The 71,241-nt window shown below is 38.0% G+C and overlaps 6 protein-coding genes across 10 annotated transcripts in view; 4 read left to right on the forward strand and 2 right to left on the reverse strand.

Annotated features, from left to right (window-relative positions):
- The window catches only part of itpr2 (inositol 1,4,5-trisphosphate receptor, type 2), a 100,808-nt gene extending 97,887 nt beyond the window's left edge, over positions 1-2,921 (forward strand). For both annotated transcript variants that reach the window (XM_017465724.3, XM_017465727.3), the window contains one exon: positions 1,965-2,921. In XM_017465724.3, the coding sequence (XP_017321213.2) occupies positions 1,965-2,048 (84 nt within the window). In that variant the 3' untranslated portion in view covers positions 2,049-2,921. The remainder of the gene's footprint in view (positions 1-1,964) is intronic.
- A 4,422-nt stretch (positions 2,922-7,343) lies between these two features.
- On the reverse strand, positions 7,344-13,112 carry sspn (sarcospan (Kras oncogene-associated gene)). Its single transcript, XM_017465730.3, has 3 exons — positions 12,585-13,112; positions 9,709-9,795; positions 7,344-8,759 (listed from the first exon to the last, which is right to left on the reverse strand). The coding sequence occupies exons 1-3, from the start codon at positions 12,816-12,818 to the stop codon at positions 8,400-8,402; spliced, it is 681 nt and encodes a 226-aa protein (XP_017321219.1). The 5' UTR covers positions 12,819-13,112; the 3' UTR covers positions 7,344-8,399.
- Positions 13,113-14,873: 1,761 nt separating this feature from the next.
- On the forward strand, positions 14,874-19,572 carry bhlhe41 (basic helix-loop-helix family, member e41). 2 transcript variants are annotated; one of them, XM_053677948.1, is made up of 6 exons: positions 14,874-15,093; positions 15,183-15,638; positions 15,803-15,866; positions 16,031-16,138; positions 16,253-16,364; positions 16,466-19,572. In XM_053677948.1, the coding sequence occupies exons 2-6, from the start codon at positions 15,577-15,579 to the stop codon at positions 17,347-17,349; spliced, it is 1,230 nt and encodes a 409-aa protein (XP_053533923.1). In that variant the 5' UTR covers positions 14,874-15,093; positions 15,183-15,576; the 3' UTR covers positions 17,350-19,572. The 2 variants fall into 2 exon arrangements, with proteins under 2 accessions (XP_053533923.1, XP_047008815.1); XM_047152859.2 differs by having other exon boundaries at positions 14,874-15,638.
- Positions 19,573-27,214: 7,642 nt separating this feature from the next.
- Positions 27,215-32,918, forward strand: ctsd (cathepsin D). The gene is made up of 9 exons (NM_001257110.1): positions 27,215-27,285; positions 28,718-28,874; positions 29,744-29,867; positions 29,993-30,111; positions 30,283-30,482; positions 30,845-30,967; positions 31,594-31,738; positions 31,978-32,076; positions 32,331-32,918. Exons 1-9 carry the CDS (start codon positions 27,224-27,226, stop codon positions 32,490-32,492), a joined length of 1,191 nt encoding a protein of 396 aa, NP_001244039.1. The 5' UTR covers positions 27,215-27,223; the 3' UTR covers positions 32,493-32,918.
- Positions 32,919-33,133: 215 nt separating this feature from the next.
- Positions 33,134-60,641, reverse strand: slc6a15 (solute carrier family 6 member 15). Its single transcript, XM_017465728.3, has 12 exons — positions 60,426-60,641; positions 58,157-58,651; positions 48,849-49,006; positions 48,509-48,635; positions 47,830-48,011; positions 43,808-43,918; positions 39,864-40,105; positions 39,411-39,600; positions 35,912-36,104; positions 35,658-35,817; positions 34,462-34,624; positions 33,134-34,326 (listed from the first exon to the last, which is right to left on the reverse strand). The coding sequence occupies exons 2-12, from the start codon at positions 58,473-58,475 to the stop codon at positions 33,937-33,939; spliced, it is 2,235 nt and encodes a 744-aa protein (XP_017321217.1). The 5' UTR covers positions 58,476-58,651; positions 60,426-60,641; the 3' UTR covers positions 33,134-33,936.
- An 8,493-nt stretch (positions 60,642-69,134) lies between these two features.
- Positions 69,135-71,241, forward strand: part of lrriq1 (leucine-rich repeats and IQ motif containing 1) — a 47,120-nt gene continuing 45,013 nt past the window's right edge. For 2 of the 3 annotated variants that reach the window (XM_053677949.1, XM_053677951.1), the window contains exons 1-3: positions 69,135-69,273; positions 70,899-71,043; positions 71,200-71,241. The exon at positions 71,200-71,241 is cut by the window's right edge and continues 61 nt beyond it. In XM_053677949.1, coding sequence (XP_053533924.1) covers positions 70,918-71,043; positions 71,200-71,241 — 168 coding nt within the window. In that variant the 5' untranslated portion in view covers positions 69,135-69,273; positions 70,899-70,917. The remainder of the gene's footprint in view (positions 69,274-70,898; positions 71,044-71,199) is intronic. The other variant, XM_053677950.1, reaches the window with a different exon arrangement.

The following is a 71,241-nucleotide window of genomic DNA, read 5'->3' on the forward strand; positions in this document are numbered from 1 at the left end:
GTGGTCATGTGCCAAAGGCTCTCTGTAATTCTCCTGGCCACTCTAGATGTTAAGTAACTTATTAAAGCAATTTCTCTCTTGGCATCAGGCCTAATTAAACAAACCCTTCTCACCTCTGAGCTTAACTAATCTGAACAGCCAGGACAGTGGCTTTGCTCAGCTGGGTGTGAACATACACATTTCCATTTCAGGGAAAGCAAAACAAGACCTTCTGAAAGACAGAAACATTACTGTCTGTGATAATAAGCATAGCTTAACCCTCATGTTGTTTACAGTTTATCTCTTGTGGTTGTATGCTGTTTGGCTTTTTTTAAGCTCGGATATGAGGTGTTAGTAGCAAAAGAGTGTACATTCTACTGCAATATTTATACACATTGCCATGTAAACTTTGTTCAAAATATATTATGCACTCATGGACTACTTTTATGTGGAAAACCTTTACACCTAGACATTCATGCAATTAACTGATCAGCCTATCATGTGGCAGCAGGGCTATGCATAATATCATGCAGATACAGGCCAGCAGATTCGGGTAATGTTCACATCAACTATCAAAATGGGGGGAAAATGTGATCTCAGTGATTTTGACTGTGGCATGATTGATTGTGCCAGACTGGCTGGTTTGAGGATTTCTATAAGCTGCTGATCTCATGAGATTTTCACACACACCAGTCTCTAAGAGTTTACTCAGAATGGTGTAATAATGAGAAAACATCCAGTGAGAAGCAGTTCTGTAGACAGAAATGCCTTGTTGATGAGAGGTCAATGGAGAATGGGCAGACTGGTTCGAGCTGGCCGAAAGGATGCAGAATCTCCGATAACCACTCTGATAACAATTGTGGCGAGCAGAAAAGCATCTCAGAATGCACAACACATCGAACCTTGAGGCGGATGGTCTACAACAGCAGAAAACCATGTCAGGTTCCACTTCTGTCAGCCAAGAAGCTGCGGCTGCAGTGGAAACACGCTCACCAAAACTGTACAGTTGAAGACTGAATTAAGCCTGGTCTGATGAATCTCGATTTCTGCTGAGGCACACAGATGTTAGGGTCAGAATTTGGCACCAACAGCATGAATCCATGGATCCAACCAGCCTTGTGTCAACAGTCCAGGCTGGTGGAGGTGGTGTCATGGTGTGGGGAATGTTTTCTTGGCACACTGTTTGGTTGATACCAATCAATCTTCACTTGAATGCCACAGCCTTTTTGAGTATTGTTACTGACCATGTGCATCCATTCATGGCTACAATATACTCATCTTCTAAAGGCTACTTCCAGCAAGATAATGCACCATGTCACAAAGCAAAATCTCAAACTGGTTTCACAAACATGACAATTAGTTCAGTGTTCTTCAGTGCTCTTCCCATTCACCGGATCTGAATCCAGTAGAACACCTTTTCGATGTGGTAGAACAGGAGATTCACAACATGAAAGTGCACCTGAAAAATCTGCAGGAATTGCGTGATATAATCATATCAATATGGACCAGAATCTCAAAGGAATGTCAAAGTGATGGAGAATTTTTTTTTTAAATATATAATTAGGAATGGTTTATCAGCATTAGTGTTTTTTTGTTGTTGTTTTTGTTTTTTTCAAGATTTGGATCAACAGGGTTCTTTCGTGGTCACTCTTCAAGGGTTTTAACTAGTTTTATTTAATAAATTTAGCCATCGACCTGGCTGTGGACCCTCCAGCTTGTCTTTTCCAATAGATTTTTTTTTTTGTAGTTAAAAGCTTAAAGCTCAGTAATGTGTGCATTGTAACTTTCCTCTTCTAATATAAACACTAAAATGTCTTCCATATATTCACTTCCATCTTCAGGAGTCAGGATTCAAAGACCTGAGGGTTTGAAAGAAATTTGTGTCCTGTATTCTGTATTTCTTCTGTACTGTTGCACTAAGTTTACCTCTGAAAGTTGAGCTGATTGATGTATTGGCCTCTTTCTTTCTTTCTGTGTGTGTGTAGATGACAGAGCAGAGGAAAAACAAGCAGAGGATGGGCTTCCTGGGTCCAACACAAGTCAACCATCATATGCCCCCTGCACACTGAGAACACTGAGACACACAACTCCCGTCCTCTCATCTCAGACTGGTCTTCGGACTTCGAGCTTCTAGAGATTTGCCTGGGGACTGACTCGCTCAAACCTCTTACACAGCAAATCAGTGACGTTTCCAGAGTCTCCTGTCTAGGGCAGATCCCTAATGGAAATGCTGCCTATGGACTTTTAACTATAAAGTATTACACGTGTTTTAAATGTCATTCCATTTTATTGTTCTTACTTTTGGCAGTAACTGGAGAGCAGTGTAAGTCAAGGTGAACTTCAGGATGTACCTCAATCACTGGGGTTACTGCTGCTTTGGAAGTGCCTTTCTTATAGAAGAAATGCTGACTAAAGTGTCCTTTTATCCTTTAGAAAATGTAGAACTAGAAGCAAAACGTTCATCTCATTATCTCAGTTCAAGTCACCGTCTGGTTTAATTAGGAGAAACTTGTTGAAAATCGTTGGTCACCTTTGTACATTTCTGTTCATTTTTATTGAAAATGTACGTAGTGCCTGCTCAGCAAATCACTGCACCAGGGGTACCTTTTTAAAATGTTGTATGTGATTAGTGACTGGGTGAATGTATGTGTGAACCATGTCTGAATGCTGGATTGGTACAGTTTGCTGTTTGCAGACATGGTCAAAAGTTCCTGCTGCGGAACTTGTCAAATATTAGTTTAAAGCATTCCCTATTTTAACACTTGAATGTGCTTCAAACGAGACAATTTAACTCACTTTTAGGTCACCTTATCATGTTGTTTTGTGTGTGGATTTGCACAAGTGACTCACACCAGGATTGAAAGGATGCAGTTGAGAAGAAATGCCTTTTATGTTCAAGTGAATGCAAATGATCATAATACTGTAATAAAAATGTATGTATATATGATTGTCCTGAACTATCATTTAACTCCTTTCCTTGGTGTAGTCTAGCTATGAACACACACACACACACACACACACACACACACACACACACACACACACACACACACAGAGCAGTGAAGTCACCTAGAACTTCACCACGTGACATTTTCCCCCCTTCTGAGTATTTATAGTCCAGAGTTCTGCCTGTTTTGAACCAGTGGTAAATAATTACCATCCATGACTGTAGGACTGCAGTTAACCACTCTGTATTTTGGGATTATGAACTGTATCCCTGTGAAATTTCACTTCCATGTTACGAGTTAAAATCAGATAACTGGAATCAACTTTTTGGTGGTCCAAAAAAGATTTTAAAAATTAGTGCCGCTTTAATCACACCACTTTGCATAAATGTGTTCAAATCCCACGTCACTGGGGGTTTAATATACAGTACGTGTTATATGTGTGGGTAGAGATCTGGCCCTGTTCCAGAAATGGCAGATTGGTAGCCTACGTGAGAAGCGGGGCTGCCAAATTTAGCCTCTGACTGAGCTAGTAGCACAAACAGCAATCAATAAGCAGGGAAATTTCTAGAAAGCTCCGTCTTTCCAGACAGCAGGACAAGCTAGTGCTGCTCTTAACAAAATGAAGTTAAGTTAGGTTCAGTCAAATCACATTTTCTACAGGTTTCATTGGGTTTCATGAAATATGTGCTTGTAAAATACAAGTGGATGACAAATGAAAGGGAAAACAATATGGCTTTGTTATGCTGTGGCATTTTCCCTGGTATGGTTTGGCTCCACTTGTTCTCTTAGATGGAAAGCTCACTGCAAATCAGTACAAAGTTATTCTAACTGATCAGCTTTATCCAATGATGAAACATTTCTATCCTATTGGGAGGGGTCTTTTTCAGGAAGACTCCGCTCCATCCACAGGGCTCGCGGGCTTGCCGAATGGTTTGAAGAGGAAAAATCATATACTATGTCCATCACACTCCTCAGATCTCAACCCATTTGGACTCCTATGGGAGATTTTGGATAGCGCTCTCTACCACCATCATGAAAAGACCTGTGGGAATATTTTATGGAAGAATTGTCCCAGAGTCTTTGCCAAGTCTTTTCTGGCACCTCATGGTGGCAAAACACTTCAATAAACACACTTTATGTTGGTTTTTCCTTTACTTTATCATCGGTCTGTAATTAGTACAGATTGCCTCGTAGGTTTCCAAAAGGTACTGAATGATTGTGGTAATACGTGGATATAATGCCAAAACAGTATTTACACAATGTCGATATTTGACCAAGTGTTGCTGTTACGGTGGTGCTTGAAAGTTTACAAACCCATTAGAATTTTCTATATTTATGCATAAATATGACCTTTCTTAAAAGTAGCTAAAGAGAACCCAATTAAACAAATGGGACAAAAATATTAAACTTGCTCATTTATTTTTTGATGAAAATGATTCAATATTACGTATCTGTGAGTGGCAAAAGTAAGTGAACCTTTGCTTTCAGTATCTGGTGTGATCCTCTTGTGCAGCAACAACTGCAACTAAACATTTCCGGTAACTGTTGATCAGTCCTGCACATCGGCTTGGAGGAGATTTAGCCCATTCCTCAGTACAGAACAGCTTCAACTCTGGGATGTTGGTGGGTTTCCTCACATGAACTGCTTACTTCAGGTCCTTCCACAACATTTCTATTGGATTAAGTTCAGGACTTTGACTTGGCCATTCCAAAACATTACCTTTATTCTTCTTTAACCATTATTTGGTAAATGGCTTATGAGTTTAGGGTCATTGTCTTGCTGGATTACCCACTTTCTCTTGAGATTCGGTTCACAGACATTTTGCTTTAGAATTCACTGGTATAATTCAAAATTCATTGTTACATCAACAATGGCAAGTTGTCCTGGCCCAGATGCAGCAAAACAGGCCCAAACCATGATACCACCACCACCATGTTTTACAGATGGGATAAGGTCCTTATGCTGGAATGCAGTGTTTTTTTCTCCAAATGTAATGCTTTACATTTAAACCAAAAATTATATTTTCGTCTCATCCATCCACAAAACATTTTTCTAATAGCATTCTGGCTTGTCCACATGATCTTTAGCAAACTGCAGAGGGGCAGCCCTGTTCTTTTTGGAGAGCAGTAGTTTTCTCCTTGCAACCCTGCCATGCACACCATTGTTGTTCAGTGTCCTCCTGATGGTGGACAGTAACATTAGCCAATGTGAGAGAGGCCTTTAGTTGCTTAGATGTTACCCTGTGTTCCTTTGTGACCTCACAGACTATTACAAGTCTTGCTCTTGGAGTGATCTTTGTTGGGCGACCACTCCTGGGGAGGGTAACAATGGTATTGAATTTCCTCCATTTTTACACAATCTGTCTGATTGTGGATTGGTGGAGTCCAAACTCTTTAAAGATGGGTTTGTAACCGTTTCAGCCTGATGAGCATCAACAACTCTTTTTCTGAAGTCCTCAGAAATCTCCATTTTCATGCCATGATACACTTCCACAAACATTGTGAAGTTCAGACTTTGATATATCCCTGTTCTTTTAGTGAAATAGGGCACTCATTCACACCTGATTGACATAATATTGATTGAAAACACCAGACTCTAATTCCACCTTCAAATTAACTGCTAATCCTAGGGGTCCACATACTTTTGCCTCTCATAGACATGTAATATTTCATCATTTATATTAACAAAATAAATGACCAAGTATAATATTGCCTTATTTGTTTAAAATCTTGTGTGAAAATCTGATGATGTTTATGCAGAAATATAGAAAATTCTAAAGGGATCACAAAAATTTCAAGCACCACTTATATGAAATATAAAACCTAAATCCTATGAAACGTATCAAGACATTAGGTTCTATCTGATTATTTTATGGTTATTGAGTTTTAAATATTTGATTCTATGTTATTCAGACACATAAATACTGTAGACATACTTTCAAACAATCTGTGTTGTGTAGAATTTCCCACATACTGTATATTCAGGGTCCTATAAATACCATATACCTAATATGCATTTATATTGCCAAATTTATTAGTGTGTACTATTGTGAGATTTCACTATCATATCAGCAAGTGTTGAAGTATTGAATACACTTGAAAAGGTAATCTGTGTAAGTGATCCCTAGTATGGCCAGAATTCTAGCTATTGAGCTAATAGGTTTAAAAAACATATGCGTTAATATGTTCAAACATTTCATTAAAAAAAACACCGACATCTTTCAAAACATTATGAAATGTGCCACAGTGATAAACAGACAATACAAACAGGCGTTAATCTAAAATCCGCCTTCCTGCATGTGATGAGTGCATGTGACGTGAGGTGTCACACGAGAAGGACACGCAGCAGATGAGGGAGTCACATGAGCGGTGGTGTAGGAACAACCCTGAGGCTCTCTTCCCTAAAAACATTACAAAGGGAAAAAACATGAGCCACTGTTTTTTTGTTTTTCATTTGACTCAGTGTTGCACAGAAGAATGGCCTGCTGAGTGTTCCATACTGGACAATCCAGTATAGCTGTATCAGGCTGTTTCATTCCAGGTTTAACAGCTTTTTTAAAAAAATATTATAGCTGAGTATGTACAATTGTCACAGCATGTATTGGCTTTATGACTCTGATGCTGTACATTGAGTGCAATCGTGCAAATGAAGGAACTATTATGTCTCAATCATTATATTGCCTTGATATATTATACCTTAGGGCATAACTGAGACCTATACATATTGCCCTATTTTTGTTCTATGAACACTTGGCGAAATAAAGATTGCTATTATTAATGAATAATGAGTCACAGACATGAATTAGGAGCTTGTTTTTCCCCCCACCTCAGGCATGTAGCAGACATTCTAAGTACTCCTCTCTCAACCTGTGTTCAAAGTGTCAAACCTCAAAAATCATACACTCTGATCACCTGAGACACTCTGTGGTACACACCCTGTATAACTGCTGTACTGGTACGAATCATTGAATTTACAGTACTCTTCAGACGTTTGTTACATCATAGGTTGTTTAAACTTTTCATTTCTGTATTTGTTTTATAAGCAACAAAAGCATTGGTGTAAAACCAGTTATAATGATCAGACAGTGACCTGCTGTGTGTCCAAGTACCCCCTCTGACCCCCCCTCTGTCCACCCCCCACACCTCCACCTCGACCGCACTGCTGTTTATCCACTATGTCAGCAAAGACTTCAGACTACAAGCCTGTCCTTTTACTGGACATGATTTACAACTGCCTGTCTGTGTGCAGGATTATTTCTGTTTGTGATCTTATACTTAATTATTGCCAATTAGCAAGTCTAAGCAATGATTTGTAACTAAAACATACTAAGGACAGTTTTGATTGTTACACAGTGGAAGATGGAATGGAAATGTTTGTGAGCATACAAAAATACAAAAAAAAAAAGTATGCAAGAATCAATAAAACAATGTTATATTTATCAGATTGTAACATATAAAACAATATAAAGGGCAGCTGCATTGTGATTATACACTGCAATATCAGGACATAATCAACCAAGATACAGTATTAATATTGCAATATTTAACCTACTTTAAGTCAGGGGCTCTCGAAATAGTTGCAATCTGTCTCATTTGTTGTGTTAAAATGATTCAAGATGCTGTAATATACTGTATAAACAGCACGTAAGCCACATGTTTTATTAAAACTGAGGTTAGATTCAAGCTGACCATTAACTTTGGATTAGTTTTGGAATATGAAATGGACAACTTCCTAAAAATTTAAATAATAATAATAATAATTTAAAAAAAACATACATTAGTGTGTTTTGAGTAACCATTTAATTCAGGTGACATTTTACTTAGGCTAATAAATCAATAATAACTATAAAAAGAGTAACTAACTATAACAATTTGACAGTGATCTCTACCATGATCACACATTGACATAAAACGGAGGATCCTCTGGCAATACATCACTGACCTCTTTTTGAGCACCACTGCCTTAAGGAAACAAGCAGATTAAAAATGACGTATTCAGACATAAAACACTTATCAGTGCTTTTTCGTTGAGAAGGTAACAGTGGGGATTTGTCATATAACTGCTATCTATTAAGGCCATCAGTTTGATATGCAAATCCTATGCAAACAGAGTGAATATGTAGCTCTCCCAGAATGACAGCTGTCCTGTTGGATCACATATACAGCCTGTTAGATAAGAATATCCTTCTTGACACTGGTGAAAGCAAGTATACATTTATATTAGTGGAAATGTCCAGATGCCAATACAGAAAAATACAGGAGCCCTAAAAAGGACTGTAATTTGCCACCACAGTAGAGTATGCTACTGCCACGCCATGCATCTTCAGCTGTACACTTACACAAATAGACATGCTGTGGGAAATTCTGGACATTCCCTCAACACATAACACACTCAACTACTCCATATGTTTTGCTCCCAGGAGAACTTTTTGTCCCTTCTCCCAGTGCTAAGCCTCTGTCACTGCCCGTCTCTTAAACTTTCTGCCATTGCTGAGTAGAGGGTGAACTCTTCTGCAAGCCCACGAAGAACACCTGATAGCGGTGCTTCCACATGATGAAAGCTCCTAGCAAGCAGATGATGGCCTGAGCTAGGTTCAACACCATCTGCAGAAGGTAGTACAGCATGAGAGTGCTTGTGACGGCAGTGCAGTCTGTCACCTCGGCGTAGGTGAAGGTGCGTGCAATGGGGTCCTCTGGCTCCAGTGTGCAGATACAATCCTGGCCTATCTCCCTGCATATGAAGCCATTGGTTAAAGAGTAGTGGTGGCCCTGGAAGGCGATGACTATAATGGAGATGACTAGGCCCACTGAACACAGGAGGAAATACACGAGCTGGAAGTACATAAAGACAAGAGCAAACTTGGTTAGTGAAATGTCTTGACTTGGTCTTGGCATGAATTTTCTTGTATACTATTTGGCCAGAAGTATGTGGATGCTTGACTACAACCTCCATATTTCGGCCTTCCCCAGGCTCTGGCCACAAAGTTGGAGGCACAGAATTGTCTGTAATGTCTTTGTATGCTGTAGCATTAAGATTTCCCTTCACTGGAACTAAAGGGCCCAAACAAGTTCCAGCATGACAATGCCCCTGTGCACAAAGGGAGCTCCATAAAGACATAGTTTTCCTAGGTTGTTATAAAAAAAGCCCTGACCTCAACCCAAAACACCTTTGTGATGAACTGGAATGCCGACTTCAAACCAGGACTCCTCGCCCAACATCGTGCTCAACTTCACTAATGCTCTTGTGGCTGAATGAGCACCAAGCAACATTCCAAAACCGAGTGGAAAGTCTTCCCAGAAGAGTGTAGGCTGTTATAGCAGAAAGTGGTGGTGGTAACTCCATATTAACACCATGCCTTTGGAGTAGGATGTTCAACAAGCACGTATGTGTGTCATGGTCGTGTGTCCATATACTTTTGGTCATATAGTGTAGTAGTAAATAAAGTATAATATATAAAGAGAAACCCATTACAACCTGATAACACAGAGGGTTTATTCAACAAAGTTTCACATCTAAAACTTGAAATGAACAACTATGACCTTATATCATTATAAACAAAATGATACAAACTACAAGGAGATACTAAACTATAAATCCGTGTGTGTGCAAAACATATCACAGCCCTAGACGAAGTATGTTCTCTACTTGACCTTTGTCTGAACACCACCTACATTAAGTACAAGTATATTTTCTATAGATAGACACATGGTTGCACCTTGGCTTCATTATCTCCTGCTTGTAAATTCAAGGAGAGCTCTTTTTCACTTATTTTACTCTCACCTTTATGATGAATTGTGTGTAGGTCCTCTCATCAGGCAAATAGGTGATGAAATAGAGCACAAAGCCCAGGAGAGATACAACGCACAACTGCAACACAATGCACAAATCATTGGTTTATTACAAACTTTTAGTCGGCTACATTAATTTCAACAAATTACTTGCAGCAGTTAACACAGTTCTAATGTTTTGTTCTGTATGTAAAAGCATAACAAGCATGTGTGCCTAAAACCCAGAGGTTGAAAAATGTTGTCATTGTGTCCCAAGTTATAAACACATGCCAGCCTTATTGATTGGACTAATCTTATTTGCCGGTCTATTCATTTCTAGGTTTCTGCCAGGCGTTCTATGATAGTTGTAATTAGTATTGTGCAACTCAGCACTCGTATAGTATAATCACTGATTTGCTAAATTGAATATGTTTTCCCCTTTGTAAGATAACACACTCTTTCTCAGTCTTACTGGAGTCTTGTGACCAATGTGTGGTGTCCAATTTTATTGTTTTTCCCAGGTTCTTAAGCAGCGAAATCTTGATGACCTCAGTGTTTTCCTCTAGCAGCAGTGGTCTTGTGAGTGGTGAACTGGGACTATCCAGAGACACTCTGATGTAGTGTGTGTGTGTGTGTGTGTGTGTGTGTGTGTGTGTGTGTGTGTGTGTGTGTGTGTGTGTGTGTGTGTGTGTGTGTGTGTGTGTGTGTGTGTGTGTGTGTGTGTGTGTGTGTGTGTGTCTCCTAGCACCTGGCATTCTAAATCTCACATGATAAGACAGTAAAAGTATAGCTGATGTTCTGGAGAGATGTTGATGGATAACAGGAAATAACTATAAAACAACTCTCCATTCAGGCTCACAAAACCAATTAAAATGTCACCAAAAAGTGTGTGATTATCAGTGCTATGCCAGCAAAAAACGCAAAAGCAAAAGGAATGATCACACAGAGTGCCTTCCAGAATTAGTCTCACCCTTAATGATCTAAAAATAAAAAATGAGAAAAAATCAATATCTAAAAAGAATAACATGCAATAAGCTGTATTACGGGTTTTAGCGCACTGATTTCATTATTGGTACGCTTACAATTATAACATCTAAACAGGTTTGAGACACATGTAGAGGGATTTTTGGCTCACTCCTCCATGCAGAACATTTTAAGCTCCTTTGTATTCTTAGGTGTTTGTATGTGGGCTTCCTTCTTTAATTCAGACCACATGTTTCAAATCAGTAGGGTTCAAATCTGGAGACTAAGGAGGTCATTGCAAAATTGATTTGGTGTTTCTTTAAACATTTTTGTGTTTTGGAAGGATGTTGAATGCTCTGTCTATGGACAAGTCTGAACCTTTTAGCAGAGGAAACAAGGTTTTAGCCTGGAATATCCTGGTACTTTGTAGAAACCATGATGCCATTCATCTTCACAAGAGCCCCTGAACTACTAGCTACAAAATAGCCACAAAACATCAATAATCCACCTCCAGGAGTATCAGGCACTTTTCCTTGCACGCTTTTGTCACCAAACATAATGATGTTGTCCATGACCAAAAGGTTTTGATTCTAGTCTCATCTAACCACAGTACACCATACAAATTGTAGTTCTAATTAAGCTTGGTGCTTAGGTGATGCTTTTTAGGAGATGCTCTTAGGAAGAGATCTTTTCTTGCAAACATCATTATGTGTTCAGTGGCATTTAACAGTTCATTTTGATAATGGACAATTACAGCAATCGACTAAACGGTGCAATTCTTGAACTGTGATCTTTGCTTGCTTTTTTCTTTCCTTCACCCTCCTCCTCATTTGTGGGAGACAGTATACTCATGGGTACAAATCCTTGCAAATGTCCACCTGTTTCACACAGGTGAAACATTTTTAGCTGCTTACGTATCTATTTTTTAAAAAAATATCCATTACCTGATTTGTCCAGGTCAACAACCCATAGTATGGTTTTTCCCAAAGTAATGCATAGCAATTTTTTTTTATCCATGTGTGCAACATCATATTTATACCACAGGGAAACAGGACATGTTTAAATGCAACAACAGAGTTCTTGAGTTCTTGGGAACTGACAGCAAATAAACAGTTACATAGGTTTTTCTAAGAATGGCAGTATGTTTGCTTTTATTTACAACATTCTTTATGGGTGTCAATACGTTTGGCACATATTTTTGATATTTTGATTACCTTTAAAAATAATTATAAATTGTAATTGATTACTTCTCTATAATGCCAAACTATTTGCACCACATGTTACCTTATATGCCACATTAAAACCTTTTTCGTGTGGTCTGAAGAACATGCACAGAAACTGCACAGAGACAGTAACCCGAGCTCAGGACTGAATCGGGACCATGGAGCTATGAGGCAGCAACACTACTCACTGTGCTACCGTGTACTGTGTTCTTGATATTCTAGATTTTTTTCCTCAGCAACAGCAAAAGTCGTTTAGTTGACTGGTTACACAAACACGACAGAGTGGATTTCTGTAAACTGATCGTCTATAGTCCAGGATGAAATAAATATTCAAATGAAAATTGGAGAAGGAAAACTTTTGATCTAGCCCTGAAAATCCAAAATCCTGAACAACCAGACAAAACAAGATATCCCATATCATTTATTTTGGGCACAGGAACTAATTTCAATAGCCTCTCAGCAAAGCTGTATGTCTGTGTGTTATGAATTAGTAATATTTAAACAATTCTGCTCAAGTTACTGTACAGAAATGCTTAGACATGTAACACATGCAAACTGAGACTGTTTAATGTAAAATTAGGCTTCGATACAGCTGCAGTAATGGCGGCGTGTTTACTGGCAGAGTGGAATGCTGGCCTCATGCAAGGCCCTGACAGTGAGAAAGCATGCTGGGAGCTGAGGAAGAGGATGGTTAGATGCTTACAATGATTCCAGCCCAATGGGGTGTCTCCCTGGCCAGCAGAGAGGGGCTGATGGTGGTCATGAGGAAGGCCATGACTGTGATGGTGATGCCCAGTAGCAGCTGTAGCAGGGCGATGAGCAGTGGGAAGCGGCAGCCACAGCATTTGTGGCTTCCCTCGGCGTCTGGGCCTCCTCGATCAGGCTTGGCCTTCTTCTGCCCTCCACTAGACCCCACTGGACTCTTGTCTGACCCCATGCTTCCTCCTTACTCAAGCACAATGGCTTAGTCTTTCTTCAAACCTAGAATTTTCTGTTTCTTTACCTCTTTCTTCTCTTCACCCCTTTTCCTCTTTTTGTCTCCAGTTTTCCTTCTTCTCTCTTTTCCCTGACTGGCCCTCCGTACTGTTTACCACCCCTCTGCCCTGCCCTACTCCTCCCCTCCCTGCCGGGGGCTCCTCTCCGAGCCAGCCTGCTCGGCTGCAGCTATTTGGAATCAAAGAGGGCTCTGAACTAATATGGAAAACATTTTGAACTGCCTGAGAGCCACATATAGAGCAGCAAGCAATGGAGGAGAGGAAAAGGAGGGAGGGAGTGAGAGGAGAGAAGACCGAAAGGGGGGACTCCAACACACGACTACAATAACAACAGCAGCGAACTGCTAGTCTTCCAGCAAACAGAGCAGGGAAATGGGACCTTAGAGAAAATGAGGAAGAGGTGTTCTGAGTTAATATTTAGCATTACCATTCCACATCACAGTCAATTGTGGGCGAATTCGGACTCCTGCCAAGTGTACACAGTTCACAACACCCAAACTGTCACATGATACCAACGGAGAAGTAATGTGACCTACAGACATGTGAGGGCAGATACAACAAATTCTTTATTAATCCTTCATGTTTATTATCATAATGTGTTGATAGACTATATCTATGAGTGGGGTTTAATATATTGTATATGTGTTATGTACATTCAATGCATAATAATGTATATATTAATACACAGTATATCAATGTACATATAAACAGAAGTACATGAATCATATATATGTCGTTATTAATAAATATGCATATTATATATTACACAAATTCTATGTTTACATCAATTTATATATATATATATATATATATATATATATATATATATATATATATATATATATATATATATTACATATTGTTATATTAAAAAAAGAAATAATACACCACTTTTTATATCTTTACTGGATATTTGATTGAATTTATGGATTCAATTTACGTACATCTTTTACTTAAAACTGCTTGTTTTTGAATGCTATTTGCAGAGCTTAATGTTTTTGTATTATTGTAACAAAAGGACAGGGAGCTGATCACACAAGACAGCTAATCGCACATCATCCCTAGGTAAAATTATACTTGTGTTTTGTAATATTTATTACATAAACAAATACATATTTGCTGAAATATTGATGCCAAAATAGCCAGGTTATGTGGGCTCAAACTGTTTTTGGATAACAATATTTACATTTAAGCTGTTATCCAAAACTACATACACCTGAGACAATGCAAACGTGAAACAATTTAGAGTTAAAGGTATTGCTCAACGGCGGTAAAAATGGCTCTCTGGAAGTCCTGGGATTTTAACTTACAACCATATTATCACTAGATCAGAACAAAAACAAGAGAAGTTTTTTAATGGTTTCTTCCATTACCCACAATGCTGTTTGACTACTTGCTCAGACAGATAAGGTGCCAAAGCTTCAGCGTTCATGCTATTACCAACATCAACACCATCATGCTTATCATTTCATTGATGGCCGAATAGCCAATCCGAGACCATGCCATTACTCAGCGCAACTGTGTCATATAGATACACTGCATGCTGGGAGTTTGAATTGAGCGTTTGCTGTCTCCTCTACTTCTATGTTGGATGTCTCATGAATACGATGCTATGTGAAAGAGCAAGCATGAAAAAAGAAGCTCTTGCTCTGAGTGTTGTCACCTATGTTTGAGATCCTTGAGATTGTTTTCCATTGTAACTGTGCTAGCAATGTCCTTCTGTGATGTCAGCACAACACACAACCATTAACTTCTCACAAGAAAAATGACAATACTGCACCAACCAACTAATAAACACCAGAAGTACTAAGGAAATCATAAATATTTCAGTGAAAACATATTTAATATGTGTCAGGGTGGAGTTTTTTTTTTTAACCTTCTGACCACTAAGCATGGTGTGTGACAAAAACAAATATTTGTGTCACGAGAGATGCTTCTAAAATGGTAGAAAATCATGTTTTCGAGTATGCCTATAGGTTCACACGGGGGCAAACGAGGTCGCACCTGCACGAAACAGCCTCCATTAGTGTGAGTGCACTACAGGAGCCATAGCGCACGTGTTAAAGCACGCAGCGTGAGATCCCTGAGCGCGCGCCTCACCGGTTTTCTGATCGCAGTCTGTTCACGTGACCTGAAGATAGGGTTTTTGTGTGTGTGTGTGTGTGTGTGTGTTTTTGGAGATCGATCACGAAAGGTGGAAATTGGCTTTAGGACCATGTAAGTTTAGTGTTGAAGTTTAAAACCCCTCCTTTATCTGAGCTCTGTGTTTATGAATAGCCTTCACAGTGTCGTCATCTGTGTGTCAGGCAGCTGTCTCTGATTGGTTGCACGGGGCTGGAGACGACTTTCTGCGGCGGCGCGGGGTCTCGAGAGGTCGCTAATTAGCGAGCAGTCTTTTCGAGCGGGTGCCGTTTACACGTGAGCTCAAAGCGGTTCCGGGCGGTGGGGTGGCGCGCGCACAGCTCTTGGTTCCCGCGCACAGTGGCAGCTCGCGCTGAGCTCGGCGTCATTCTGAAGCGCTTCTGTGCTACTGGACATAACGCACAGCTCGCGCTCGCGCTCGCTTTCTCTCTCTCTCTCTCTCTCTCTCTCTCTCTCTCTCTCTCTCTCTCTCTCTCTCTCTCGCACTACCACTTTCCGTCGGCTCGGAATTACACACGAACCCCTGCCAAAGAAGCGGATGAGAGAAGGTGAAAAGTTATGGATGAAAGAATATCGCGACTGCAGGACAGAGCGTTCCTGGATCACGCAGATTTTCTGGGGTAATGCTGCCTTTATTATTATTATTATTATTATTATTATTATTATTATTATTATTATTATTATTATTTTATTAATGCAAAACATTGTTTTCATTTGCATGATTGTAACATGAAAGAATTTGCTTCCTAACAACTGCGACTTTTTTTTTTTTTTTTTTTTTTAGGGTCGATTATTCGTCGCTTTATATGTGCAAGACAAAGAGAGGTATGAAACGAGAGGAGGGAAAGGTAAGTGTGGATCTGAGCCATTGTTACCAGCCAGGTAGACCTGTAGAAATCATGTTTGTGTAACGTAGATAGTGCACTATGTTTACTTTTTTCCCTCTTTGTTTTCCAAACCATGTCGATGAATTGACATTTGCAGAACTTTCTGTTGCCTAATTGTGTTTTAGGACGCTTATAAGTTACCCCACAGACTCATAGAGAAGAAGAGGAGGGACCGGATTAATGAATGTATTGGACAATTGAAAGACTTATTACCAGAACACCTTAAGTTAACGGTATAAAGTGCACTTTTTTCCGTTTTGTTTATTGTTTGTGTGCGACCTCTATGAAAATGTTTGCTTTATGAAACGCGTATGTTATGATATTCAGTGTGATGTGCCTATCTGTAGACGCTGGGCCACTTGGAAAAGGCGGTAGTGTTGGAGTTAACTCTGAAACACCTGAACGCTTTGACGGCCGTCACTGAGCAGCAGCACCAAAAGATCCTGGCACTGCAGAACGGTAAATCCCATCCCATCCCATCACATCCCATCACATCACATCATAGATACATCACATCACAGATACCCTGATAGTAACGTCTGTCCTCTGTGTCTGATCAGGAGACCGCACGCTGAAGTCCTCCATCCGAGCAGACTTGGACGCTTTCCACTCGGGATTTCAAGCCTGTGCTAAAGAGGTCCTGAAGTACCTGGGCACGGTGGAGAAGTGGACCAGCTGTGAGCAGAGGTGCACGCAGCTCCTCGAGCATCTGCACAAAGTTTTGGCGCGACTCGTCCAGCCGCAGGAGAGGGACGGCCAGGCCAACTGCGTCCCCGTCATCCAGAGGACTCAGAATCCCGAGGCCAACGAGAACGACACGGACACCGACAGCGGATACGGGGGCGAGGCCGAGAAAAGCGACGCTAGAGCCGAGAAAGCGTGCGACACAGTCCGAGTTGCTGGAGTTAAAATCAAGCAGGAGTTCGGGGACGAGCGCGTCGCCAAAAAGCCCAAAATGAGCTGGAGTGAGAAGAGTGGCGCTGAAAGCGCGGAACAGCCAAACTTAGCGTTTATGAACTCGCTGATGGGAATGGCTGGGGTTGGGCAACAGACTCCGTTCTGCGTGCCGTTTTACTTCATAAACCCGTCGGCAGCTGGGTCCTACATGCCTTTTTTCGATAAGAGCAGTATGGAGAAGTTAGTATACCCAGCGCTGAGCGGGCCCTTCCCCTGGCTGTACCCGGGCATCACCGCGCACACTTCAGCCGCCGCCGCCGCCGCCGCTGCCGCCGCTGCTGCTGCTGCTTTCCCCGCAGGATCTCTGGAGAAAAGCCTGGGGTTCGGGGCCGCTTCAAAAGAAAATGACTGCCCTTCTCCGTCTAACGACGCTAAACAATCCAACAGGCTCGGTGCGTCCTCTCCTACCGACGAGGAACAGAACTCAGACCCCGATCTTAACGAGGATCAGACCCAAATGAAGGAAACCAGCAGCACTACAGGCTAATCTATTCTAATCTAAAGGAACACTCGCGCTCTCTTGTTGGCTCGTGACATTGTGTGTTTATCTATTCCTTATTTGAATCATCATCGAGTACTCTGTGGCCTGTAGACTATGGATTTCCCGATTAAAACACAGTTGTTTGTTATTCTTACTTTTTGAATTGAAAGTGTGTGCAAAACAGGGTTTTGAAAAGGTCTTTCTGTAGGGACACTGTAATGGGGGACATTGGAACAAAACCTAGTGCCTTTTGCACTGAATGCTGACACTGGAATGGGAATCGACACTGACTGACTACAGCATACAGTCTGTCTTTATTGGCTATAGTAGAGTTATATTTAATAATCAGTTCAATTGAGAGTTTGCTATTATTTGCTGAGGAAACTTAGTGTATGTGCAATACTGTCGAACTGATCGAGTTATAACCTACTGCACCTCTTCTCGTTGATTTGGATTCATATTGGCATCTTGGATGTATTGTATGACAGTGACCTCAAGCAAGCTGAAACAACTGATGCAGTACTTTTAGGAACAACTTTATTTTTTAGTAGAATTTAGCCTACAAGATTTGCCACTGATAGTGAGATTCTTATTTCACGGTTTAATCTTCAGTGCTTGAAAGAGTTACTTAAATACCTCAAGATACTTTCGCATTGAGAGGCAGATTTATTCCTAGAGATGCTCCTCTGGTAGGGGCAGTGCAGTGAGCTGAATAATCTTTGCTAGGATGAAAGTAGTCTTAATTTTTAGTCAGGCAGAACATGTGAGTAGCCTTGTAAGTCCTTTGACTTACTGTTATGACAGTCCTATGACAGTCTCTCTACGTAAAAGCTCATTTGAACTCAAGTTTAAGTGAGGTGTGAAATTACACTCTGGATATTTTGGCTTAGCATAGGCTTGTCGTTCATAAGCAATCTCAAAAAGTATTCGGGATGTGACAACATTGTGACACCATCTAAAATAATTTGATCGCTTCAGGACAATTTTCTAGACAGTTTGGCTTCGGGAATCACAATTTCCATGGGGATTTTCTGACAAAAGTCCCGTTTAATCTAGCAGATGAATTTGGAATGGTCCATGTGGCCTGTGTCATAAAACATCTCAGTATGTGGAGAGCTACTGTATACGACATGCATCTCCGGATACGTTAGCACCTTGTGGAACTTTGATATTGAATGTAATCTGTTTTTTTTTCTTCTGTTGATATGAACGTTTGTAAATATTCTGATAAAAGTAGATCCGCGAGGTAAAGTGCACTTGTTGATGCCTTCTTTGTTCCTCTAAAACTCTTCTCACACATTATTTATAATCCATTACCCTTTGTATTCTGCCTGTAATTTATATATACAGTATATATTTTCTTAAAGAAATCCTCATGATTAAAAGGCAAGTCTTGGACTAAATGTATAAGTACTGAAATAAACTATAGCAGCTTACTGTATAGCTACACAAATTTCAGTTGAATTCTTCTGAAAGCTCTGTTATACAGCAAACGCTTCTGTTAATTAATCTTGAAAAGCTTATATAAATTTAGTAGTAGTCTGGCTCAGTGATTAGGGCAAAGACATTTTTCTGCCTGAGTTAGTACTGCCATTAATGCCAATATTTTGTAGTAACATTAGTTGTTACAAAAGTCCCAATCAAGGATCACTGCACTGGTCCAGATGTTACTATTACAACTTAGGCTTTTGAATAACTACAACCAAATATACAATGTGCATATACCATGCTGTCTGTTAATATGTATCAGAGCTGATTAGTGGCACAAGATCTGAGTGATTGGGAATCTTGTGGAATATGTGTAATAATCCCAGAACATGGTGTACTGCACGTAATCAGAAAAGAATGCAGAATACCTAAGCACTGAAGGAAAGTATGAAAGAATGAGGTATTTTATGACAAGGTATGATCAATGTTGGATTGACTGCAACCAATACCTTTCCAGTCAGCGCAAGCATATGTATAAGCAAAATTTGCCATTTACTTTTGCATAGAACACATTTTATAGGCCCCTTATAGCCTCTTTGCCTCAACTGTCTTTTTGCCTATGTAGTGGCATGTGTATGTAAATAGTTTGTGAATACGCAAAAATGTCCAATGTTTATGTTGTAGAAGAAATCTTTGGATTTTATAAAGGATAAACCTAAGCAAATGTTGCTAACGCTTTACACTACTGCTGTTATAAATTATTGCTCACAGTTGTCAAATAAATATAAGCTCAAAGACTAATCAGTGCCCTTTTTTAATGGATTATTTCTATACACCAGCTGACACCTTTTTATTTTATCATTTTTATTACACATTGTACTTTATTTTCTTTAGGCTAGGGGTAAGTACATTCAGTCCCTTGGAAAGCGCTACCCTGTGCAGTTTAAAGTTTTCATTTATTCTTAAACACCTGATCCAACTTATGAAGGCTATGACCATCAGCTGATTCAGATTCAGCGTTAGCCATAGGGACAACAAAAAACTGCAGGGAAGGGACTCCCGATGTCTTCACTTAAAAATTTTTTATAATAAGTAATGTTATAATAAGAAATACTGGGTAGATTTGACTATAATCAGTATATTTTCACTAAGATATAATTTTTTGCAGTGTTGAGAATCCCCGCTTTAAACATTATTCAAGAGTTGATGGCTCTATAACACAGAACTTCAGTGACAGTTGCATAATGAGGGCGCAGACACTTCTGAAATGTTAGATCTTCATTATTTGTTTCAAAAACTCTGTAATAGTTCCCAGTGCTTCTGGGATAGGTTCAGGATCCGCCGCAACCCAGATGAGGATAAAGGAGTTACTGAAGATGAATGAACGAACAAATGAACATTGTAATAATGACAGGACTCATGACTCATGTTTGCTGTTAATACAAGCCTACACATTCCATACTGTATATTTATTGGGGTTAACTTTAATGGTAGCTTGTTATGTCTATTTCTGAACAAATCAGGTGACTTGAAAGTCATTGAACTGGAATGCACAGTAAGCCAGGGCTTAGGTCCAATCATGTGACACGACATGGAAAAAGGAGTGCTCACTTTCACTCCAGCAGGGGGGAAAAAAAACAACACCCAGAATTCAGAATTTATTTCTCTTAAATTAATACCCTGTCTTGGAATTACTGCATTTTAGATAATCTATACAATCATTTTGGTAGAAAGCTGCCTTTGTTATTTCAGTCTGCTTTTGCAGATCAATCTCAAAAATCTTGGTTAAGCAGTTATATACTTTTCTAGAAATATCCACTGTAAATCCTCTTAAAGATCCAGAAATGCTATAAATACATCTATTCTGTTCTCCATTATTATAATTATGCTTGGCTGTTTGCAAAGTGTGTGAGGTGTGAAGAATTATGGCCTTTTATCCCCACTCACTTGTCACTGTGGATCATATAACTGTGTCAGCACAGAACCCCAAGTCATAAACACACTGAACTGTTAGGTGAAATTTTTGTCATTCTAAGGAAATTTACCAACTTTATTTTATTATTTACAGTGCTTCCCATCAGGGGTCACAACATCAGGGTTGACGTGGATCTAAAAAACCTCCTCGTCACTGATGCATGGCACAGTCATTCTCTCACCTCCAGACATCCTAGTCTTTGAATGGGTGATACTGTAAAAAGCTAATCATTGGCAACACAAGCATTCAGCTTTGCTTGGTGTAAGATGACCTTTTCTCACCACTCTCTCTTTTCCTGTGTCTAATTAATTAATGAGAGGGGAAAAAATGCAGCTTGTCATGTTACAGAGAAAGTTCTCAGTCCTGAAGACGTTTCCATGTCAAAACATTTAAAGGAATAGGTTCACCTCTCTGTGTTACAAAACACTACCACTGGAGACTCATTCCAAAAATGTTAGATAAACATATCTGCATTGAAAGCTTCACAATACCAACAATTACATGTGTTTTTATTTATTTATTTTTATTCTTTTAAAAACCCAAACAAATAAAAAAACAAAACAACAACAACTGTATATTAATGCAAACATTGAGGCTGGAACTACTGCCAGGGTTATAGAAAATTACTCAACATCCAACTCACCAATCAGATTTGGGAATTCACCAGGCCTGTAATGTAATTAAAAAATAATGAACCTTGATGACATCACACTCGTTATTCAGTAGTAAATATAAGCTGCAAAGCACATACAGCTGTATTTGCTGTATCAAGGTTTGGGATTTGGGCTTGCACATATGAATCACAGTGAAAATGAAATTCAGAAGTAAAGAGAAGATACTAGTATGAAATAAAATATGGGCTGTCAAACCTAATACCAAGATTACCATAAATCTGTCTTTAAGGTATAGAGATCAGTAAATAAGTTTAGTCAAGGGCCATTTCCAGTCCTGTGTCAAGGGGGAGCAATGTGGCTTTCATAGCTGTTGATAGATTTTGCTGGCAGGCTGCCTTTTGCAGGCCTTTACTCTAAGGCATCAGGCATTGTGTTTTATTAACATTTAATGTAACTGCTAGCTTTTTAAATCTTGGAACCCTGTTTGTTAGGAACCCTGTTTGTTAATACACCACAATAATGAGATGTATGACACAGCCAGACATGAACCACCCCAAGGTTGATTATTTTCCAGTAACAAGGATTTTATTCCCTACAGCAATTTGTCAGTGATTACAATTGGTTTTATTAATTACACAATGATATACTTTTCACTTGTTTATAGTTACATTTTAAGTTAGTTCCTATTATCACATACATTATAAAAGCTATAAACAGTCCCTCACCAGCCTCTCTTTTTCTCTTTCAATTGAAATTAATAAAACAAAAAAAATGCAGCTTGTTTTGTTACTGCGAAACCGGAAAGTCCTCTGTCCTAAAGACTTTCCTGTGTCTGAAAAAGTAAAGGTACAGCTTAACTTCTGTCTGATACAAAATGTGGATACTGAAGACTCCAAAAATGTTAATAAATGTCTCATCACTGAATCAAATGTCAATCCACTATATCAACCAATACTCATTTTAAATCAGCTTATGTGGACCGTCCATTATACAAGTCCCTGTGTAAACTGCAACTATTGAAATGATAATGTATTCGAGCACAAATAAACCTGTGATTTGCACTGCAGCCAGAACTACTGTCAGAAGAATTTTAATTAATAGTTTATATTAATCAATGCTTTCTGACCAACAAGAAACGAGCATTCAGTCATGCTGAGGTATAAACCTTGCATTGTGAACATTTCTGTCTGCACAATTTCTTTAGGCTGGTCCATTTTTCTACTTTATTATGCTTCTATAATGAATCCTAGTTACTTAGTGAATAATCCAGTTAAAAGAATAGATCAGGGAACATATTTTTACTGACAGTGCAAAAAGTCACATTTGAGACAAACTGAGAAGTCCATTTTCACTTCATTACCTAGAGCACAATTCCACCTAGTGGTTATACTGCAGAAACACATAAGATTACAGTGTGGTTAAAGCTGAGGGCCACCGGAGAGGAATATATACTCGCTGTCCACTTTATTAGGAACACCTGTACAACTGCACATTCATGCGGTTATCTAATCAGCTGATCATGCGGCTGTAGTGCAATGCAAAATAAATAAATAAATAAATAAATAATAAAAATCCATGCAGATACGGGTCAAGAGCTTCAGTTAATGTACACATCAAACACCAGAATGAAGTAAAAGTGTGATCTCATTGGCTTTCATTGTGGCATGGATGTTAGTACCAGATGGGCTGGTTTGAGTATTTCTGAAAGTACTGATCTCCTGGGATTTTCACACACAATAGTCTTTAGAGTTTACAAAAAACAAACTAAAACCATTGAGTGGGTGATAGTTCTGTTGGTGGAAATGACTTGTTGATGAGAGAGGTCAGAGGAAATTGCCAGATTGGTTCAAGCTGACAGGAAGGATGTAGTAACTCATATAATCACTCTTTACAACTGTGGTGAGCAGAAAAGCATCTTAACATGCACAAAACATTGAGGTGGATCGGCTACAACAGCAGAAGACCACATCAAGTTCCACTCATGTCAGCCAAGAAGAATAATCTGAGGCTATCATGGGCACAGACTCACCCAAACTAGACTGAAGATTAGAAGAAGAAAAAAAATCACCTGGCCTTTTCCCAATATGAAACTGTCCTGTTTCAGTCTGTGCTATAAATTACTTATTGTAGTCATTCATAAAGTTTATAGTTTATATTCATATGATTTAAGATTGCAAGTTCTAAAATAATGTGTCATAATAAACACTGCAATGCATGTACTGTCAGGTTCATAAATACTTGGACACCAACAAAGTTATTGTTTTCTTAGCTGTCTACCACAGTGTATCACAGTTGAAATTAAATTGTGAACATGAGGTCAAAGTGCAGACTTTCGGCTGAGGACATTTACATCCAAATCAAGTGAACGGTGTAGAACTTGCAAGACTTTTTATATGTGGTCCAAAAATAATTGGATAATTAACTGCTCAACTTCTTCTATGGTCAGTTATGTGTTATTCCCTCATTACAAGCAGACAAAATGTGCAGAATTTCAAGTGTGGCATTTGCATTTGAAATCAGTTGCTGTTATCTCTCAATATGAAGTCCAAAGACCAGTCACTGTCAGTGAAGAAAGCCATCATTAGGCTGAAAATTCAAAACAAACCCATCAGAGAGATAGCAACAACATTAGGTGTAGCCAAAACAGCTATTACATTGTTAAAGAGAAAGAATGCACTGATGAGCTCAGGAACACCAAAAGGCTCAAGGCACTGAAGGTATCAGTTAATATATATCAGTAAATGATATTCAGGAAAGCTTTTTTTTTTTTTGCTAATTTGCACAATATGCAGAATGTACTTTTGCAAACTATTCCTAATATTTTTGTCATAAACATGGTGTCAAATTGCTCAGCAGAGTGCAATAATGATCAAAAAAATGTTGGCATTTGTTAACAATATGGCATGTCAAACAATTCTGATGAGGCAGAGCCTAATTTACTCAAACAGCTGTAACTCATGGGTGATTGCATAGATTCACACAAAACCTGAAAGACACACTGTGTTCACACCATGTCAGAATTACCATAATTACATCCTTGTACTGATTTGGCGTTTCTATATGCCAAAATGAATCCCTGTGAGATGATGTTGTTGACAACTGCAAAATACATAATTACCACATTAAATCACATTAAAGAGCATATTGTCAGATTTAATGACAAACACAGTAATCAGTAGTCAAAACCACAATACAACAAATAACAAGACAAGATTCTAACATCAGTTGCAAAGTTTGGGGTGTCTGATACTATTCCAAAAATGTTTGATTTTTGATATACCAGACAGTCCATGAATTTTATGGCAAAGCCACCAAACAGGGTGTGAAGGCACCCATCTCACCAACTGCGTAAGGTATTCTGACCAAATTTTCTAGATAGCTGAAGAAGCTAATGCTAAGGGAGAAGAAGTTTGGACTATATTTAACTCTAAGTGGCGCTATTTGGAGAAAAAAAAATGCTTGTAACTTTTGAAGCATGCAACATCAAATCAAGATTCTTACTCCTCTTGCTGATGTTGGGGATTTTTTTATTCTAAGTTTTTTTTAGTTTCTTCCCCAACAAACTTTGTCAAATCACCACCAATTGTATCATGCAGCATTGTTAGACCAGTAAAAAAAAAAAAAAAGAAAAAAGCTGTTTCTCCAGATTTTTTTAAATTTATGGAATGGTTCATCCATAACATGCAACAGATTTTGAACAAACTTTGTAGATGAGTACATGACCTTGTCCTAAGGGACTCCAAGAAGTATACGCCACATCCCCTCTATGGGATGCTATAATTCAAGTTCAAGTGGTTTTATTGTCATTTCAACCATATACAGCTGGTACAGTACACAGTAAAATGAAACAACGTTCCTCTGGGATCATGGTGCTACATAAAACAACACACTAAACACATGAGATGACACAGAACTAAATAAGACCTACAAACATTCTACACAAAGTGCACATGAAGATGTCTGCTAACACAGGACAGTACAATACTATTAAAACAGGACAATAGGCACAGTAAATGACAGTGTAGTGCCGAACAGTACAGAGTTTTAGTTTAGTTTAGTTTTAGTGTGGAAGTGTCATTTTGAGTATGGGCCCATTCGGTAATGAAATACATAACAATATTTACATATGATTTAATAGCTTATTTTAATAAATATCAAAAATCTAAAAGGTGTGCATCATATCTGACATTTAGCTGAACACTTTACAGGTGGTTGTGTGACTGTACATCATTCCCTTCAAATGCTATTGAGCTTTAAATAATGGTATATTTTGTGTATGAGCCCATGCAGTAATAATATACATGGCAATATTTACATATGATTTAATAGTTTATTTTGTTAAACATCAAAAATCTAAAAGGTGTGCATTATAGCTGACACCTAGATGAACACTTTACAGTTGGTTATATGACTGTAATTCATTCCCTTCAAATGGTATTGAAGTTAGAAACGTTTAACAATGTTGTGTGTAACTTTAGAGACGGTCCCTTAATTTCCACATACCCGCGAATATCGAACGTCCAACGTCAAACCAACTTTATTCCAGTTCAAGATTGTTCATTCTCTTGATTCCTTGGAAGGTGCAAAGAGTTCAGCATGTAAGGAATTTGTGATAAACTTGCTATATATATTTAGAAACATGAACTGAAGTTAAGAAAGAAATCTTGTTTAAATTTTGTTTGATATCGTTTGCAACTTGGGAGGGCTACCGAAAACAGGAAGTGGGGTCATACTGAGGGGAAATAAGTATTGAACGCGTCAACATTTTTTTCAGTAAATATATTTCCAATAAGGCTATTCACCTGAAATTTTCACTAGACTTTGGTATTAACTCAAGAAATCCACACATATAAATAAATCCAAACATTAAAGTCCATCAATGAAGTTAGACCAATTGAGATCTCTAAATTGTCCATAGTGTGTGAATGAGTGTGTGTGTGCTATTGTGCATTGGGATAGGTTGGCACCTCGTCTAGAGTGTCCCCTGCCTTGTGCCCCAAGTTCCCTTGGATTGTCTTCAGGAGCCCCGTGACCCTGCGTAGGAACAGTGGTACAGAAAACGGATGGAGGAATATGAGGACTGGGGAAGTATAAGTCAGTGGATAAAATATTGTTTATAAAAAGGAACAAGTGAATAAATCCCATGTGGAAAAACAATCTAAATGAGCCAACTAGAAGGGAAGGGAGACATTAAAAGACCTTGTCCTGTTTTTTTTTGTATCTTGTGTGTGTGTGTGTGTGAGAGAGAGAGAGAGAGAGAGAGAGAGAGAGAGAGAGAGAGAGAGAGAGAGAGAGAACACTCATGGACAATGTTAAGTGCTGGTGAACAGGGCCAAATGCCTCCATGATGATAAGAATGCATGACACATTTGGCCATGCAGGGAGAGTAATTCGAGTTAGATTTCGGTGTAGTCATAGCATTTATTAGCTGCATTATTAATTATGTCAGTAGAATATCCTCACAAGCAATATGTGTGATCAATGAAGTGTGGGTATAACAAAGATAGTGACTGGGCTGACCTATAGAGCATAACGAAATCCCACGAAACTCAGCCATTACTTGCAACAATTAAACCTTCACTATAACCCAACCACACTGGCTATTCTGTGTAAAGTGTGTCGTGCTGCTGCTGTTGCTGCTGCTGCTAGGTGACTTTGAGAGCTGCGCACTTTATTCGCGCAACACTGAAAGCGCCGCGCATGAACACACCCAGAGCGCGTGCCTATAATCACGTGACCGTTGCGTCAATGCGGTCAAGTGACAGCAGCGGTTTGTCTTTAAAGCAGCCTGTTGGGGCAAGCACACATATTTTAACTGCGTTATTTCTTTCTGTGTAGTTCTTCACTAGCTAACAAAAAAAAAATGAAGCTCGCCTGTTTGCTGCTCCTGGTTCTTGCTGCATGGACGGCCGACGCGGTTGTTAGGTAAGCGGTGTGCTGGTTTTATTCAGCAGCGGGTGAGGTTGTCATTTACAAAAGAGCTAGGCTTAGCTCGGTAGCGAGTGGACAATGTAAGCTGCAGTTTTGAAAGTGAGAGCCGCTGGCTTTAATAACATAAGCTACAGTTTGTTTCCTGCTAGCTAATTAATTTAGCTGACCTGAATTATCGTCTCTATGTTGGCGTGTGACTCAGCAAAACCCTGGACTATATTTAGATAGCAGGGTCCCATTAGAGCTGTCGGTAATGGTTTGAAAACAAGAACACATGTAAAACGGGTTTGGTATAAGAAAAAGGGGGAAACAAACAAATGGTGTTATTGTCTTCATAGCACCAACATACCTACAGAACTAAACCTAACCCAGTTTACAACGCCTTTTGGCTTCACAGTTGTCAATAATTGATCAAAGATTAGCTGAACGGTTCTCTACTTGAAGTCTCTTCGTGCGGTTACACAATCTCCAGTAATGGCGAAGGAAACAGTTCACACCAACAACTTCACGCCTTTAGTTGTGTTTGACTGCAGTTGTGCTCTGTCAGACCACTCACACTCACTCACTCTTTATGTCCGCTTTATTAACAACCCTTATTATTAAAAACCCTTATCTACATGTTTTCACTTCAGCATGAAAGCAAAGAGTGGTTAGATTAATAAACCAATCACCAGTGAAGCAGTTCCACCATCATCCTTTAATAAAATAAACCCTCATTTGCACATCATTTCTTTCCAAACATTTGCACATTGCCATTCATTATGTGGAAGTCAAGTTCTAGTTTAAAAAGCTGGATATTAGGAGCTCAAACACTGCCAGATCTAGATCATTCTATTGTAATAGACATGTTTACTCTCTGTGAGCACCATGGAAGGATGGTGGTGGTGACAGCTTTTAACATCTAGGGCAGTGTTTTCCAACCTTTTTTCAGTCACAGCACCCTTTTGAAAATGTGAAGGAAAAAAAAAAAAATAATAAAAAATTGTCACCCTACACAAACACTAATGCTAGACAGTGTTAGCTACATGAGGATGAAGGTGATGGTCCAGAAGTATCTGGAGCTTTTCTTATTCTATTTCTCTTCTTATTTGTCCATATTCTTTTGCACAACACATGCATCATCACATGCTAATTATTAGGATAAAACACACGCATATTTTACACATACTGATGTTGACGTGCTGCTGATGGGTCAGCATTGGGGGGGGGGGTGAGGGGAGGGAATCTCTCTCTCTCTCTCTCTCTCTCTCTCTCTCTCTCTCTCACTCTCTCTCACTCTCTCTCACTCACACACACACACACACACACTTTAGAAATGTTTGAAGGATTTTGACACTGCACCCCTGCTCTCATCAGATGGGGAAACACTGATGTAGAGAATGGTGTGAGACCGTGTTAACTCTAACGTTTGTATGTTCTGTTACAGGATCCCCCTAACGAAGTTTCGCTCCATAAGGCGCTCAATGTCCGATTCAGGCCGATCTGTGGAGGAACTCTTGGCCAACTCTCGGCACATGAAATACAACCTGGGTTTCCCACCCAAATCCGGCCCAACCCCTGAAACACTAAAGAATTACCTGGATGTGAGTGTGGCCTGTCTTTACCCTTTAAACCAACCACTCTTGGCTGACCAACACTAGCCTGTAGTACCTTTTGGCCTGGTTTGCTAATCTTATTGTGTGTTTGTACTGTGGGAGGCCCTCTTAATCGGTTTCTGATGCTCCTTAGTTTGGCTGGATTATTCACAAAGTAGTTTGAAAACAATTGCCATCCAGATAATACTCGAGATTGCTTGCATGTACGAAATTCCAATATGGCAGATGACTTGAAAATTTGGTCTGATCTATAGCACGTTGAAGTGCTGCAAAATGGCCACACAAATCAAGCAGAATCAGTCAGTCATGGGATGCTCTGTAACATGGTGCTACTACTATTTGGGCTTGGAAATTATGTTGTAAGGATTGCTGGGGGTGTAGGTCAGAGGAAGTCACATTTCTTGTCTGGGTTTTTTTTTTTTTTTTGTCTTTGCACGAGATATACAGGAAGGAAGTAATTCAGAAGTTAAATGTTGGGCCATGTCAGAAAGTTAGACCATGTGATTAGGCATGCTTTAAGAATATGCTTGTTCATGGCTGACCTCTGCAAGAATGATCTTGAAACTTGTTCTGTCATGATATTGAAAAAGCATGAAACCAGTATTTGAATGGTTATGGTTGCTTATCATGAGACTGTTAGTCATGCTGTCCTAACAAAAGGAGAACTATCAGCTAGGCAAACAACCTTTTTTTTTTTTTTTTGCCCAATTGTTGCTTGGTAAATCACATTTTGTTTAAGTTTAACTTTTCTGTTGGTGTAAAATTCATTAGATTATTTGGAACTGATTTTATTATTATTATTTTTTTACTTTGCATAATCTTCAGGCAACCAAAATTTGTATGTCTCACTTTCAAAGGCCCAATACTATGGTGAGATAGGTCTTGGCAGTCCAGTCCAGACCTTCACTGTGGTGTTTGACACGGGCTCCTCCAACTTGTGGGTGCCGTCTGTCCACTGCTCCCTTACTGACATTGCATGCTGTAAGTCAACACTTTAGATGCTACTTAAAGACAGTGTGATTGCTAGATTATTTATGCTATTGTTGAATGTTGATGTTGGTCGTGGGTCATCTTGGTGCAACTCAGTTGTGTTGCTGTTCTTGCAGTGCTTCATCACAAGTATAATGGAGCCAAATCCAGCACATATGTGAAGAACGGTACTGCTTTTGCTATCCAGTATGGCAGCGGGAGTCTTTCTGGCTATCTCAGCCAGGATGTCTGCACAGTAAGTTTCTTCTGTACAGTTTGTTTTTGTCTATTTTAAAATAGACAATTTTTTTTGCCATAGTCCAATGGTGGCCATCTTGCTTACATGTTCATGTAGTTCACAGAAAGTATAAATCAGCCTCTCCGTGACTCTGTTGCTGGTTGAAATTAAAATAAAGTTTAATTGCAGATTGGAGACATTGCTGTAGAGAAGCAGATATTTGGCGAGGCCATCAAACAGCCTGGAGTTGCCTTCATTGCTGCAAAGTTTGACGGCATCCTGGGCATGGCTTACCCTCGCATTGCAGTAGACGGTGTTCCTCCAGTCTTTGACATGATGATGAGCCAGAAGAAAGTGGAGAAGAATGTCTTCTCTTTCTATCTGAATAGGTTTGTATTGTGTTTGTCAGCAAATTCAATGTGAAGTTTGTTGCTAGCATACATGCATCAATGCTTCTGTAATACAGAGTGAATATTATTATATATTATTATATACAGAGTATTATTAACACTTTATGGTTAATAATAAAGTAAGCATGTTATTTATTTCATTTAAAAAAAGGGTTGAATGAAGAAGCAAAGTGAGCAGTGGTATATTAAAATGTTCTGAATACAGAGGGAATGTTTCAGGTTCTGTGATGTTGTCAAAGTCCCCTGGGTCGTCTAGAGGAGTTAATCCCAGTGACGAAGATTCCTGATTATTTCTTGATGAGCTTGCCAAATATGTTTTGTATCATTGATTTCTTTGGTAGGAACCCAGATACGCAGCCTGGTGGTGAACTACTCCTGGGAGGCACAGACCCAAAGTTCTACACTGGAGACTTTCACTATGTAAACATCACCCGACAGGCTTACTGGCAGATTCACATGGATGGGTGAGAGATCTTTGTCATACTCACTGCAAAGTCATGCTTGTGTCTTCCTTTCTTTAGAGGAAGTTGGTGTTTGTACAGATCTCAAGGCAGAAACTGTTACATGGACATAAAATTAAGCAGGTTTCTCAATACTCTCTCACTCATGATCAGACACTGAAGGTTTTTAAAAACATTTTTTAATTTTTAATTTTTTTTTTTTTTTTTTTAATAAAAGATGCTGAGCGTTTAAATGAAAAGCTGCTTAACTTTGCCAGTGACTCTGGTAGGCTTTCTTGTAAACAGAAAAGATCAGTAAGTGATCTGCCAGATCAAGTCTGACAGTAAGGTGTGTGTGTGTGTGTGTGTGTGTGTGTGTATAATGTTTATATATCTAATGATTGATAGAATTCACACTGTTTGGCATATCACCACCCAGTCTCTGTTACTTTTACATGAATCTGAATTTTTTATTATTATTTTATTCCTTCATTATCAGGGCTTTGTTTCCCAAAGGCTCCTTGATTTAAGCTCTTTTCTTTACAGTGCGTTTGGGAAGCTTGGCCAAGTTTTTGTTTCTCTTGCATAATCTGTGCTACATCTATAATGAGAAGTTAGTTGGTCTAACAGGAGTCTCTGGTTTCTTCCAGCATGACCATTGGCAGTCAGCTGACCCTTTGTAAGGGAGGCTGTGAAGCCATTGTGGACACTGGCACGTCTCTGATCACTGGACCTGCTGCGGAGGTCAAGGCTCTCCAAAAGGCTATTGGAGCCATTCCCCTGATTCAGGGAGAGGTACACAGTCCTTGATATTAGAACTTTGGAGACCATTTAGGAGTTTAGACAGTTGTAGTACAATGCTGAACTCCTTGCATGCTATTAAAATACTTAGTCCTACCAATGATTTATTTAGACTTACTGATTTTGTTTAAATTTAGGTATGGGTGTTGCAAGGTGTCAGCTCATGTAAGCATTTAAAACAAACCTTGGCTTTTTCTGAGATTGTTGCTAAAAGTTAATTTGTTTCTTGGTAGTACATGGTTGACTGCAAGAAGGTGCCTTCCCTTCCCACTATCTCCTTCAATTTGGGTGGGCAGACCTACACGCTGACTGGAGAACAGTACATTCTCAAGGTTAGTCACGTGCAACAAACCTGACTAACATGTTTGTTGCTGTCTTAAACCTCTCTGCTTGGTTTTCTTGTAAATTACATAATCGTGTATAAAGGAAGCAGTCACATGATATTTTCGTTGTCAGACTTCTTCCACACCCCCTCCAGCCACATTTGCTTCGAGTAACTGGAATATGAGTTGTGTGGTTTTACCCAATGTCAGGCCATATCACAAATGGGCCATGGTATGACTGAAAATCTTGTCTGTCTGTACAGGAAAGCCAGGCTGGTAGAGAAATCTGTCTGAGTGGATTCATGGCTCTGGATATCCCTCCTCCTGCTGGGCCGCTGTGGATTCTGGGAGATGTGTTTATTGGGCAGTACTACACTATGTTTGACCGTGAGAACAACAGAGTGGGCTTTGCTAAGGCAGTTTAGGTCCATCTTACCGTAGGCTTGTCTTTTTGAGCAAAGGGTAGGAAAGGAGTAAGAATGGGAGTGGATACAGGAGAACTCCCCACTAGAATCATATCAGCTGCTATTATAATCACTAAGCAGTTATGATAGCATTGTGTTTGCACCGTACTTTAGCTCCTCAATTCTCCGTTTCAATGAGCTTGAAGCTGAACAAATCAGGGAAAGGCCAAGAAGTACTACACACACTTGCAAAGTAATGACTTATGGTGTTTAATTGGCAGTAGACAGGAAAGGATGTATATGATTTTAATGGATTAACATGTTTTATGTTATTGATTTTATGAAGCTATTGTGGGTGTGTTTTTTTCCTTTTCTTTTTTCTTTCTTGGTCTTCACTGAAAATACCTCGAGTAAAATTGGATAAAGTACAATAAACCTTTTTAGAACATTAAATGTTTCAGTCTATTGTTTTACTACTTGGTTATGTTTTAGTTTCTTTTGAGTTTTAAGAGCTTTGCCTGCTGTGATTGAAACTTGTGACCTAATTGTTACATAATTACTCTGGTTACTATTGTAATTTTATACTTTCTTCCAAATAAACAGTGATTAAACAATGTGGACTGAACAAAAAACAGTGACGTGCTTGGTTTTTTTTTTCTTCTCATTTTTAATTGTAATGTTGAAAAAGAGGTCAAAGCATTTAAGGAAAATTATATTTACAGTTAAAACTGTCACATAGCCATAGAGTGACATTACATAAACAGAGAGAGAGAGAGAGAGAGAGAGAGAGAGAGAGAGAGATGGCATTTGGGGTTTTGAGCATTTTATACCAAATACATGTTTTGATATCCAAACTATCAGATAAATATAATATATATTTACAACATACCTTAAATGTACAACAGCCACATTGTATAAACAAATTATTAGGCACACATTATTTGAACAGTCATTTTTAGGTTGTACAGTTCATTCATACGGTGCATATTATAACTATAATTTTGCCAAATCAAAGTAATATTGCATGTTTATTTTCACATTTGATGCTTACAGTACATTCTAAGTGCTTCAGAAGCTGCTAAACTGTTTCTAATCTTGTTAGTGATGGACAGCGACTATTCTTACTGCAGACATGATCATTATTTACAGAATGAAACCCAGAGGTTATAGATCTCCATTGATCAGAGAGGTGACAGGAAAAGAAAGGGAGTGCGCAAACCGTGGGCAATGTTTAGGGCCACGGGTGTGTCTACGATATCTATAGATGAAATACTGTTTTTCATAACAACATAATGAGGTGGGGAAGGGAGTTACACTGAAGGGTGAGGGTGAAGATTTGTGGTAATACAGGTGAGATGGATTGTTAACTTGTTGCACAGATGCTGTGGACTGGCAAATGTACTGATTTATGTTCACATGTAAGCCCTGAACTTGAGCTCTGACAGGAACAAAACATGACTTGCCTTCATAAATCAGATTCTGGCATATCTGGCATGTCGGCCATGAGATATCCGATGCTGAAGTGGCCATTGGAGGCGGGCTCTGCTTGAGCTATGGTGCTACTCTCCCTGTGGTACATACTATTAGGCGGCACGGGAGAAGGAGTCTCCCTTGGTGTCTTTCCCTGAAGGAGACTGGTGTCATCTCCCTCGTCCTCTTGCCTTTTTCTGTGAACACTCTCTTTAATGATCCGGCCCTTCTTGTAGATGGCGGCGGACGCGCCACAAGACTTCTCGTCAATCAGGTTGAAATATCGCAACACCAACACCACAGGGACAGGCAAAATAGCAGCGATCACTAGCGTGATGCAGACAGCCAGGCCCCATGGAGGATAACTGAGTGATTGGTCTTGAGCCTGAAACACACATAGATAACATCTACATTATTCAAAAAACAGATGCTTTAATCCTGAGTTTGGGTTACGCACCATCCATTCAGCACTGTTTTATCCCCAATATCCCCAAACCCTAAAAATCATTAAAGGACCAACCAGCTCCTGGATCCAGGCTCTGTATCTTGGAGGACTTGTGCCCAGCTGGATGGCACTAGCAGTCAGCAGGGCAAGCAGCAGCAGAGGAGTAATATACTTCCACATGTAGTAATAATAACGGAACGGAGTGAAACCCAGCATGTCCTTTAGATCCTCGAAAAACCTACAGGAAGATGGGCACAATTCAACTTGTCAGTTGAAGCCTGGATTATTTTCGTTTCATCTGCATGGTCAGAGCATTAAATAATTTAGTTGCTTGTATTTTACATTTGCATCTGCTTCTTACAACACGCACTGATGTAGAGCCATGTTTCCAGACTTTCGTAATAGGATGTTACAAATAACGTTAAAACTATTTCCTCAATTATGTTTGTTTTAATTTGACTCGATGTGGAACGGTAATCACTAACTGCTGGTAACTGTTACTCTCTGTATACAATGCCCTCCACTAATACTGACACCCTTGGTAAATATGAGCAAGCAAAGCTGTGAAAAATTGTGTTTATTGTTTAGCCTTTTGATATTTTGTTTTAAAAAAATCACAAAAATACTCTGCTCACATGGATATCAAACAATTGCAAATAAAACACGTTTATTTATTTTTTTGATAAACCTTTGTTAAATACAGGTGTGCAACAATTATTAGCACCCATATGAATTCATATGAGAAATATAGATTTTAAGTATTTTCCCAGTGATATTTAACATTTTTTAGTAGACCCGGAGGAACGGTCTCAGATCCCTTGCCATGTATTCTCCAACCTCATCAGTCATTATAGGAAAAGACTCAGAGCTGTTATCTTGGCAAAGGGAGAGAGCACAAAGTACTGACTAAAAGTGTGCCAATAATTGTTGCATACCTATATTTAACAAAATAATTATATATATATTTTTTGTTGTTGGAGAAACCAATGTTGTTTTTGCAACTGTTTGATATCCATGAGAGCAGAGTATTTTTGTGAATTTCTTGAACAAAAGATCAAAAGGTTAATCAATAAAGACAGAATTTCACAGCCTTCTTTGCTCATATTTACCAAATATTAGTGGAGGGCACTATAGGGGCCTTTAATTATGTCTACCACTGGATAAGACAGCACATTTCAACAGGACATTCTATGTTAATGAACAGAGAACACATCTTTGTGCAAAACACATGAAAACCCCCCCAATTAAATTCTTCCTTGTGTGTAACATACTTTTCAGTGCCATAAACCCAGGCTACAGCCACGTTTTCCAGAAGAACTACAATGAGGAGGGGCAGCGTAGCAGAGTAGTCATCAAACATGGCCACAAAGTAGTTGCCTGACCGCTGGACAAAAATTAGACCAATACTGAATGCCAGGAAACAGCAGCCGACTGTAAAAACACCGGAGGAAGAACGCGTGAATATTACAACATGAAATGTATGTAATACTGCAGTGTGTGAAAGTTGTGCTAGCTGTGCTCTGACCTGTCAGGTATTCCTTGCGTACTTTAAAAGTGTCCACGAGGGGTGTTATGATACCCTCGATTGTGCCAAACATGCTGCCCAGCCCCAGGTTCACCAACATGAGGAAGAACATGACTGACCAGAAAGGAGAGGCAGGGAAGTGGGTCATGGCTTCAGTGAAGGCGATGAAGGCAAGTCCTGTACCCTGCACTGCCTGAGAGAGATAGAGAGAGCGAGAAAAGCAGCATAACTGTTTACTAATTGCTTTACGGCATATTTCAGCATGAATGGAAAAATGTGCGGAAAATTAACTGTAGAGAATAAACTTGGAACAGTTCTCTAAACCTGCTGTGATATAATGTACAGGAATGCAACTATGGATTTTCAGTCATAAACAAATCACATAATTTATGCTTAGGCAAGACTGCCTAACTCTGAACTCTACATTTGTATCATTTAGTATCACTATTGTCTCAAAAATATATGTAAACCAGAAGTGATGCAAAAAGCTACACTTCTCTGATTGTAATTAACTACCTATCAAACAAGACCATAATTGTTGCTTCAAAAAATATTTCAGAATGGAGACAAAAATACTAACTACATCTACAACTGAAAACCAGAATGGGTTACTGGCTGGTATAAAGGTCAATGTGGTTTCATCTTTGTTAGGGTGATGATTTAATTTCCTGCTGACACACAGACACCAACCATGCCATTTTCCATTGTTTCAACCGTGCAAGAAAGCCTTTTTAAAATCTCAATGTCTGTCCTCACAGGAAGATTTTGATGGGTTTTTGTTTTATTCAAGCACCTCATAGACCTGCCTTATAATTAACTCCCTCACACTCTCACCCAGTCACTCATTCAATCACCCACACTCACTTACTCACTCATATTAAGGAAAGCCCAAGACTGTTATCAAAGACACACTATATATAACAGCTCTGCAGCACTGTATAGAGTGGTGCAGGAATGAGTCCTAAATTCCGGAAATGAGTTAGCATTTTAGCACTTCCAGTTCCATCGTCCCCAAGTCAGTGGGTTTTTTGAATGGGTTTTTGGTTAAATGACTGAAATAAGTTCTGTGGTTAACACAAGCTCAAGACATTTTTATGTTTTATTCTACTATATAAAATACATCAGTAATACCCAACTTATGTTTTAAAAAAAGGTTTTTTCGGGTCTTGAAAAGGACGGTTGCTAACGAGTGGCTAAACAGGACTACAGAGGTTGTCAGGGACATTAAACATCACCACGCCGAAAAGGAAAACTCATCTACTACAGCCTCGTTGTGTTTATACTCACGCTCTTGCTAACAATTCCAACTCAAACTTTCCAACTTGAACATTTTCAATGAATAGTATTTTCCAATTGTAGTGTGTTTTAAAATAAAGATTGAAAGAGTTGTCGGAAGCATAGTGGCATAGTTCATTTATATCCTAACTTACTATCCTTATATCCTTACAACTTATATTCTAGATTTTTTATGTCTGGCAATTGTATTTAGGCTTCAAAATTCACAAATGTTGTGTTCATTTGAAGATTACCTTAATGAATAAAACGTGTAAAAATCAAACTTTCGTTGTCACAGAGCTTATTTTCTGCAATAATCTAAAAGCCAACTGAAAAATCCTATTGGATTTTTGTCGAGGGAACCAGGGTGATGCTAACTTCCGGGTTGGCCTACAAATATACGTCGTACCTGCAGCAGCTATTGGGGATACAATGAAAAATACTGGGGATGGTCCAAAAAAACACCACCAGCACAATGTATAATTTGATACCATTAGGGATGCCACTGCTGCCTACAAGTCTAGCCCTTTTTGTTTCTTTGTATCCCTGACAGACATATGGACAGTAAACCTGAACAAAATGCTTCTACCACCACCTAGTGGTGATTAAAAAAAATTGTGGTGATAGATAAAGCTGATACAATTAAAAACACCACCACAACATCCAGCTGAAACATCCGATTGCTTCCACATCTCCAGACACTTTCAAAAGCTCTGCCAGTTTAAATAATAATAATAATAATAATAATAATAATAATAATAAATTTCCACTTGTTGATATTGGCTTTTATACTAGAAAATATTGTGCTTACAGTACACTGCTTGAAATGGTGAGGAATCACATAGTTATATTAAAAAAAAACAATATCTTGAATATTGTAAAATAGATCTAGTTTTCCTTATTATAAGATTACAACAAACCTAATATGATTATGAAACCTATTTCTAGACATTTTTTTTTTTTTTTACTAATGTCAAGCTTGAAATAGTGAAGAAGTTTAAGCATTTATTTCTTGAAAGAATCAAAATGACCTGCCAATAGAATAATACTATTTCAAGATTGACATTAGTAAAGAATGTTTAGAAATTGGTGTAACAATCTTATAATTGGTTTATAGGAATCTACAGGCTGTCCCAAAAGCCCCCATACATTACAAATTTTTCCATACTTGGTTTATATTATATTTTTTTTTAGATAGCCTTTAAGAACGCCTTTGACAAAAGACAAGAGTACAGAAATCGTTCTCTTGGCTGAATTGGGAAGCTATTGCAAGGTTGCGATGGACTTTAACAGAAAACATGGCAAGCACGTCACATACGACATTGCTGCCAAACTTATGAACAAATTCAAGAAGCCTGGAAGTGTTGGAGACCAACCGAGACGTGAACATCCACTGATAATGGCACAACCAATGTGGTGCTGGCAAAAATAGTCCCCTGTGTATGGAGACTTTTGGGACACCCTTTATATTAATAATAAGGATATACTGTATATTACTAATAATAAGAAACACTAGATACATTTGCTTATTTTCAAGATATTTCCATTTGCTAAAATGTCATTTTTTGCACTGTTATGGGGTTTCAATAGGAAAAAGCCATTAAATAAACACTGCATTCTGATTTGCAGATTAACTGTAAAATTAAGCATGTATAATTTTCTATCAGAAACTAATAGAGCATGCAAACATTTGCACTCACATGGAAAACATAAACCAACTGATTAACTTAGCTTATGTGAGTCTGTTAAGAGCTTAAAATAAAGATAAATTCTTGAGTCTTGTTTCTATTGTGGATGTCTTTGAAGGCACTGAAGCTTATATACCGTTTCAGTTTATTATCTTTCAACCTATATGATAAAACTGATAGGACTAATGAGTTCATGTGCTATGATTGCAAGTTGGGTGAAATTGCAGCTTTAATATAAATCGGTTGATTTGGGTTACAGAACTAATTGCTGACTTTTGTATGTGGATACTGGGCTGGGTGTAGCCCTGAACACTGAGAGCTCAGAGTGGTTGTGTGTGACAAAACTTGGATCCCTGCTAAACTTCTTTGTTATGTATAACATTTTATATTAATTAATTTGTTCATTCAGAGACAGTAACCATGATTAATAGGATATTAAATGAGAAAAACTGTCATGTTCAATATGTTTAAGGTCCAATGAATGACTGATTTTACAGCATATTTTGTGTAGGAATTTTGAGATGCTGAAGTTCTACCTTGTTGAGCTCCTCTTTTAGAGAACAGCTGTCCAGGCCCAGGCGAGGGTAATCGCCCTCCATCACGCCATGGATGATGCTGGTCATCTGCTGGTAGTCTTCTGTGCTCATTTGACTTAAGTTGATGTGATGCGGAATTAAGTTAGGACTTATCTCGTTGCCTAGGTATCCAACAATCTTTTTTGCGTTTCTGGGATTTAATAAAACACAACAGATGTTTGTGGGGTTTTCCAGTTCATAATCTTATTTCCACTATTGTGGCGACTATTAAACATGGCTAAGATGAATATGGATTTGAGGGGAAAAGAGCAAAAAAACAAAAAAAAAAGTGTTTCACATACTGTTGCATTAGATGTGCAGTGACATTCTGCAGCAATCTTTAAATCAATCCAACATACACTAGGTGCACAACACCTGTGCCCATTTTATTATTCTGTATGATTGTGGACTCACAGTTCGACACACTTGTCATTCATGATATTGGCTTTAAAGCCGAGCACGGCGAACACCACCAGTGTGGCCAGCACAGACGTGAAGAAGTTGATGAAAGAGACGAGAACGGCGTCAAAATGGCAGTTGTTGCTGCGCTTGTTGTAACTGGAGAAGGCAATGACGCCACCGAAACCCAGGCCGAGAGCGAAGAACACCTGTGAAGCAGCTTCACGCCACACTTGAGGCTCCAGCATGATCTCCAACTGATGCAGGATACACAAACACACTTATTGCAGTCTCATCTACACTGTTGAGCCCTCAGATATCAGATAAAACAAAATGGAAAACTGATGTGATATAAAATGACACAGCCTAATGCTCCTTTTATTTTGAATTCTGCATTTGTTCATTTCAATAATTCGTAGACATTATTGAACAACACCAGAGGACTACTGCAGGTTCTACTTAATATCTCTCTACTGTATGATTATCACAAACATGACTTTTGTCATGTTTTTCTGCACTGAGAAAAAACAAAAGTTTACTCAAACTCACTTATAATAGAACTTTTGGGGCAGCTGTAAATTTATTTTAAATTAAGCTCTAAATCCATATAATTCATCATTTCACACATGGGATTACCTTTGTGTGTTTGTGTATGTGGAGAGTCCATAATACAACTCACTGTGAATGAGCTGTTACTATAAAAACAGTAACGTATTAGAATGAGCACATTAATATAAACTCATCATTCATGTTACAGCTGGAACTACTCTCCGAGCATGCTATTAGGGATGCACTGAATGTTCGGCCACCGAAATTATTCGGCCAAAAATAGCAAAAAAAAGCACTTTCGGTGTTCGGCCAAATAAGTGAAAAGGCCGAATAAATTTGACCGAACAATGACGTGTTTGATGATGTGTCAAATAGCCTAGCAACCAGAGTGAGATGCGCGAATTTCACGACCTCCACTTCGGGCAGCGCGCTCGTAGCGATGAGGGGGCACGTGCATGCACGAGCTACATGCATGAGCGCATGCTCTTCGGATGTTGACAACCGTGACATTGTTTACTGTGGACACGTGCGTTTGTTTTGTTTCTGTTCCGGAGTTTTCTGTCACGTCACGAGACATAAGGGAGTAGAGTACGGAAGCAGGTAAAGACATATTTATTTAAGGGAACATAACATTAACAACGTATCTAACTAACTACATCCACTATAATACTCCGCGAGGTGTACAGGGACGCGAGCGGTATATATCCCCAATATAATCAGCCGTATAGAACCGAATAGAACCATTTTTTGCACTCTTGTCAATGCACTTTTTAATGCACTTTTTTGTTGTAGGCTACAGAGTTACATTCTTTCAGCAGTCAGTTATAGGCCTAACATCGGTTATTCAAGGGGGGCTCAAAGATGACCACATATAAATATTTTTATATTACTCATTTATTTATTTAAAGTTATATTGTGCCTTGCTGGTAGCCTATGCCTGCTGGAATGAAAAAAAAAATGTTCAGTGTTAAATAAATATTTTGAAATTGTAGTTTTTGTAATTGATTTTTTTCTTTGAAAAGCAAGACAAAATAATAAAAAGCATATTTTGACTATTTAATTTATGCAATGGTGAAAAAAAAAGTCAAAATATATGGAAAAAACGCGAAAAAAACATGTTCGGTATTCGGCCAAGTTTTTCATTATATTCGGTTTTGGCTTTGGCCAAGAATGTTCATTTTGGTGCATCACTACATGCTATTATACAAAAATAATGCACAGCTTTTGACCAATCAGACTTGAGAACTGAACCGTGTTGCACAAATCTACCACCACTTCACGCCATGCTGCATCACAGCATCCTGGCATGGATTATTTTCATTAGTAAAACAGTTTGTTCCGGTCCACTTATTTGATTGGAAGAGCAGCATTCCATGATTGCTTTTATTTAGTATATCCACCCTGGGAAGTTTCACTAGGTGTATCACTCTGCTTGTCTGTGTTCAGGACACCAATTTTACCAGAAGCACTTTTAATCGATGTGAGCTACGTAGCTAGTCAGCTAGACAACGTGCTATAAAGCGAGTGTGGCTTCTTCGGGATCTATTTCTGCTAGCAGAGCAAAAATAAACAGAACATTTGGCATATTGTGTCCAAAATTTCACAGGCTCAATATTAATTTCTGTTGTAGAAAAGTGATCTCACACTTGGAATTGTGCGGTTATACTGGATATCGGCACGGCTTGTCGTTATTGTTGTTATTCCTTACTTATACACATTTTACTGTTAAATTCTCAATTCTGATTGGTAAGATAATGTTGATAAATGGTCTATAATAGCACAGCTCTGACAGTGGTGCCCCTGCAGTTTATAATAATGCTCTCATTCTAATACAGTATAGCATCAACATACTATACATACAATGCACATTGTATACAGTACTGTGCAAAAGTTTTAGACACCCTATTTCTTTTAGTACAAAATTTTTTATTTGATGACTTCTACATTATCAAGTCAGTACAAAAAACATTGAAGATTCCCGAACATTAGTTTTCTAGCACAAAATTAAATGTTTGTATATCAGTAATGTTTGTATAAGCAGCATATAATGCAAGAGACCAGTTTTCAGACCAAGATTTAAAAAAAAAAAAAAAAAAAAAAAAAAAAACTAAGGCTGCTGGATTTTGCTGTAAAAGTAAGAAGCAAGTGTGACAGTCAAAATCTCCAGAAGAACTGTGCATGGTTCTGCAAGATGCTCAATAAAACTTGCAGCTCATGTCCTTAAATGCAGTTAAAACTGCACAAACTGTACCAGAGACTATTATTACATTATTATTATTATTATTTTATTTTTTTGTCACACCAAATATTGACTTTGTTTCATTTATTACTGTTTACTGCTCTTTACGGGGTTGTTTTATTTTTTATTTTTATGTAGAAACATTTCATTTCCTTATTTTGAAGGCATCTTTGCTCTACAGCATTTCTTTGCATGTGCCTAAAACCTTTGCACAGTACTGTACATTATATAAACACTATACAGTAGCATAGTATAGTAACAACATGCATAGAAATTAAGAAATTAAAAAATTAAAAGTGTAATTTTTAATATTGTTTTCTGTGAGAAGGTTATTTTATCATTCTGGAAGGAGTGTCCAGTGTCAGTCCCATGTAGCAGTGGTAAAGCTGTAACTTGAATTTTTCCTGACAAAGAAAACTCTTCAGGACGGAGAGTTTTACTGTCTCTTGGTAGCATGAGCCTGCAGTATTATTAAGTTATTACTATTAAGTTCAAGAGTGAGAGGAAAGTGCCATTCTTTAATAAAAAAAATTGAAAAATGTTAGCAATGGTAAACTGCTGTGGTATAAGAGGAATAAAATACATCAGGATACATTGCACCACTCTGTCACTGATTCAGCAATGTTTAACAGTATGCCCAAGTGTTTTATTCCTTACATAAAAACAGCTTTGATGAGGGATTTTCTAATGCCTGTCTCATCATAATTAGGCTTTTACTGTTAAAAGTGTAAGGACTGTAGTAAATTTGCATCACATAAACAAAGACATTATAAGCGAGTTATGCGAAAACATGTTAGTGGTAATCACACTTACACTATAGATGCGGTGCATACAGAAACATGAGGATTTCTTTAATATAACATTAATATAACTGTGTCACGGTGCACCAGTGAACGATGAGGGACCAGACAGGACACTGCCGTTTCCATAGCTACGCTCATTGTTTTCTGGATATTCTGTTAGACCAAGTAGAGGAGCCCACGGAGGAATTGGTGATGAACAATTTGTCTGTGATTGCTGTAAATCAGTGATGTTGTTTGCATTAGAGCTTCAGCTCGTTAAATTAATTGCACTTAACCGTTGTCCTTGGCTTAGTGATTCTGCATAAGGCGTACAAATTGTGTGCATCCACATATACATACACAGCCAGCTGGGGGTCTCTGTCTCTCACCTTGGGGGTGAACATGTGGATGATGCCATCCACAGAACCTTTCAGTAGGAGGGCTCTCACCAGGAAACAGATTAGCACCACATACGGGAAGAGGGAGCTGAAGTACATCACCTGTAGCCAATCAGAACCAGCATTTCATTACTCACAATTAAGCTTCTGGAAGATAAAGTAAGACGTAATAACCTGCTAGCAGAACACTGTATGCATCTGGGAACGGTGTTTACAAACAGGAACTGCTTTTTATTTACACTTAATTCTAATTTGTGTTGTATAAAAACAGCATATGTTCCTACTCTTGTACTGAACACAACAATAATTGCCCTGTAGAGGGCATGCAATCTCATGTTTTGTTCACAGGCTGTCTAATATCGCCTTTAAAACACTCGTCCCCGAGGGACACATAAAATCACTGCAGCCATAACGTGGGCATTTTTACACAAGTTTAACCTGTGTAAAAAACCATTAAATGTATGGCTGTTCTAGAACCGGTCTAAATATCTGAGACCACACTGAAAATATGGGATTTTTTTCCCCATTTAAAATAAACTGAAGGGTTTTGATTAATTTTTTTTTTTAAACAAAGAAAGCAAATGTTCAATATCATGAATATTTAATATTCCATGTTCTGCACTACTTCTAGGTTACTATTTAAATGTAAGCGAATATTGACCATGTTAACTGCTTTGTGATCAGACGACACTCCGATGTATTTTAAAATGGATCATAAGGTTTTGCACAAAACTTGTCCATTTAAGAGTCCATGCCAGCTCAAGTGCACACTGTCAAAGCAAAAAGGCAACAAACCAAATACTAAGAAACTCTGAATTTTTCACTCAGGTTGCTGTCAATGTTATAATTTGTAATTACAATTGTTGTATTAAATATTAGGAAAGAATGCAAAATAGAAGCATTTTTTTTTTTACTAGTGCTCTCAGACTTTCGGACCTCACCTCACTGCAAACCAGCACTTATAGCCAACACAAATAAACCCATACTGTGCTACACTTCAAGGAGTACTGTACAGCAGGGCTGTAGCTAGGATTTCGGGACCCCCTGAAAGAATAGTATTGCATGACAAAAGAAAGTATTTATCCCCTTCACTACTCCTGGCCTCTCTGGCTTTTTTCCTGCTATTTTTGAAATCCTTATTTCTGTGTCCCTACTGTACCAAGAGTCTGGTACCAACAACCATGCCACAGTCAAAGTCGCGGAGATAATTTTTTTTTTCCTTAGTTCTGAAGTTTGAGGTGAACATTAACTGAAACACTATCTGCATGAGTGACAGATTAGATAATCGCAGATGTGCAGGTGTACCTAATAAATTGGACAAAGAGTATTTTTATCAATTACTTGGAAGTATATACATACAGTATATGGATATTCATGATATGAATAAATGTATTTATACATGGTTCTTAAAGGAATGCTTTTATTGATTTCTCACTGATTCTACCTAAAAATGTTAAGCTGACATGAGCTCAATGCTATAATGCATTGTTTTCATTTTTATACTATTTATGCAGTGAGCATGGCATTAATACATATTTAATTTAATTTTAAAAAATGCTTAATATTTATTATAATATTATATTATTACTCAATTCAGTGAGGTATCTGAAGCAAAACAAGTATTATGGAGATCAAGGACAAAAATTGGCAACTTGGAACTAATTACAGGATGAGGCTTTAAGATTTCATGGTCCACCAGAACTGACTCATACATTTCTGAGGAGCATTTTCATGGCAATCTGCCGTCTCCTAAACACCACGTTTCCCTCTCACAACATACTGTACCTCGGAAAGTGGCACATTTATGGCATTGTTCACTTGGCTTGGGAGAACAAGGCGCGAAAAACCATGGCAACCTACACGGTTTTTTTTTTTTGGGTTCCCTTTTTTGCACACGCCCTCCACACTTGTACAGAATGTCAAGAGAAAAGCACCTCAGTGTTATCTTTTTTTAAAATGCACTTTGGTGGAAACTCTGAATGGAACATTAATATTCTTTTGTTGTTAATCTTCAAAAGACTTCACTGATCCCATTCAGATTCCAGCAGAGTTCAGGCACAGAGTTTCACCACCATGCTGTCAGACTGAGGCCCACACTGAGGTGCCGAGGTCACACTGTAACAAGTGGCCTTGTTAGTGGACAAGGACATGAAGCTGCTTGTTTTTGAGTAGAAGTTGATGATTCAGCTGTTAATTTTTGGAAATGTTGCAAATTTCCACAAAAAAAAGAGAGAAGGAATTTAGACTTTAACACATGTCACTGGACACTAGACATGAGGACTAAACATTCAGGACACAAAGGGCCAAAAATAATTAAACTCACTCCCACTTAAGAAGCTGTAGTTTTTTGTTTGTTTTGCATTTTACATGGTAATATAGAAAATACACTGATGAGCATATTAGTATATAACACACTAATAATTTGTATTAAAAGCTAAAAAATAGGTAAACATACAGAAGTTACTTTGTGAAAATGAAGCACAGATGTAGTGTAATTCACTTGCCTAACATTTTATCATGGCATATAATATTATGGTAGTAAAAAGATTACTATGCATCATTGTAGTAGCAATTCAACAAAAAACAACAGGCATAGCATTTGAGTTGAAAATTTACTGCTGCCTTCAAATTTGGCCAAAATAAGATTCATCAATGGACTGATCCTTATGCTGCACTCCAAATGGGACAGGACTGAATTCTGTGGCGTGCAATTGCTGCTCACATTTCTGTCTACAGTGGCAGCCCCCTGGATATAGGAAGGAAGTACACTGTAATTCATGTTAAAAACTGGTTATCAGCTCATACCTACTGGAATGAAAGTGGTGAATTTGGTGATTTATTACAGGCAGCCTTCAGTGAAAGAAAGCATCCTGCATTGTCTGGTCTAAAAGACAAAACTAGAGTGGAACAGGATGCCATATCTCCACAGCACAGACAGTTAACACAGACTAAACCCCAAAACAGAACTGCCTATCCCGATGAATACTGGTCTGTCTCAGTTTTCTGTGATTTGTTTGATGATGAGCAGAATCCAGACCCAAGATCTTGGCATCACATTTCATTCTGCCATTGTAAATTCAAATGAAAGACCATCATCTGGCATTTGACACATGCAGTCCTTTGGTTATTAAATGGAATTCCTTTCATTTGGATTATCCTTTTGCTGCTTAATGTCGGTCACAAGATAAGAGAAAACCTAAAGGAGAGGGGTCAGGAGAACTCTGACGTCAAACAGCCCAGGGATAAGCCACGCCAGGCTCACATGGATCATATGAGGAACTAAAGGCTTCAGGCATTACTGAAGTGACCTGCTACAAGCAAATTTAAAGGTCACGTTGCAATCACGGAACGTTTTATCTCGGTACTGCAATTGCCTTATTAATGGTTTTATTATTATGGCTGTTTTCTAAGAAGAGACTACAATTTTCAGTCTAACATCTGCACTCCGGAGTTTATCCTTTTGATTAAAATATTTCTTTATTATTTCATATGTGCGTTACTTTGATCCAAGGTTTAACTGTTCAGTGTTTTTCTTTAAATATTAGTTCTGGTATTTCTTTCATTCTTTCAAAATAATGGCTATTAATTACTTTCATCACTATCATCATTTGTTGGGGGGGGGGGGGGGATTTATACTGTAAATCACAGTGCCTGTTTCTGTTGACAAATGAACGAATGCAAGATCCGTACACTCTAATGTTAATGAACATGGCCTTTCTGACCACCGACCCCCCACTCATGAGAAAGTAAGTACAGCCCACTCTTGCAACTTTTTTTGTTTGGTCCTGGGGGATCTGAGTCCTTACACACACCTCTAGTATAAAGCAATGGTAGTAAGTTTTTACCGGTTTGCAGTCTATCAATATTCCATTTAACCACTCTAATATTTAAATCCACACATACATATTGATTGTGTTCATCACTGCCACTTTGTGTCCTTATCATACTGAAATGCTGTACTACAAAATGTACTACTTCATCTCCTTTAATTAACATGGTTCTTCATCTCTTACCTTCCCTGAGGACTGGATACCTTTGATCATGGCCAGACACACCATGGACCACGCAGCCAGCAGGCACGACGTCATCTTCCAATTGAGTCCTCCGCTCTCTGAGATGGAGTTGGATATATCCAGAGCCTCACGGTACCAGTAGTAGGTAGTGGCCGAGCTCTTCTCGCACTCAGGCACCACATCTGAAAATAACATGAGAACAGGATGGAGGTTGTGTCTGGTATCTTCTATACCGCATATCCTTATCAGGGTCACGGGGAAACCTGGAGCATATCCCAGGGAGCATCGGGCACAAGGGAGGGTACACCCTGGACAGGGTGCCAATCCATCGCAGGGCACAATCACATACACACTCACACACCCATTCATGCACTACGGACATTTTAGACATGCCAATCAACCTACTACGCATGTCTTTGGACTGGGGGAGTAAACTGGAGTACCCGGAGGAAACCCCCACAGCACGGGGAGAACATGCAAACTCCGCGCACACACAGGGCCACGTGTGGGAATCAAACCCCCAAGGTGTGAGGCGAACGTGCTAACCACTAAGCCACTGTGCACCCAGATTGTGTCCTATTTGAACTTATTCTTTGCCAAATTATTAGAAATGTTATTTACTCTACATAGATGCATGTGCGGATTTAATAAGAAAGGAAACATTAAGGTGCTGGCTCACATGTGGTGCTGTTGTTTTTGATCAGAGGACACTCGTGCCAGGGAAGAGGCTGCTGAAATGACTGTGAGAAGTAGAACAGACTCCACCCGATGATGACATTGTAATAAAGTGCCACAAAGAAGCACACCTGCGAGGGCAGAGAACACATGTAAAGAGATACAGACATAAATCACAAGGTGCAGCCATCAAATGCCTCATTAGCCCACTTTGAGAATTAGTTTAATTAGCCCACTGTCTCTCAGGCAATGGTCTGCTTTTGCCAATTTTTATCATACACCTGAAAAAAAAAATTAAAATCATGCATACAGGCTACCAGATGGAATCTCTGTGCTGAACTAACCACACAGCTGGCAAAGCCGATGCCACCCAGTCGAGGGCTGATGTAGTTCCAGACGCCGATGCTGCCGCGACGGATGCGCTGGCCCACAGCCAGCTCCAGGAAGAACAGCGGGATCCCAATCGCCACAAGCAAGATGAAGTAGGGCACCAGGTAGGCTCCTATAAACATAAAGGAGTCTCGTCTTAGAGAAATAATAGAATATAAGTAAGGACACGACAGGGCATGCTGTAATAAAAAAAATTATTAACAAGGAAGTGGTGTGATATATATCTTGATGTGTTTTATTCATTATACCAAATTATATAATTAAATGATGAATGTCATTATTTGTTTAAAAGGTACATTCAATTCTGTGGATTGTCCATGAAACAAGTTAGTTCCAGTTATCACTTATGTTACAGTAGATATAAACAGCCATTCCCTCACCAGACTCTCTTCTCTGTCTTTAGGTAATAACGATATAAAATTTTTTTTAGCATGTCAGTGAGAAACCGCAAATTCCTTTGCCTAAAACACTTTTGAGTGTTAGAAAACATAAACGAACAGCTTTATCTCAGACTGTTACAAAGTACTAACACTGGAGACTCCTTCCAAAAATGCTTTAAATTTTTTTTTAAAAAAGTGTTCTATTACATATTAGAAAAAGCACATTAATATACAACTGCATTTTACCTTACAGCCAGGACTAGTGTCAGAGCTATACCGTTATAAAAAATTAAATAAACATTTTAAATCAACTGTGAACTGAAGAGGACAGTCCACCAACATGAACCTCGAAGAATCTGGAGAGATTCTGTATGGAGGAATGGTCTCAGATCCCTTGCCATGTATTCTCCAACCTCATCAGGCATTATAGGAGAAGACTCAGAGCTGTTATTTTGGCAAAGGGAGGTAGCACAAAGTATTGACTAAAAGGGTGCCAAAAATAGGTGCGCAACAATTATTAATAACGACAATTTTTTTTTAACAATAAAGAATTTTTTCACAGCTTTCTTTGCTCATATTTACCAACGGTGCTAATATTACTGGAGGGCACTGTACATGTCTTATTAATCTGTTTATGTGGCATGTCCACCAAACAAGTCCCTGTGTAAGTTCTTACTATACTGTATAAATGACAACATATTAGAATGAGTACATTAATATAATCCTTGGTCAGAACTATTATCAGAGCTGCTGCTACAAAAATCAACAGCTTCTGACCAATCAGAATCAAGCATTCAAAAGTGCTTACTACAGCCATATTAAGGTTTGTGGTTAAGGAAGAGTACAGCGGAAGCCCATTGAGATGGATAAGAGTGGGACTTAAACGGCAACAGAGCACATAGAAAAACAGACATAAACTTCTGAATGAGACAGAGGTAAGGGAGGCAAGTAGATACTGTACAGAGCTTTTACTCATTGAGAGAGAGAAAAAGAGAAAGAGAGCATCACTTCTTCCCAACACTAGCACGTGCTTGTAAGCCTCAGAGACAGAAAAACAGCTATGCCATTTTACTTGACTTAACACACTGTGTTCACTGTCTGTTGCTGAGGGCATAACAAAAGGAATATTCTTTACCCTGCTATTGATAGTAATTTCTGCTTTACTGCCCCATAATGCTTCTTTTAAACTAGCTGGAAGAACATCACTGTTTAATTGCAGTAGTAGACTTTTTATTTATTTACTTACTTTCTTAGTTACTTATTTACTTACAAGGGTGAAATTGGGATTTTTAGGAAGTTGGGAATCCATACTTCTTTAATGGGACTCAACAGTGTGGTATCACTGTGCAAAAGTATTCATTCCATTAAATTAAAGTATTCACCCCCCTTGGCATTTTTTACTATTTTGTTGCATCACAACTTGTAATTTAAATGGATTTTACTTGGATTTCAAGTAATGGACATACACAAAATAGTCCAAATTGTTGAAGTGAAATGAAAAACAAACAACAACAAACAGCAACAAAAAACCCTTATTTAAAAACAAACAAAAATTAAAATGGAAAAAGTGGTGCGTGCATATGTATTCACCCCCTTTGCTATGAAGCCCCTAAATAAGATCTGGTGCAACCAATTACCTTCAGAAGTCACATAATTAGTTCAATAAAGCCCATGGTGTGCAATCTAAGCATCACATGATCTCAGTATATATACACAGACCTGTTCTGAAAGGCCCCAGAGTCTGCAACACCACCGAGCAAGGGACACCACCAAGCAAGTGGCACCATAAAGACCAAGGAGCTCTCCAAACAGGTCAGGGCCAAAGTTGTGGAGAAATACAGATCAGGGTTGGGTTGGAAACTTTGAACATCCTATGGACAATCATTAAATCCATTATTAAAAAAATGGAAAGAAGATGGCACTAGGGATGTCACAAGAACCGATACTTCGGTACCAAGTCGGTACCAACATTCTTAAAACATGACGGTACTTGTTTTTCTGCAGTAGCGTTCGTACCGTTCTATTGAAGGTACCGAAGATGCAATTCTTCAGGACCTGATGGGGCAGCAAATATGCGCAAGTATTTTAGTCGGTCCACAAGTGGTAAAGAAGAACAACAACTGCAAGCACATGGGAAAAACTACAGAAGTTTAGCTCCACCACGACTTGTTGAGAGGAAAGGTGGGATGGAATATGTAAATACTTCGCATTCGTGGCAGATGACAACAAACATAGTCAGTGCGTTTACATGGACAACAATAATCCACTATTAACCCGATTAAGACAATACTTTGATTAAGAAACTACCATGTAAACAGCAATTTTTAATTACCTTAATATGTTTAAGGTCATACTCGAAGTAAACACAAACTGAATTAAGACATCTGGAGTACTCCTGTTTTAGTCGCATTATCGACGTGTATTACAGACATGTAAACACCTTAATCACATTATTAACGTCATGTGAGAATTTTCACAGCATTTTGCGATAGGACATGATCACACACGGCAGTGCTCAACCGTTTTACGGCAAACAAGAGAGCATGGCTGCGTCCCAAACCGCATACTTACCTACTATAGGCCTGTAGTAGGAGAAATACATATATCTCGTCTACTAAATAGACGGTAAGTACGCGGTTTGGGACGCAGCCCATGGGTTCAAGCAGTTGTCTATTTGCACGTACAGCATGACAAATAATTAACCGCACTTAAAGCGTTCGTAAAAATTTTTAATAAATACACCCAAAACTGTATACGGTACCATAATGAAGACGAATTGTATATTGATGTGAAATTCTGGAGGGACGTCGGATGGCGTGGCACGGTGATGTAATGACGTGTGCTGTTAATCGAACTATGTTCTATAACATGTAAAATGGGTACATGAAAGGAATATTCTAAAAGCGACTCATGTAAACACCTTAATCACATTATTGTCTTACTCAGAGTAAGGTCAATAATTAGATTACTGCTGTCCATGTAAACGTAATCATAACTGATTCTTTTAAGCCGGTGTGCAACCGATGCTATCGTTCATTTCAAACAAAGCGAGGAAACACCTGAAAGATGGTCCAATATTATGTTTGTTTGAGGCAGCTGGCATTGTTGCCGTGAAACCAGCTAATGTTATGCTCCATGTAATGTTTACCTTTGTCAGTTATTTGTTAATAACGCTAACGCATTCCAATGTTATAAACTACCACCATGCATCGCCATTCAGCCCGTGACCTGTCAGCTAAATGTGGCCTAATGTCACTAATAATCATTGAACTGTTAATAGTTTTAATAAATCTTTCTGGCCTACCACCAGATCAGTGAATTTAAACTAATGCTATAAATGTATAAGGGGTGTGTGTGTGTGTGTGTTTAGGAGTGCACATCCACTGTAGCCTCCACTCACTGTCAGACAGTGTTAACTAAAATATCCCCCTCTCTCTCTTTTGGCCAGTATCAGCCAGAGGATGTCCTCCAGGAGAGTTTTAAATTTTTTTATTTTTTATACCACACCGTGGTATTTACTTTGGTATCGAGTATCGTGTACTTTGGTGGTATCGGTACTGACTACTAGATTTTTGGTATCGTGACATCCCTATATGGCACCACAACAAACCTGCCAAGAGAGGGCTGCCCACCAAAACTCACGGACCAGGCAAGAAGGGCATTAACAAGACCAAAGATAACCCTGGAGGAGCTGCAAAGCTCCACAGCGGAGATTGGAGAAACCTGTCCATAGGACCACTTTAAGCCATACACTCCACAGAGCTGGGCTTTACAGAAGAATGGGCAGAAAAAAGCCATTCCTTATATAAAAAAAATAAGCAAACACATTTGCTGTTCACCAAAAGGCATGTGGGAGAAAAAATATAGAAGAAGGTACTCTGGTCAGATGAGACTAAAACTGAGCTTTTTGGCAATCAAGGAAAATGCTATGTCTAACGCAAACACAACACCTCTCATCACCCTGAGACCACCATCCCCATAGATGGTGGTGGCAGCATCTTGCTGTGGGGATGTTTTTCCATCAGCAGGGACTGGCAAACTGGTCAGAATTGAAGGAATAATTGGTGGTTCTAAATACAGGGTAATTCTTGAGGGAAACCTGTTTCAGTCTTCCAGAGATTTGGGTGCCCTCATGTCTGTGTTACCTTCTGGCTCTCCCTTTTAGATATGTGGTCAAAGCTAGTCTTGCTGGAGTCCCTGCTTGCACTTACGCAAAGTACATTGTCCTTAACCATTACGGGGCAATATCTCTCCCTCTCTGTTAAGCTACACATGATACTCTGGAGATACCAGTGATCCTGACCCCTTCTGCTCTCCAGACCTGCCTGATCCCATCCATAAAGATGGCTTTGAACCACAATTCATACAAACAGTTATGCTATGATGGCTAGGACTACAATAGCTATTATAGCTTTAGGACTGCAACTGCCACAAACACACAAAAAAAGTTTTGCACTCAAATCTTCAACAGTGAACAGTGGATAAGTTCAACAAAACAGACTTCATGTAAAAACTGTAATGAATTTCCTGGCTACACAACTGCACTATTGGACCATGTAGTATTAGCAAATTTAAAGAAGGAAATTATTTATAATTGCACAATTCATTGTCACCCAGATGAGGATGGGTTTCCTTTTGAGTCTGGTTCCTCTCAAGGTTTCTTCCTCATATCGTCTCAGGGAGTTTTTCCTTGCCACCGTCGCCTCTGGCTTGCTCATTAGGGATAAACTCATACACTTAAAATCTATATCCTGAATTTATATATTTCTGTAAAGCTGCTTTGGGCCAATGTCCAGTGTTAAGAAAGTGCTATAAAAATAAATGCTAAATGAATGTGGTAAATGTAAAATAAAAGTGAATTGAATTGAAATTTAATTTTGCCACACATCACAGTTAAATACGTCAAAAATGCAGTACATTCAAATTCGGTTTTGGGTCATATTTTTAACATAATGAAATTATGCAGTATTTTTTTTATAAATCAAGTCAGATCAGGTCAAGTGGATATGGTCATTCCTCCATATAACTTGTATACAATGGAATGAAATGTGACATTTTAAACCTAAGAGGCTGTTATCACTTTAACCCCAATACAAATGGGATGTTGATAGCTTTTTCCACCACAGTACAAATAGGGACCAAGACTAGGGACTATAGGGACTAAGTGTAACTATGGGACTCAGTGTGTTAGGTAACCATATAAAAAGCTAAACCAATAAAACTCCCAAAAAGAAATAAATAAATCCTGCTGTATATATATATTTTATATATATATATATATATATATATATATATATATATATATATATATATATATATATAAAATCAACATCCATCTTGAAAATCAAACTGTGAATAAATAAAAATCCAAAAATTCAGTGTACTGCTTGGTTATAATCCAGACAAATAAAAATAAACAAACAAAAAACAACCATCTAAACTGTGATGCAAGGAGTGGATTAGAAGTATTTAAAGTGAGTAAATTATTGTAAATTACTGGGCAATATTTAAGATTCTTCATGTCACAGTCCTGAGCAGGTTAAGAACCATGCTTCAAAACACAACAATGCAGCAGCATGGTATATAGGACTACATAATTTGCCAATATCTAACAGTCAAACTGTTACAAAAAAGGGTAAACTGAAACTTTATAGAGATTAAATTAACACTGCATTACTCACCATGTACATTATAAAATTCTAATGAGTACTTTTCGTTCATCATGGTTTCAGTAACAGTAACACAAAGGGATATATGACACTCTCTCATACCAAGCAATTATTCAAACAAATGTGAAATAAATAAATGAAAAATCATATGTTTCTAATTGGTGAACAATTTTACAATGACATTTTACAAAAGGTGGCCATTAGGTTATGGTGCTGTGACTGAGAGAAGGGGTGTGCTAGTTTGTTAGCGGCTACAGTTGTCTGGTGTGACGGTGAGCAGCCGGTGTTTAGGGTAGAGACAGCAAGCACACAGAGACAGACAGCCTTAATCAATGCCACACACACTGCCTGGCCTCTTTAATCTAATTACAGACCAGTGCATCAGGGCAGCCACATTCACTTAAAACGGACAGTCAGTCAGTGACTATTAATCCAGAATATACAGAATTGTACTTAAATCTAGCTAGAGTAGACAGAATTAGGAATGAGTAAGCATACCGTAATTGCTGTATGTTATGGTCCACTTACGTAAGCAAAGACACACCTTGCTCTGTAGACACTTCGTCACATGGCACAAGGAAACCTTGTGTCCAACCTTATACAGAAAGGGCTTTCACTCCAGGTTTTCATTCCACCCAAGAAGCCACACCCAATAGTCTATTGAAATTGGTGGAATCAGGTGTGGCTCCTGCTTAACCGGAATGAAAACCTGCACCCACACGGGCCCTTTGTGGATAAGATTGGACATCCCTGACAAACGCTCACCAGCCATCATCTGTACCTTGCTCATCCATGCAATTGTCCAATCAGCCAACCATGTGGCAGCAGCACAATGCATAAAATCATCAAGATACAGGCCTTTGGCCACAGCATGGTTGTTGATGCCAGATGAGCTGCTCTGAGTATTTCAAACAACAATCTATAGAGTTTATCCAGAATGGTGTGAAAAACAAAAAAACATCCAGTGTGAGGCTTCTGCAAGTGTAAGAGCAGCGTTACAGGAGAATTGCCGGATTGGCTCGAGCTGACAGGAAGGCTACAGGAACTCAAACAGCCACTCTTTACAACCAAAGTGAGCAGAAAAGCATCTCAGGATGGACTATACACCATATCTTGTACAGTGTGACCATTTTAGTCGCATTTGCGACTGAAGATTACTTTGTGCGACTGTGAAAAAAATATATATATGCGCACCAGTGCGAGTGACCTGTTCGGCGTTGTATAATACAATCAGAATAAAAACTACAACTCCAAAACACATCTACATCGCGCAACAGTTACTTTCACACTGCTTTTTATCACCTCAGTCAACTGAACAAGTGTGCAAATACTGCAAAGAAGCCATTATGATGACAAGAGTCACACTGCAAATCATCTGCTTCTTTCAACTTGCCAATCTCATGCAAAAGATCTGAACTTGTGACTGTGATATGCTTGTGTAGCCACCACGGCATCTTTCCTAATATATATAATTTTTATTTAAAAAGAAATATTTTATGCTTGTTTATTTATAAATTATCCAACACTATTTGTCATTGCTATTATTTTAATTCAATTAACAGTGACCAAGAGCTTACATTTAACTGTTTATGATAGAGCTTCTGATTAAAGCTTAAACAAAAAAAGATTGGTATTTGGATCGGTATCGTTCGATCACCATTAAACTAAAGCACTTTGCATCTGGCGGGTAAATAAACTCAGCCAATCACATCCTACATGAGATTATTCAGATATACACAATATACACAGAGCAGTTCGAGAATTGGCTTTGGAGAATTTGGAAAATGGCTAATAGTGTAGCTTTAAATATATTTAAGAGGAGCAGACTTCAAAGACTGAACATTGACGTTTTTTGTATTTGTTTACAAGGTGGAACAGGTTAACGGTTGTTGTTTTTTGCATACAGCCTGTAAAACTGAATGTAATATTTTCATTTCATTTATAAGAAGGTAAATTAATTTGTCATGGCTCACACTATGTTCCTAAATTCTATCATAATTAAAAAGTTCTCATGCCTACTTGTGCATTATATTGTGGCACAATAATGTTACCATCCCTCAAAAAAACAACAAAAAAAAACAACTTTAACAAAAAAGTTTATTATAAATTTTATATCCTAAATAAAAACATCCTAAATTTTTGACTGTACTCCTAAATACAAATATTTTTTATTTATAATTTTTGTTTTTATTAATTTTCGTAATTAAGAAAAACTCTTAATGTAGAGTCCTGAGGTTCCTGTCAGCAAAGAACAGAAATCTGAGGCTACATTGGGTACAGGCTGACCAAAGTTGGACACTTACGGAACTGAAAAACAATTTTCAACTTTTTCCACTATTCGTCTGATCTTCAACTGAAATGGAACTCAATGTGGTCTTCTGCTCTTGTAGCCCATTCGCCTCAAGGTATGAAGTGTTGTGCATCTAAGAATACTTTTCTGCTTACCACAGTTGTAAAGAGTGGTTAATTGAGTTCAGAACTGGACACTGAAAACTGGACAGATAAAGAATAGAAAAACATCGCCTGGTCTTTTTCCACTCTTTGACTGAACTTCAGCTGCCCAGTTTCAGTGCAACAAGCAGGGAGGTGTGATGCTGCTGGATACGTCCTACATTCTCTTTAGGATAGATACACCTAAACACTAGTATTGCAGGCTTTTCATTCATATATCTGTCCTAACAACAACAACAACAACAACAACAACAACAACAACAACTGACACTTACAAATACTATGCCCAGGTGCATAAAGACTCCAAAGTGATGAACAGATTTATATAAAATTTCACTGTATAAGTGAATTCAACACTTGAACTATTAAGCCAATGTTGTAAGAACTGATTTAATAGTGTACATAAGATCTAATTCAAAGGTGTGAGTTCAATGATGCATTGATAATTACTGTTACAACTGTGTAAATGAAAATTCATTAGTATAAATGTTAATGGAAAGCTGCAGCCTGAAACATATTGATTTATACTGAAATACTCTATTCATTCATTCATGAAATACTCTATTCATTTATTCATGTGACTCTATTCATTCATGCATTTATCTTCAGTGCTTGCTTTACCGGTGTTCATTCAATAATGTACAGATGTTGCTCATTCAATACTTAGGTGTTAATTCAGTACTTCAGCAGGTTGCAGGCATTAGGCAATTTCAACACTATAGGAGTTAAAATACAGCCCTTCAGATTTGCTGGTCAACTTACCACCTCCGTTCTTCTGGCACATGTATGGGAATCTCCAGACGTTGCCAAGGCCCACTGAGAAGCCCACCTGTGCGAGGATGTACTGGAGCTTGCTGCTCCATGCGGGCCTCTCCTCGCCTTCATCTTCCTCCTCTTCCTCTTCGGGATCAACAGAGCCTTCCTTCACGTGCCGCTCCTCACAGCCGGCTGCGTTTTTCACACTCACCATGCTCTTCTGAAACGGCTCATCACATGCATCCTCGTTGGAAAGCAAATCTTTGGCAGATTCAATGACATCATCGTCAAGCTCTCTCTTGACGGATTTGCTGTTTTTGGGCATTTGATAAGTCAATCGTTCCTAAGGGGTGAAATGCCTTTTTTGGTTTGGGATGAAGGGCAGGAAACGTGCCTGAAGAACCTTAAAATCTCTTCTTTAAAGTCACGTGCTTCAAATGGAATATTAATGAGAAATCTTGGAGCGAGGTGATATTTACGGCCTCATTGTTATGTGACAGGCTGTTGGGATAAAGAATAAAAAAAAGAACAGTGAACTCCTTCTAGACCGTATTGCAAACAACCTAACTGACATATTCCTCTCACAGCGAGGAGTGGTATAATAAAGGCATTAAACTGTACCTTTCCTTGTCGCTTAGGTGTTACCATTAAAGATATTTTTTCTTTATATCATTAGTATGTATCTTATCTGGAAGTCTAAATATAGTGTACCTTTACAAATTGAAGATAGTTGACAGTTGAAGATTGCAAACAGACCTGGCAATGTTTTTCCAATATTCAAAATGAACATGAACTGTACTGGCATCATTTTATGCATAGCTCTGCTGACATATGATTGGCTGATTGAATAACTACACAAATGAGCACAAGAGTACAGGTGTCCTTCTTAAAGTGGCCAGTGGGTGCATATCACCCACAAAACACATGAACAGACTGCAAGTCAATACCAAGAAAACGAATTTTCCAAGTTTCACAGCGTTTGAATAAGTATTTTGTAGTGTTAGTGAACTGAAATGAATTTAATTAGGGTTCCTACGACAATTTTATCTTGCTAATTTTGTGATTGGAATATTTTGTTACCTAGTAGAATAACAGAGACCAATATTTCAGTTCACTTACTGTCCACATAATTATTTTATTTTAAATTATAAATATTTTCTTGGCCAGGTTATAACCTTTATAGGGCTGGTTCACACTGTATGTTTGACACCCTACTGTAAATGCTAATTTATTGCTAACACACCACATCCACGTTCTCAGGTAAAATATATATATATATTTTTTAAAAACATAAAAAGGTCAAAAAGGTACAAGAGATGTATCCTTGATGCTACCACTCCAGCGACAAGGACAAGTACAGGTTGGTATTTTTTTTAGAGGCTGTACATTTAATGAAAATAGCATCCCGTGATTTAACCTACTGATACTAAAATAATGTATGCAACAATAACAGGAATATTATAGTAGGATTGTAAGATGTAGGCTAGTAATAGCTAGACAATATGAAAAGGCGTTACACAGTATTCAAATACACCAGGTCGTTTCATTTCCACACGACGAATATTTGTGTCTATACCATACCATAACGTATTGTTTTATTTTATTTTCATTCTAACTGTTGTGTATTTGACATGTATTCAGTATCGAACAGTATTAGGTTTGCTCGGAAAATGAGCGTCTTCACCCGCGCTTTAATAATTGAGCTTCCCCGGCAATACACGAGGTCATTTGCATAAGAACCCAAACACGGTGGGTGATTGGTCAATGCTCTCACGGCGGCTACATAAAGGAAATAATTCTTTTTTTTATTGTGATATTTCCGACACTTTACTACACAATGGAAAACGCTTATTTTATCGGATATCCGTTCAGTAATATCACTTTAACATATTTCAAGTTGAATGTCCCAAAAACGATCCAGTGGCATGCTGATCAAAAAATGATGAGGCATGGCATGCCAGCCTTCTCCTACTCTCCATCGCGGCTTACATACAACTGATAAAGCTCTCTAAGCTTTCAGCTAAAATGAATCTCCATTAATACACATTTTCTACATTCCATTATAGATATGACATATCCTTCGTGTAAATCTTAAACAGAGAATAACCTAACATTTTATTCCCTGGCTAAAATGCCAGTGCCCAGACATGTGGGGTATTTCATCATACACTGCACCGAGTCTGCATGCGCATCCATCCCTATCTGACTGAAAAGGAATATATAATATAATAACAATAATAATGAATTTAAAAAATAGGGAAATACATATTGTTACCTTTTTTGAGCAAGAAATGGTCAAGGATATTCCAGTTGAATTTTATAATGCCTGAAATATAAGTCACAATGTCTCACGTGCACCTCACACTGCCTCTCCTCTATCTGACACGACTGGTACAGTTCTGCTGCCGGTCTTGCTGAAAATCAACTCTCACGTTTCGCCTTGAGTGACAGTTTCATCCGCTCGACGCTGTAGGGGTGGCTTGCCTGTTTATAAACCTACAACGAAAAAAACAGACCTTATTATTAGCACGTATATATATGTCAAAAATCTGAATATTGTACTGCGTTGAAATAAATCATTCTAGCATGCTTTTACATATGTTTTGCGTTGAATAACGATATTTAAAAATGTGTCCCCCCCATTTACTACGAATGGTTCAGGTTACTACAGAGGCCCGTATGCAGAAAACAGCTAACGTTATTGAAGTGGAATTACGAGTTTATCTCTTTCTAGGGTTATCGAACCGCTACGTAGGTGCTGTTGTTGTTTTTTTTCTTTTTCTTTTTAATTTTAGTTGATTTTTATTTATTTTTTAAACCGTTGCCCCCTCCCTACCGGCTTCAGCTGCTCCATCACTCACAAAAGAGGGCGCGCGCATGAGCCAAATGATTAGAATGTAGATGAAATGGCGCGTGCATGATACTTTATCCAGTTTATACTACAACCCAATGTTTAATATGTCAATCTGGATATCAGCAACAATCTTAAACAAATGTGCTGATTTATTTTTGGTGTTTTTTTTTTTTTTTTTTTTTTTGTGAGTGGATTAAACGAACCTTACATACTGTATTTCAGAAAGGACTGAAATTTATTTCATTTTTATTAGTCGTTTCCTGTCATTGATAGCATTTACTTTATATATTCATATTTATGTTTTATATTTTTTATTTGTATTCACTGTAAAAAAAAAAATAATGTTCAGAAAAGTCAAAATAATAATACTGCCCCACAGTGCAATATGGTATGGTGCCGTCTTGGAGTCTTGACTGACAATACTGGTAACTGCTGGGAATCGAATCAAACTTAAATTCCAGAAATAAGATTTCATTTCATTTTATCTTCAGCACCAATTGTACTTTAAACCCAGTGTATATTCCAGAAACGCTGTGATAGACCCAAAGGACTCAATCAGTCCATCACAGCCATGGAAAGTGTTAAGAAATTCATTTTGGAATATGGTAAAATAAAATGATACAGGACTATAATAGGTTGCTGTCAAATATATATGAGGTTAGATATCATGTATTAGTTAATTTTAAATATCAAGTAAAATAGGTTACATGAAAAAATTGTATCATACACTATATGGCCAAAGGTTTGAGGACACCTGACAATCACCCTCATATATATTTGTTTAACATCCCATTTCAGATTTTGTCTCCCTTTAGACTATCCACTCTTCTGTAAAGCTTTTCGACTACATTTTGGAGTTTGACTGTGGAGATTTGCCAATTCAGCCACAACAGCATTAGTGAGGTCAGGCACTGATGCTGGGCAAGAAGGCTTGGGGTGCAGCTGGCATTCCAGTTCATCCCAAAGGTGGGTTCAGTGGGGATGAGGTCAGGGCTCTGTGCAGGCCACTTGAATTATTACACTCTAAACTTGGCAAACCATGTCTTCAATGGAGAAATCTTAATGCTGCAGCATACAAAGACATCCTATATGATTGTGTGCTTCAAACTTTGTGGCAACAGTTTGGGGAAGACCCACATATGGATGTGATGGTCAGGTGTCCACAAACGTTTGGCCATCTAGTGTATGAGAAGGCCAGATTTGGAACTGCATGCTGAACGTCTATTCATTAATGCCTCGTAACGTCTAAAATGTCAATAAAAAGAAAATAATATATCAGCTCTAGTAATGATGATGGCAAAAATTGAGTATTGATAAAAGTCTACATGCTAGAAAACACCTGTCAAAGGTAACTATTTGTATCCTCTTCTGGTCTGCTGATGAACATTGTGTTTTGACATGTCACCAGATACTTATTATTTTCTGGGTTCAGAAGGAGGCCCATGTGAGGACTGTTTTGAAGCATTTCATGATGACAAACACTTGGTGAGTCACAGATGGCAGGTTACTTTGCTCACCTGTTGAATAGTTAATGCCCTTTCCTGACCCTGATTCTGGTAATCTGATGCCCCGGTGCTGTCACAAGTTTTACTCTCACCAACTTTTTCGTAAGAAGTTTGGCTTTGGTTTGTATTAAGTGTCAAAATCAAGCAATGCAAACTAGCCTGAGGAAAATTCAACAATGTCCTTATCACTGTGAACACAACTTTCTTTACCCTCATTTTATTAAGCCATTTTGTGCAGGATTTTCATCAAAGCAGAATTTCAATCCCACTAAGATATAGACATGCTGTGCATTTGTGTTTGTGTTCATATTCAGTAATATTGTGTTATATTCAGTAATCTTACAGTAATTTTACAAAGACAGCCCACTAGAGCTGAAGCATGCTATGTACAGTTGAGGTCATGCGTTTACAAAGGCCTTGCAGAATCTGCAAAATGTCAATAAATAATTTTAAAACAAATTATTAAAAAAACGAGATCATAAAAATTATATTTTAAAAATGTTTTTATTTAGTGCTGCCCTTAATAAACTATTTCACACAGCAGATGTTTACATATAGTCCACAAGACACAATGATAACTGAATTTACACAAATGAACCAGTTTGAAAGTTTACATACCCTTGATTCTTAATACTTTGTGTTGTTACCTGGACAATCAACGACTGTTTTTATGCTTTGTGATAGTTGTTCGCGAATCCCTTGTTTGTCCTGAGTATTTAAACTGCCAAATGTTCTTCAGAAAAATCCTCCAGGTCTGGCACGTTCTTTGCTTTTCCAGTATCTTCTGGATATTTGACCAATTTCCAACAGCGGCTATATGATGTTGAGATCCGTCTTTTCACATTGAGGACAAATGAGGGACTCTTACACAACTATTACAAAAAGTGTAAACATTCATTGATCCTCAAAAGACAACTGGATACATTAAGAATCGGGGGGTGTTAACTTTTAAACAGGATGATCGTTGTAAATTTGTTGTTATTATTTTGTCTTCTGGGAAACAAGTCTTGTGTAGCTTCTGAAGGGCAGTACTAAATGGGAAAAAAATAATAATAACAATTTACACTGATCATATATATCATATAAATATGTTAAGTGAAATAGCTTATTCAGGGTAGCACTAAATAAAAAACAAAGTGTTATTTTTATGATCCCTGTTATTATTTTTTAACTAATTTTGCACATTATGCAAGGCGTATGTAAACTTATGACCTCAAATGTAGGATGTAAATTAGTCCTTTTCTAGGTAAATTAGTCCAACCCAGTATGAGCCAACATAAAAAAGAAAAGCAGGGAAGCAGGATAAACCAGACACTTAAGACTGAAACAATGCCCACCATTAAATAAAAATTATTATTAATTATATAATTAACAATAAAAAACTAAACATGCTTTTCAATCATACCTTTACACTAGTGCATAAAATGTTCTGATATTTTTTATTATTCTTCATGTTCTTTAAAATGCTCTGCAAATTCAAGTAAATTATAAAGGAATCTACGGTAATGCAATAATGTTTATTAATATAATTGCTGTCAAGCCAAGGCTATGCAAAAGGTTAAGGCAAGAACAGGCCTAACATACTGTATCTCTCATATTTTGCATGTGCATTAAATCTGGGCAAACATTTATGTATAATAAATTGTATGCACTTAATTCAACAACAACAACAACAACAACAATAATAATATGCATTTATTATAATATACAGTATCTCACAAAAGTGAGTACACACCTCACATTTTTGCATATATTTGATTATATCTTTTCAAGTGACAACACTGAAGAAATGACACTTTGTTACAATGTAAAGTAGTGAGTGTACAGCTTGTGTAACAGTGTAAATTTTCTGTCCCCTCAAAATAACTCAACACAAAGCCATTAATGTCTAAACCGCTGGCAACAAAAGTGAGTACACCCCTAAGTGAAAATGTCCAAACTGGGCCCAAAGTGTCAATATTTTGTGTGGCCACCATTATTTTCCAGCACTGCCTCTTGGGCATGGAGTTCACCAGAGCTTCACAGGTTGCCAGTGGAGTCCTCTTCCACTCCTCCATGATGACATCACGGAGCTGGTGGATGTTAGAGACCTTGTGCTCCTCCACCTTAAAGGATATAATAAAATATTTACAAAAATGTGAGGGGTGTACTCACTTTTGTGAGATACTGTACAAGAGTAATATAAAAAAGTTCTGATTCTATATTGAATTAAGTCATTAAGAATTAAGTATTGTTATTTGAATTAAAAAGATATGAAAATTGCAGTACAGGCCCAAAGGCATAGAGATCATTATTCTAGCCTAAAATTTGAATGGAAATAAAGCTGGATAATGGCTACAGACCAGTAACAAAAAAAACCCTGACAGTAGAAACACAGAGACACTATCCACCTCAGAGATTGGTTTGTAGCCAAGCCTCACTTGACTCCACTAATCTGCAGTGTAAACCTGCAGCCTTGTGTCTGGGTTCTGTGCTCTGAACACCTTGTCCACTGACTCCTCACCATACATCAGAGTGGACTAGGGTTTGTTTTTTTTGGAACAGTTGAAAATTTTTGTTTCTTTATGAAACATAAACAATAGCCTCCAACAGCTCTAAGTGAAGGTATGCTGTCATATAATTAAAAAAAAAAAAGTTGTTTTTTCATTTTTTATTTTTGATGGCTTGCATAAATAAAAATGCCATCTGAAAAATCAAGCAGGACTGCATACTACCAGCTTTGTAAGACCAGGTCAAGATACATTTCTTATAACATTTTCTATAACAGTTCCTAGGCATTTTGGTTTCTTCATTAAGTTAATATTTCCATCAGAAGACCTTACATGCAACAGGGGAGGATAGCCGAAAGGATGAAAGATCAACAACACTGAAGAGCCTCTTTTTGGTATGGTGCCGCACATTGTGTGATCTCACTCAGAGTCGAGGTTACATCAGAAAAACTTTGCATATGACTTCCTGCATGCTCTATGTAAGCTATGTACACAGTAAGCATTGAGTAAAAATTAAAATGTAATGAACAAACATAGCTTTTGGTATGACTCCTATTCATCAAAAAGTCATGTGAAAATATTGTCCAAAAAAAAAAACATTGATCATTAGTTATTACACTTTACTGTTATTCCAGAAAAATGATAGTCATGATACTGTATCCCGCTCATTCTCACATCAGTTCTTCCTGTCTTGTGCTAGCTCACTCTGTCTTGTGACCTTTATATTGCAATCAAAATGTATGTCTGCCTGATATTTTAAGAAATCCATTTGATCAGTAGACATGGGCTTTGTGTCAGCTCAGACTTTGCTTCCGGTAACTGAAAATATTCTGAGAATTTCAACTCTGTGAATTTCTGGCAGTTTAATTTCAACAGCTTATTTTCACAGCACTAGCTGATGTGGCTTCATTCAGAGCTGCTATTGTGTCTATAATGAGTGTTACAGAATCAGCCACCAGACATGTTTGTTTTAACTCCAGGTGGTCCACCAGAATCTAGTAATTGGATAATCTGGATAACTCTGTCTCATCATCTGGTAACATCTTTTTGAAGGTTTGATTCACTCAGGCCATGTTGAATAAACCTAGGAATCTTTTAGCTGAACCGACTCACATGACTCAAGTTACTAAAAAGACTCAAATGATTCCAACTGTGTGGCTGATGGAGACTTGTGTGGGGAGAGACAGGAGGAGGAAAGGTTAAAACAACACTATATCAGCAAATATCAGAAATTTGCAAAGATTAACAATGGGAAGCCTGACATATCAAATAATAGGCAGAAAATTATATATAAAAAAAGTGTGTGTGTGTGTGGGGGGGGGGGGGGGGGGGGCAACAAAAGGCTGGAAAAGTAAGCGTTACTAAAAAGAAACAGCTGGAGAAACATTTTGCAAGTAATTAGGTTAATTGGCAACAGGTCAGTAACATGATTGGGTATAAAAATAGTATTTACTCAGTTTAAACATTTGATATATTTTCTATGTTCTATTGTGAATAACATATGGGTTTATGAGATTTGCAAATCATTGTATTCTGTTTTTATTTACATTTTACCCAGTGTCCCAATTTTTTGGAATTGGGGTTGTATTTCTTTTTGAACACTGTTCTTCTTTGCCATCTAAAACACACAAAAAACTAAAGACTAATACACAAAACTGTGTATTTGGCATTATGGTAGGCATAAAGAAGATTGCATCGCGAAATGCAATACAGTGACGATTGAGGGATTTATTACCTTATATACCTGCTGTATCATATTTGATACACACATTTTCAACACGATTTTCCTATAAAATAAGGTTCGAAATGTTAAGTAATTGTATGTTGCTTCAATAGAGTAAATAAAGCAGATATTTTGGATGTGGCCTTTAAGGCCTACTACTGCCTGCAATGGCCTGACACTCCACCAGAGGGCAGAAGACATGTATCTTCATGTTTTGCATACAATAGTTTTTTCAGGAAAGTATTGATCATGTTGACGACGTAGAGATCTCAGAAACTCATGTATCAATAATGATACGAATGGCGCTCCAGGTGAAATTCAAGGAAAAAGAAGAAGACACACTTGCACTGTGAATAAATATAAGATGCAAAGACAATACAGTAGGTACAGAAATGGATAAAGTAGTGTAGGGAAAAATGTAATTTACTTGTAGCTCAGTTGGTTAATTACTTTACACTGGACTACTTGGTGGAGTAAGAACAATGAATCCACTGAAACTTACCAAAAACCTTACACAAACAGCAGGATACGTTGTGCAAGCTAGAGTGCATCAAGATCAAAAGATATTAATATTTTGTAATGATGTGGCACAAATAGAGAAAGCACTGAAAGCTGATTAATTGTGAGTTGAATATATGGTTCGGTAGCAGCACCAAGCAGGATAGGCAGCTCTCCAGACGGTGGTGCGATCAGCTGAGTGCACTGAGCTCCTTGACTTGTCTTCCTACAGCAAGTGACCAAGGCCAGGAAGAAAGTGAAGGACCTCAGCTATCCAAACAATGGAGTTTTCTCACTGCTACTGCTCCATAAAGGCCAACACACAGAGAATGAGGAGGAGCTTCTTCCCACAGACCATTCAAGCCTTCAACAAGGACAAGACCAAGGACTAGAGCTTGGACTTTCTGTCACAACACCCACATCACTTACATTCTTTAATGCCTCATGTATTCATTCATCTTCAGTAACCACCTAATTCTGTATTAATAAGTATTTATCATATGGTGCAATCACTTTGCACAGCATTATATTGCACAAATAATTGCACATATCTGCACTTTATCCCAATTATAATCAAACTCAATGTTGCTGCCACCCATCTTTATAGCCTATGTTTTACATAGGTACATGCAAAGAAATGCTGTAGAGCACAGATGCCTTCAAAATAATTAACTATTTTAATTTTTATTTTAAATACCATAAAGAACAGTAAACAGCAGTAAATGAAACAGAGGCAATATTTAGTGTGACAGAAAAATAAAAATAGTAGTCTCTGGTACAGTTTGTGCAGTTTTATAAGGAAATGAGCTGTAAGTTTAATTGAGCATCTTTCAGAACCGGCCACGGTTCTTCTGAAGACTTTGACTTTGCATTTGCTTCTTATTTGTAGCAAAAACCCAGCAGCCTTAATAGTTTTTGTCTGAAAAGTGGTCTCTTACATAATATGCTGCTTTCTTTAATGACATACAAACATTAAACTTTCATACAAACTAGATCAAAATAAAACTTCTTTATTCCCCAAACAAAAACAATCGAAAATAAATGCACGTATGAACAAATGGAATTTTCTAAAAAAATATTGCAACATGGGTACTATTCCCAAAAAAATGTGGATGAAGTATTATGGAAAATGTTTTTCCAAACAAAGTTGTTGGAAGCTTGGTGATGGTGACGTTGAAGTCGAGCGACCGTGGTGTATTGTAGTGTGAGGGAAATTATTCATTTTTACTTTTAATAGTTTTGTTCTTGTTCTGTTTTAACCATCTTTCTGTAATAAACCTTTTTTTTACCTTCAGAGGACGAGTCTGCGAGTGTTGTCTAATTTCCACGACAGTAGTTAGTTTATAGCATACATTTAGCTTTTTATTTCTGGCGATTGTATTTAGGCTTCAAACTTCATAAAAGTGTTAATTTGGGAAAATTATATTAATGGACAAAACGTGATAGTACTGTAAACTTTTGTTGATCACAGAGGTTTATTTTTATTTTATTTTTTATTTTTATTTTAGGTAATCCAAAAGCCTATGGGAAAAACCTATTGGGTTTTTGTCGAGAGAAGCAGTGTGATGCTAACATCCGGGTTCAGGCACAAAATTACGTCATCCCTGCGCCACTCAAATTGATTCTACATGCCAAATGTGGAGGTTACTAGCAGGCGTATCCTAAGGACACGCAAATTACTCATTGAGCTCTGTGTTTTGTCAGAATATTCTATATAGTTAGAATATAGAATATTCTAAATATTACAGAATTGTAAAAATAAGTAAATAAATTTAAATATTCACACACACACACACACACACACACACACATATATATATATATATATATATATATATATATATATATATATATATATATATATATATATATATGTATTTTGTCCCCCACACCGCCCTGTACTTTTTGGTTTCTATAGCAACCGCGACTCCACAGCGCCATAGACGCTACAGCGAACTGGCTCGTGTTTCTCTAGTAAATTAGCGTTAAATAAAAGAAAATCACTTGGATTTCAAGTTACATCACATCAAAGACCGAAGGTTTTTATACGAAAGGTATTTATTTAACGGTTTTGCTGTTATATAATACAATGAAACTTAGTGCAGTGTGCTTCGTTGGAGCTGAATACCAAACGCGTCCTTATTGAACACTAAGTGCACTACATGTGGTTTAGAAGCCTTTATGACATCATCTAAGAAGGGTACATATGTAGGGGGTACGATTTATTTGTAATTCAGCCTTAGTGCCTGATCTTCTGCATGACAGATTAAAAGTGTTGAAGCTTGCGGTTTTAAATCTTATTTTTATAATTACATTTGTATTATTAAATCTTATTTTTTGGAGGACTTGATGGATATACGTGTACTTTAGGATTGAAAACATTTATATGCATCATTAAGATATTTTAAATAATATGTATAGGCAATTAAAAAAACAAAACAAAATCACAATACAGTGGTGCTTGAAAGTTTGTGAACCCTTTAGAATTTTCTATACTTCTGCATAAATATGACCTAAAACAACATCAGATTTTTACACAAGTCCAAAAAGGTGACAACAAGAACCCAATTAAACAAATGAGACACGAATACTATACTTGGTCATTTATTTATTGAGGAAAATGATCCAATATTACATGTCTATGAGTGGCAAAAGTATGTGAACTTCTTGTATTAGCAGTTAATTTGAAGGTGGAATTAGAGTCAGGTGTTTTCAGTCAATAAGATGACAATCAAAAACCCCAAGCACACAAGTCATTCTATCAAATAATGGTTAATAATGTTTTGGAATGGCCAAGTCAAAGTCATGACCTTAATCCAATAGGAAGGACTTCAAGCAAGCAGTGAATGTGAGGAAACCCACCAACATCCCAGAGTTAAAGCTGTTCTGTACTGAGTAATGGGCTAAATTCCTCCAAGCCAATGTGCAGGGTTGATCAACAGTTACGGAAACGTTTAGCTGCAGTTATTGCTGCACAATGGGGTCACACCAGCTACGGAAACCAATGAAAATCTGATGATGTTTTAGGTAATATTTGTGCAGAAATATAAACAATTTTAAACGGGTCACAAACTTTCAAGCACCACTATAAAAAAGTAGATACCCTAATTGACTTAACAGAGGAAATGTATGGAAACATGAAGTGTTTGGAGTTGTGACAAACTGAGTTTGAAACTTCTCTCAGGTTTGACACTGCAGTCTGACGGCTTATCCATCTTCAAATGCACACAGATCGTTAGAGCACTGACTACACTGTGCAGCATGAGAAGATCATATTAGACAAGGAACTGGTGCAATTCTTGATAGTATTTTTCTATCATGAATTGAAATGATTAGATGCTAAACTGAGCCCATCTGATTGATAAATAGCATATAGTGTTCAATCATTGGCTGAATGAGGAAAAAGATGAAAGAGAAAGAGACCTCTGAGATTTGTAATGAGTACTTTGAAAGTCCAAATAAAAATGTAAGGAGTAAAATGTATGTTTTTCTTTTTTTCTTGGAAATGCAATTAAGTAGAGTACAATTATTCAATTTCAATTCTATTCAAGTAAAATGTAAATACACCACAATAATAAGTATGATAGAAAAGTATATTTTACTCAAGTGTTCTCCATCCCTGGTGCATGGTAATCCAATTTAAGGCTAGATGGTATTAACTACATAAACAGACTTGTAGGAACTTTACTCTGATTAGGATGGATGAACATGACATTGAACAAGCTATAGACGAAGAGCTGGAGAAGCTGAGTGTGAATCTCTCTGACATGGGCACTGACAGTGATGCAGACATTGAGGAAGATTTCACTGCATCTAATGAAAAGGTGTGTGTGTGTAATCTTTTATGTAGCGGTCAAGGTAGCTTCTGTTTGAATTAACTGGACATTTTTTGGTATTTTATCGTGTCTTGTTGTCTGTTTCCCACCTCACTTTGTATTTGTATCTATTTTTCATCTTCCTTTGTTCTTTTCAAATTACAGCTAGAGAATGACCTTCCTGACTCAGTGCTTGCCTACTTTAAA

This window comes from Ictalurus punctatus, chromosome 4, assembly GCF_001660625.3.
Source record: "Ictalurus punctatus breed USDA103 chromosome 4, Coco_2.0, whole genome shotgun sequence".
Classification (NCBI taxonomy): Eukaryota; Metazoa; Chordata; class Actinopteri; order Siluriformes; family Ictaluridae; genus Ictalurus; species Ictalurus punctatus.

What these genes read in the sequence shown, in the direction of transcription:
- sspn (XM_017465730.3), bottom strand. Translation starts at nt 12,818, where the DNA reads ATGGGGTCAGACAAGAGTCCAGTGGGGTCTAGTGGAGGGCAGAAGAAG. An exon ending in CCCATTGGGCTGGAATCATT is followed by an intron (nt 9,796 to 12,584) that starts GTAAGCATCTAA and finishes ATTGTGTTGCAG; the next exon opens with TTGTGCGTTGTATCTCTCCT. An exon ending in ACACACAATTCATCATAAAG is followed by an intron (nt 8,760 to 9,708) that starts GTGAGAGTAAAA and finishes ATGTACTTCCAG; the next exon opens with CTCGTGTATTTCCTCCTGTG.
- bhlhe41 (XM_047152859.2), top strand. Translation starts at nt 15,577, where the DNA reads ATGGATGAAAGAATATCGCGACTGCAGGACAGAGCGTTCCTGGATCAC. An exon ending in TGAAACGAGAGGAGGGAAAG is followed by an intron (nt 15,867 to 16,030) that starts GTAAGTGTGGAT and finishes ATTGTGTTTTAG; the next exon opens with GACGCTTATAAGTTACCCCA. An exon ending in CAGAACACCTTAAGTTAACG is followed by an intron (nt 16,139 to 16,252) that starts GTATAAAGTGCA and finishes GCCTATCTGTAG; the next exon opens with ACGCTGGGCCACTTGGAAAA.
- ctsd (NM_001257110.1), top strand. Translation starts at nt 27,224, where the DNA reads ATGAAGCTCGCCTGTTTGCTGCTCCTGGTTCTTGCTGCATGGACGGCC. An exon ending in TCAGCCAGGATGTCTGCACA is followed by an intron (nt 30,112 to 30,282) that starts GTAAGTTTCTTC and finishes GTTTAATTGCAG; the next exon opens with ATTGGAGACATTGCTGTAGA. An exon ending in GAGAACAGTACATTCTCAAG is followed by an intron (nt 32,077 to 32,330) that starts GTTAGTCACGTG and finishes CTGTCTGTACAG; the next exon opens with GAAAGCCAGGCTGGTAGAGA.
- slc6a15 (XM_017465728.3), bottom strand. Translation starts at nt 58,475, where the DNA reads ATGCCCAAAAACAGCAAATCCGTCAAGAGAGAGCTTGACGATGATGTC. An exon ending in GTATCCAGTCCTCAGGGAAG is followed by an intron (nt 43,919 to 47,829) that starts GTAAGAGATGAA and finishes GATTGGCTACAG; the next exon opens with GTGATGTACTTCAGCTCCCT. An exon ending in ACGCAAGGAATACCTGACAG is followed by an intron (nt 35,818 to 35,911) that starts GTCAGAGCACAG and finishes GTGTTTTTACAG; the next exon opens with TCGGCTGCTGTTTCCTGGCA.